At 31.8% G+C, this 72,089-nt stretch overlaps 3 protein-coding genes and 1 pseudogene across 5 annotated transcripts; 2 read left to right on the plus strand and 2 right to left on the minus strand.

Annotated features, from left to right (window-relative positions):
* The first annotated feature begins 8,301 nt into the window (after window positions 1-8,301).
* On the plus strand, window positions 8,302-15,691 carry LOC123220828 (CMP-sialic acid transporter 2-like). Of its 2 annotated transcripts, XR_006503153.1 has the most exons (17): window positions 8,302-8,533; window positions 8,923-9,136; window positions 9,519-9,635; window positions 10,004-10,060; window positions 10,289-10,366; window positions 11,530-11,574; window positions 12,114-12,173; window positions 12,345-12,467; window positions 12,640-12,717; window positions 12,872-12,941; window positions 13,456-13,563; window positions 13,779-13,912; window positions 14,009-14,088; window positions 14,313-14,358; window positions 14,449-14,508; window positions 15,165-15,210; window positions 15,329-15,691. XR_006503153.1 is itself a non-coding variant. In XM_044643413.1 (16 exons), exons 2-15 carry the CDS (start codon window positions 8,969-8,971, stop codon window positions 14,497-14,499), a joined length of 1,215 nt encoding a protein of 404 aa, XP_044499348.1. In that variant the 5' UTR covers window positions 8,302-8,533; window positions 8,923-8,968; the 3' UTR covers window positions 14,500-14,508; window positions 15,165-15,691. The 2 variants fall into 2 exon arrangements, 1 of the variants encoding a protein (XP_044499348.1); XM_044643413.1 differs by having other exon boundaries at window positions 15,165-15,691.
* Window positions 15,692-16,069: 378 nt separating this feature from the next.
* On the plus strand, window positions 16,070-23,277 carry LOC123220827. Of its 2 annotated transcripts, XM_044643412.1 has the most exons (8): window positions 16,070-16,992; window positions 17,298-17,353; window positions 18,096-18,205; window positions 18,285-18,444; window positions 19,035-19,127; window positions 19,574-19,705; window positions 20,667-20,739; window positions 23,099-23,277. In XM_044643412.1, exons 1-7 carry the CDS (start codon window positions 16,263-16,265, stop codon window positions 20,721-20,723), a joined length of 1,338 nt encoding a protein of 445 aa, XP_044499347.1. In that variant the 5' UTR covers window positions 16,070-16,262; the 3' UTR covers window positions 20,724-20,739; window positions 23,099-23,277. The 2 variants fall into 2 exon arrangements, with proteins under 2 accessions (XP_044499347.1, XP_044499346.1); XM_044643411.1 differs by lacking the exon at window positions 23,099-23,277 and having other exon boundaries at window positions 20,667-20,858.
* A 9,924-nt stretch (window positions 23,278-33,201) lies between these two features.
* On the minus strand, window positions 33,202-35,524 carry LOC123221393. The gene is made up of 2 exons (XM_044644248.1): window positions 33,656-35,524; window positions 33,202-33,563 (listed from the first exon to the last, which is right to left on the minus strand). Exons 1-2 carry the CDS (start codon window positions 35,522-35,524, stop codon window positions 33,363-33,365), a joined length of 2,070 nt encoding a protein of 689 aa, XP_044500183.1. The 3' UTR covers window positions 33,202-33,362.
* A 36,242-nt stretch (window positions 35,525-71,766) lies between these two features.
* LOC123221394 overlaps window positions 71,767-72,089 on the minus strand; it is a 3,024-nt pseudogene continuing 2,701 nt past the window's right edge.

Below are 72,089 nucleotides of genomic sequence, written 5' to 3' on the forward strand. Positions count from 1 at the left end.
CTCATAAAAAAACGTGACGATGGAAAGTTAAGAATCTTGAACGAGTCACGATACTTCTAAGCATAGGTTATATGTCGTGTCCAGGGTATCGCCATGTCGAAGATTAGGTCAACATTGACACCAGAGCAATTGCAGTCGTTCAAGAGGATGTGTTTTGAGCATCTCCTTCAATTATCAGATATCAAGTTTTTTAGACTGTTGGTGCACTCATTTCTGGTATGACAATTGTATTGAGGATTAGACAAATATGAGTTTTGGTTTACGGTAAATGGGGTTGATGTGATATTCAGCCTATTCAAGTTTGTATTGATGACGAGGCTACCATTCCACCAGATCATTACATTTTCATCATATATTCCATGTGGATTTAGATGTAGGATTAAGGATACCTACTTTCAAGGATGTTAAAAGGTGTAGTATCATGATATTAAGCATGTTTTCTTAACTAAGCCATAGGGGGATGACGATATCCACACCATCAAAATGACCTTGTTATTTTGTCTACAAATGGTGTTGTTGGGGAATGACTACAAAAGAAAATATCTATGAGTACTTCTAGTTGGGTGATTACTTGGATGGGTTTAATTTCCATCCCTAGGGTGTTCCATTGTGATAGATGACGTTCAAATTAATGTCTCAGGCGAGTGACAAAGTCTACTCCGGCTAAATGCCTGACATGCGTTAAAATGACATCCAGGATTTGCTATTGTATTTCAGGTAAGTGTATATTTGTTGATTATCCATATTGATTGAAGAAAACAAAAATTAATTTAATTTAACTAATAATATTTATATTACAATATCGGATACATGAGACAATGGACACCTTACATAATTGGGTGGATTTGGTTTATGTCCATGCATCTCTATGAATTTTCAGATGGCATACGTGAGATGTACTTGGTTGGAGTTATATAGACACTATTTTCACCAGTGATAAGGTATGTTGAATTGTTAATTCATTAGTTAATTAATACCTTAATTATTGGAAATATGTTGAATTATATATCTAAATGAATAGAATAATGTCATTTTCCTGCTCTTACTGTCATTGATTGAAGAGTTAGACCATGGTATGCAAATATTGTTTTGTACATAGGTATGTCAGATCGACATTCCTCATCATCCTCTTCGATGCCCTCTGAAAAGAGATAAGTATCTCCAACCATGCCACTTGTTGATATACCAATCGGTAGTCCTAAGACACGTGGGGAGCTTATTCAGCTCCTATTACGAAGTATCTTACATGTCCTCATATTGTTGAGACCCCAATGATCGAGACCACACACCTTCCTATGGCTGGAGACTATGCTACCTATCTCACCATACTATAGTGTCTATCGACTACATCACCCATTCTATCCCCAATAGATGTTGCTTTGACCCACTAGGGCACTATGATATTATGCAAGATTTCCTATTTATCGGATAAGGTATCTTGTCAGATGACTCAATTAGAGGATTGTTTGACTCATTTAAAGGAAATCATCATGTGTACATGCCCAACTCTAGTCGATCAAGTTACAAAGCCACATTTTATTTATTCTTTATAAAAATTGTATTTACCTATTTCTCTAACATTTATATTAACTTTATACAGGGTACATACAATAATGTCCGGACGACCTCACTTATTGACCCTTTGATTCCATCACATCACCCACATAAGGTATGTGATTAATTTTTTTACAATATTTAATATAAGATGTTATTATATTTTATATAAAATATCACTGATCAAGTTGTTATTATTACCTGCATAGGGTAGTGGCTATGAAAGGGTTTTAGTTGGCCCTTCAGTTACATCACATTTCCTCTTTAAGGTTTGTCATTTATCATTGTTACTATATTTTTTTGAATTGTCATCAATTAATTTGTTTTATTTATTTGTTTAGGGTCCTAGATATAAGGGTGTTTTAGTTGGCCCTTTGGTTGTTTCACTTCACCCACCCGAGGTTTGAAATTAGTTGTTATTATTATGTTTTATATAAAATGTCATTTATCAATTTATTATTAATATTTATATAGAGAATCAACCATGAGACATTATCGATCGAGAGTTCTCTCCGTATACCTTCCCTGACCATAGAGGTAGCATTTTTTTTTTTATAAAATGTCATTGATCAGTTTGTTATTAATATTATTATGTACATTTAAAATGTTTTTTCTTCTTTTCAGGATGAACGGTTGTAGTTACTTGCTAATATCTCAAACTCTAGTAAAAAATTAATTGAAATTAGTTCACAAGGGGACAAGCTATTGAAGGATGTTTCACATGGAAACCAAGATGAGATATATCTATTATAATTTATATATATTGCTCATTGATAATATAAAATTAATTTTGCAATGCATCGAGGGGGTACAACTAGTTGACTTGACAACAATAGAGGATTCCCCCATCGAACCTCCTCTAGCATACATCAATAAAGTAATATTAATTGATTAAATTGAATTTGTTATTTAAGAATAAATATTGAATTAACAATGATGCGAACCTTGACAATTTGTCGCAAAACCCAACACTCAAGAAGATATTTTCCCAGGATTGAATCGGTTTCGTCACATAATTAAACCTTGACCCGAATCGATATGAAATCGAACAAACCTTGGTATTGAGAATGGTGAACGCCACAAGACAAGCTTGATAAGTTCAAAGATTGTAAACTCAATAGTAAGCAAGCTATTGGTGAAAAATCAGCCAAAAAGTTTTTTTTCATCATGAAATGTTTTGTTTTTATAGCACAATGTCAACTTAACCCTAACTACCCATGACCCAATGGACTTCCAAACTTCCCCAGCCCATTACCTAAGTAACTACCCAAAGCACTAATTAAATTAAAAGAAAAGATGTCACTTGGGCTCAATAAAGTCTAGCCCAATCACAAACAAGATCAAAATCATAAAACTAAAAATCTTAAATACGAACTGAAATGATGTTATTTGGGCCTCCAAATTGAGTTCAACCAGAAAACCTCCAGGTTGTGATTATAGAGCTCGAAACGAGCTTCGCATTGATATATTACAGGCCCCGTAACTCCTCCCGAATCAAAAGTTATGGTCGTTCAAAGTTTGCTCACGCATAAGCTTGGGCCTGAATCAAGTTGATCTCTCTGTTGGCTCCTTCAAGCATCCAGTCATCCTTGAATGAGCTGATCTTAGTCTCCAAGCCCTCCACGAGTCCAACTAAGGCTTGTTGCATCTTCTTAGCTCTGCTCCTCGTAATTGGCCCAATTGGAATATGTAGCGGATCTCTTTGAGGGCTCGATGCCTCTATCAAACAATTTCATGTTATTTTTCAAATGGTGTGTATTGCGCATGGTTAGGTTATCTGGAAGGGTCTGTTCGTTTACATCCCGTATACAAATCCAATCAAACTGAGGACAAAACAACAAATTAAGACCATTCCATCCTCTGTTGCAGAGCGTGAGGAATCTTTTCTCACGTGGTACACTGAAGTTGCAACATTTGATGAGCATGAGGTTTATTTCATTGGAGCTTTGAAAGATTGTTATTAAGTTACACAAGTGGTTTACTGACGATATAAGTTGCTATATCTATTGAATTTGGTTAACTATTTTATATATTTGTCAAAAACTAATGCAATTCAAGTTTTTTTATATTCATTTCAGCATGTAGAATTTTTTTGGTGATATTACATCGACACCAGCACAAGTAGCAAGTCATCATTCCATAGAGTTGGACAATAACCCACACCTTCTTCGTGAGGCATATCGGGATGACATTTGATAGTTGGATTTCCATGTTGCCAGAGGAAACCAGTGGCCCTAACTATTCACGAAAATGGTTGAGGCAGATTATACCTTGAAGTATTGAGACATGTGCCAATAAAACCTTGAAGTATTGAGACATGTCAATAAGACCTTAGACATCTTCATTATTTTGGATCTGTACAAGACAGTCAAGCTCAATTTTTCTTGTTTTCATAGATAATTGAAAGTAGTTTCTGATTAGATCAAGATCACAATGCTCACTCAAAAGTTGGATAAATTCCTCAAATATTGTTTCAGAGAAAATTTTAACCAATTATTTACAATCTCCAACATACTTCATTACGTTGTCATCATGTCGGATTCATTTTTCTTGGAAACGAACAGACGCATAACTAATCATTTTAATTATCAATCCTGCAATGACAAATTTTAGGAAAAAATTAAACATTTATAAAAAAAATCCACAATAACCATTTATTAATATATATGTCACCTCTTATTTCTCAAAATATCTCTACCTATTCCTAATATGTTATTTAAAACCATATTAAAATATTTAATATCAAAATACCTCTCATATTTTTTTAATATTTTATTTAACCCCTTATAATTATTTAATATTTCATTTAACATTCTTATATATTATCTTATCTCAAAATACATCTATTTACTCTTAATGTGCCATTTAAAATAGTCTTAAAATGTTTTATATCAAAATGTCTCTCATATTTGTCTAACATTTCAATTAACCCATTTATAATTATCTAATATTTTATTTAACACTCTCATAAGTTTTCTTATCTCAAAATGCATCCATTTACTCCTAACATGTCATTTAAGACCGTATTAAAATGTTTAATATCAAAATGACTCCCATATTTTTCTATAATTTTATTTAGCACCTATAATTATCTAGCACTTCATTTAACACTCTCATGTGTTACATCTATCTACTCTTAACATGCATTTAAAACCATGTTAAAATATTTAATATCAAAATACCCCTATATTTTTCTAAAATTTTATTTAACCCCTGTAATTATCTAGCATTTCATTTAAAACCCTTATATGTTGCCTTGTATCGAAATGTATTTATCTACTTCTAACATGTCATTTAAAACTGTATTAAAATATTTAATATCAAAATACCCTCGTATTTTTCTAAAATTTTATTTACCCTATAATTATCTAGTATTTCATTTAAAACCCTCATATGTTGTCTTGTATCGAAATGTATTTATCTACTTCTAACATGTCATTTAAAACCGTATTAAAATATTTAATATCAAAATACCCTTCATATTTTTTTAAAATTTTATTTAACCCCCTATAATTATGTAACATTTCTTTAATATCTTTATATGTTGTCTTGTATCGAAATATATCTATTTACTCCTAATATGCTATTTAAAACCATCTTTAAATGTCTAATATCAAAATACCCCTCATATTGTCCTAACATTTCAATTAACCTCTTATAGTTATCTAAGATTTCATATAACACCTTCATATATTGTCTTATATTGAAATACATCCATTTACTCTTAACATATCATTTATAACTATCTTAATGTTTAATATCAAAATACCCCTATATTTTTTTAACACTTGTTTAACCCTCTATAATTATCTAATATTTCATTTAATACCCCTATATTTTGTTTTTAATCAAAATACATCTATCTATTCTTAATATTTCATTTAACATTTTTATATGTTGTCTTGTATTAAAATAAATCCATCTATTCCTAAAATTTTATTTAAATCCTTAATACATTGTGTAATATTAAAATGCCCTTCATTTTTTTTTTGCATTTCATTTAACCCCTAAATTATTATCAAATATCCAAATGCCCCCTTTATATAACATATGAACTAGATTTAAACAAAAAAAATTAAGTTTTGAGTTAAGATTCGTATAAATATTTTTATATCACAAATTATTTTTTTCGATTTAAATTTAAAAATACAAACTTTTTCATTTTGAACGAATTCACAGTAATTAATATTGAGTGAAAATGAGAGTGAAAGTGAGTGTTTGAATGATATGAGAAATGTATGTAATGAAAGTGAAAGTGAGAGGATTTATATAAATGTACTGAAGGGTATGTTTGATATTTTAAAAAATATTTAAGACATTTTTACTTGAAAGTTTGAAAAGTAGGCATTTTTGCTTAGGAATAGGAAAAGTGGGTATTTTTGCTTAACAAAGAGCAAAATGGGCAATTATTTAATTTCCCATAAAATAAAAACTTTTAATATAAAATTACTAAAAGGGTACTACTTAAAATGTGCAAAATTGGAAATTAAAAAAAAAAGAAAATTAGAAAAAAATAAATAAAATTAAGTTGAGGGGCGGCACTTGCATTCCAAGCAGCCAGTCGTTTTCCTGTTGACCAAAATTTTTTAAGTGAAAAGAACTGCTCACCGAAATTATTCACCCAATCGTTTATTTCTGTCACCAAACTTCATAATTTTGAAATGATCGCTAACTTCCCTTTTGACTCCTAATCTTTTTTAATATTACTCTTCATGGTTTACTATTTTAAAAAAATTTCTCGACACCCATTTTCTTTCTTATGGACGCCTGTTATTCTATTCACTAAAAATGTTTTTATGATTCTGATGTAGAATTAATAGACTAATGTTGATATGAATTTGGGACTAAGTTTTAATTTTTTTCTTTTTAGGTAAACGAGTAAATTAGCAAAAATCAACAGGTTCAAAGGAAGATTCGGAAACAGTTTAAACTCATTCTTCACAGGCAAAAGAGAGCAAGGAAACACGAAGGCCTACAAGTCCTGCACACTAAACAACTAAAGCAACAACTCAATTCCTCTTAAAGGTCTATATTGATGATGAAATTAGATATTTGAATTGAGATTTAAATTTGATAGATTTTGAACACTTAAATCAGGGTAATACAAAAGATAAGTTCCTTTTGTACTTTGTAAATAACCCAAAGTTTAGGATTCAATAAACTAGTATTATGAGTTACAAAGCTCGGTTTAAATTGTAAGGTCGGAACAAATTATTAAAAAATTATGATTTTTATTTAATTTAGTTTATAAAATAGTTTGATTTAAATTGATAAATTACAAAAAAATTAATTTTCTGTTTAAGTTATGATTTTAGCAATTTTTGAACTGATCTAAATTATAAATCATATATTTTTAAAATACATATGTGTGTGTATATATATAAAACTATAATTGACAAAATTTTTTAATAAACAATTATATATATAATTTTTTATATTTATTTTGTAATTTTCTTTATATGTATATTATAAATATTTTTTATTTTTATTTTATGTATTTATATTATATCTTAGAAAACTATAATTTAATTAATTTAATTAAATAATATATATTTAAAAGTAAATGATTTTAATATATTCAAACTGTAATTCAAACTTGAGTAAACAATATTTTCTTCAAACTTTTTTTATAAATTTGATTTTAAAAAACTCTCAAATCATATCAAACTAGACTATATACACCCTTTTACATATGGTCAAAGGCTTTTGCTTCAAGCTGATGTCTACTAGGTTGTATGGTTTGTCATAATCTAATTTCTCAGTTTTATTATAAATCTTACATTTACAATTATAAACAATTCATTTCACCCTAAAACCATCACTAGGGTTGAATTCGAATCGAGTTGAGCTTAAACTCGATTCGATTTATATATAATTGAACTCGAACTCGGTTTAAATTCGATTTGACTCGTTTTTTGTTATTAAAACGATATTGTTTTAATATATATTAATTAAAATGATGTCGTCTTATATCAAAATTTTTAATTAAAAATTTGATGAGTAACTCGATCCCAAGCTCGATTGAGCTTGGCTAGGATTGACTTGTTTCAGACTTGTTCGAATCGAGTTTAAACTCAAACTTAAACAGACTCGATTCGAATCTAATCCTAATCACTATTGTGATAAGTGGGTGAGCTCCCGTTAGATTATAGGAATGAATTATCTTTTGAGAGATGATCCACATAAGTAAGGAAGACTTTGTCTAGCTAATTTTAAAACTAATACTTTATTTCATAAAAGGAACACCTATTGTGAACTTCGAATTAAGGTTGTTTCATAATTTTATTGACATTGTTTTATTGCCTGTTAATTGTTCTATTTTGAACTAAAACAATCCAACACTAGCACTTAATAATATAAAATAAATTTTGTGCATACAGATTTAAATATACAATTAGCGTATAGATTATATGTTGTCATATAATTAAATAATTTTATTTTAAAGATAAAATAACACTTATTTATATGATAATATATTATTTATATATCTAATTATATATTTAAAACTATGTATATAGATAGTATTACTGAACGATACACTGAAAAAGAAATGTTGAAACGTAATGGTGCGTATAACAAGGGGGAGATCGTCAATAATTCTAATAGTAGAAACTGGTAGAATTATACTAAAGATTAGGGGTGATTAAGAGTTATACCAAGTTGTTACAAAAAACAACAGTCTCGATCTCAATTCTCAAAATTAAAAAAATAAAATAAAATAAAAAAGAAAAGGAGAACAAGCGACCTTGTTGTGAATTCAAAGCAAAAGACACACGGAAAAGAATAACAACTTATACTTCTTCTTGTTCTCTTTCTGCATATTCTTCGCATCTCTTCTTCTTCTTCTTCTTCTTCTGCCTCCGCCTTTCTCTCGTACTGACCTTTTAAACCACAGCAATTCAAATTCAAAGCAATAAGCTTTCAACATAAGCCGAAGCTGAATCTCAGAAATGCTTCTATTGTCACTGTAACTAACTTGGTGAGATTCGTATCTTTCACGATCTGATTTATGTGAGGTTACGTTTTGCGATTTTACTTCCAGCTTAGATCTGATCTCTTTGTTTGGATCGATGTTGTGGATTTTTGAGATCGTCGTTTTGGCTCTTGGTTTTTCAGTTTGAGAGTTTTGGTTGCGACGTGGCGAGATCTGTTTGGTTCGTTAAGTTTTTGATCTGTTTGGTGGTTCATACAATTGGGAAAAGTGTTTTTCTTTGGTCTTGATTCAAGTTGAGATTTTTTGGTTTTTTTTTCTTGGGAACTGATAATATTGTGGGAATTGATGTCGTTGCTGTGTGTTAGAAAATTTGATTTTGTGATGGTGGATTTGATGACTTTATTGGATTTATTTGTTTTTGGTTGTTTGGGCAGATTCAATTTTTTTACAGAGTATAACAAATTCTTTGGGGGTGAATCGATGAAAAACGGGATGATCGAATGCAGCGTCTGCCATTCCAAATTGGTTCCCCCCACCACCAAATCCGTGTCGAGGGCTTACGATCGCCACAAGAACAGGGCTTCATCAAAGCAACGCGTTCTCAACGTCTTCCTTGTCGTGGGTGATTGTATGCTAGTTGGTCTACAGGTAGTTTTATTCTCCTTTAAATAGTTTATAAATTGTTTCATCAGGTCTAATTATTTGGTTGTTTTGTTGTAACCTTACAATTGTATGCGTTACTTTTGTGCAACATGGTTCCGTATGTTTGTTGCTTTGAACTCTGTAAGGGCTCTTCTTACTTGGAAATCAAGTTCATATACGTAATTGCCTACATGTTTATTTTTGTAACTAACTTTTTCTCTTTCAATTAATATCCTTCTCCTGTGTTTTGCTATGTTTGGGGCAATTGCTACCTTTTGTCTATATTTATTTAATGAGGGTCTCTAGCCATGCTATGATCTCAACTAATAAGTTCTTTTTTTTTTTTTTAATTGACTGACAAATTAAATTTCGAAATGTTATTTGGCAGCCGATTTTGGTGTATATGTCCAAGGTTGATGGCCGTTTCAAGTTTAGCCCTATTAGTGTGAACTTTTTGACCGAGCTTGCGAAAGTTCTATTCGCAATTGTTATGCTTTTGCTCCAGGTATACTTCTTTTTAATTACTCTTCAACGTGGTAAATAACTTGTTTCCTGCATTTTGTCCTCAATTTTCTTTGAATACTTATGAACCCTGCATAAGGAATAAAGGTGCTTTTAAGAGGATGATTTGAAATTGTTGGTTAATTATTTCATACTATTTGTTTCTGCACATTGTAGTGATTGTGTGTCCTTTTAATTATTATTAAAGCTGGATTTAAGTTAGGCAGAAATCAGGGGGTTGCCTTTGGTAGCTGATTCTACTCTGAAGTGAATTGAGATTCATGCTGGAAGTTTCTGAGTGATGTATGCTATGTTTTTATACTGTATATGAGTGTTTAATTGATCCCATTAAGATTTTTGTTAAATCTGCAGGCCAGGCATCAAAAGGTTGGAGAAAAGCCCCTTCTCTCAATGTCCACATTTTTGCAGGTACCAATTTCTTTTTGATGTTGAAATATTTGCATTCAACATATGGATTACGAGGATAAGATTCTCAGATCTAGATATAGCTTTGTAGAGTTCATTGTAAAATTTTTAAGATTGATATAATTTTGTTTATGTATTGTTCTTTTATTTCTATTGTAAGAATGCTGACAGTAAATATCTCCCATTTGATGGCCCGTAATCATAGCAATTTCCTATGACTTTATATTGCAGGCAGCTCGCAGCAATGTTCTTCTTGCTGTTCCAGCCTTTTTATATGCAATCAATAACTATCTAAAATTCATTATGCAGGTATAATTCTTTTTGTTGCTTATCATAGCCAATGTGATACTCTCTATGTTTATAAGCCTTTATGCAAGTTGACTTCATTTTTTGCAAGATTTTGTCTCAAATTGTAGCACCACTTAGTGCATAGGTGCTTATAGGTAGGGCTGGGTTTGAGTTGAGTTGAGCTAAGCTTGAGCTTGGGTAAGCTCAAGTTTGGCTCAGCCAAAAAAAAATCAAAGTCGAGCCTTGGCTTGAGCTTGATGGGCTCCCCCCAATCTGGTTTGAGTTTGGCTCAATTTAAGGGGAGTCGAGTTTGCGTTTGACTACCGTATTGAGCTAAACTCAATTTTGTACTATAGCTGAGCCAAAATCAATCAAAATGACATCGTTTTGATTCATATTTGTAAAAACTTATGTTGTTTTAACTGATTTGAATCGAATTTTTCCATGCTTGCAAACTTTGCTAACCGAATACCCCCAAACTTGAGCTCAACAATATAAAACCCTTAAGCTTAAGTTCGAGCTTGTTTAAACTAATTTAGCTAACCAGCTTGAGTCAACTTGGTTCAAATCCAACCCAACTTATAGGTTTCTTGAAATCTTGCTAAGAGTTGGGATACTACCTACAAAATTTAGAACCTTAAATTTAGTCAAATGAACTGAATTTATCAAATGAGAACAAAAGATTGATGACTTGCCCTCAGTGATAATTGAAAACTGGTTTAATTATTATATTATTGGATATTTGTAAAAATATCTAGTTTCAGCCTAGAAGTCAGTGGTTTAAACAACCTTTGGATTGCATAAATTTCTTGACTAGCAAGGTTAGAGCTCACTAACAGTAGTCTGTTTAGAATTGGATGAACTTGTTAAACTTTCAGGGATTCATAGAAAATAACAGGCATTTTGCAAAAGAACACAATTGACAGACCAAATTTGAACTGAGAGGATGTGTTATAAAAGAACACAAATTGACTAACCTGGCTAACATCTGAGCTAGTAGGTATAGTTGCTGGGGATTTTAAGGCATTTCAGAATCTATGGTTGGTGATTAGCCAGAGTGAATTTAATGGGATTCTTTCTTGTTGGAAATTGATTGTTATAGTATTATAGAGCATATATGTTTTTTATGTTTAATTTCTTAAATTCAAAATCATGATTGTTTGATGCTTTTGTTTATGTTGCAGCTATATTTCAATCCTGCAACTGTAAAAATGCTGAGCAATCTGAAGGTATTTTCATATTTGCAGTGCTATTATTATTGGCTTCTTGGTTATATTACACCCTGCTCAGCTCCTGAGTGTTATTCTTTGCCTAATAGGGACTGGCTTGACTTCATTTTGTTATTCTTTATTACGATTTATGATGTATTTTAAAATTTTCAGTGTGAAGTGGTAGGAAATGAAAACTTATTGAACTTCCTGTCTTTTCATTTAAAGAAAGTTCTTTGTAGCTGTGCGTTAATGTTTTTTAATCACTTTTGTTACTCTTCGAATGGCTAAGGCATTCTTGTTTATTGAATGTAAAATTTCTCTCTCGACTCTCTAGTTTTGGGAATTGCAAAGTCTTAGAAGGGTTTCATCCTGATGCAAGGTCTGACTTGGCAGTTTTTGTTGAATATGAATTTCATACTTGGGGTGTTTGTGCCTTTGGGTTTGCATGAATTTATTTTTTGGGACTTGAAATGGTAGTTATTTTCTCCTATTTAAACAGAGTTTATTTTACGTTGGCTTATAGGCTTCACTTGTTTGGCTTGACCATGAATGTGCAGGTGTTGGTAATTGCAGTTTTATTGAAGATTATAATGAGACGCCGATTTTCCATAATTCAGGTTAGTTCCATATTTTAGATGGATTTATTTCCATATTTAGCTTTTTTGAACATTAGTTGGAAAAATTTTAGTTATAACTCTTTTGCTTTCATTTTTGTCCATGCACATTTCAATTTCATTTTATCTTTTATTATGGTATTTTCTGAAAATTGATTTTTGCCTTTGCTACAGTGGGAAGCACTTGCCCTGTTGCTCATTGGAATTAGTGTAAACCAGTTGCGTTCGTTGCCTGAAGGGACAAGTGCTTTGGGCCTTCCAGTTGCAACTGGTGCATACATCTACACATTGATCTTTGTAAGTGATATGTGTTAATTATTGTTTATGGCAGCACTTGCCCACTTATTTGTCCTGCTTAGTGAAGAGCTGGTATAGCATTCGGTTAGGTTATGCAGTTTTCAAATACACAATGTATTATATTCTTTAAGACATGTTCTGCAAATTGGAGGCTTAGGAGTTCATTTTACAGGTAACAGTTCCATCTTTGGCCTCTGTTTACAATGAATATGCTCTTAAGAGCCAATATGACACAAGCATCTATCTACAGGTGAGATACTGTGATTTATTGAAATTTCTGTGTAGGTTGAGGAAATTATCTGAGAATTTTGGTCTGATTATTATTATTATTTTTTTAATATTTGGATATTAAAGAAGGTATAGTTTCAGCTAGTTATTCTCTAAAATCTTCCTTTGGGTTGCAGAACTTATTTTTATATGGGTATGGTGCGATATTCAACTTTCTAGGTATATTGGTAACTGCCATTATCAAAGGTATGGACCGCATTCTTTCTCTTTTCTGAGTATAAGCAAGTTGAGGTTATATCGTGGAAGGCCTTGAGTTTTTTTTCAACCTTAATATTAAGTTTATTTTATTTTTTTAAATGAAACTCTGATTGAGAATGCAGCTAATATATTCAAATCACGTATGATTGGAGGGAGAAGTGTTGAGCCTGAAATTTGAGAGAAATAGAACTTGAGAGAAGTTTACATTTTTATAAAGCTATTTCAATTGCTTGCAGAGTAGGGTTTGCAATTATAAAAAATAATGAAACTTTGTCTTTCTATTTACATACTTTATGTAAATATATACGTTTTAAAAAAACTCATTTAGTCTTGATATCATGCTGATATTATATTTCGATTTACTTGCCATTATAGTCAGTCTGCATATATATTTTAAGCCTGAATGGGGCCTTTGCCTAAAGATACCTGATGCACACTTTGCTTACATTTTTGTTGAAATTTGAGCTGTTTTCCTTATGCATTTGGAATTTAAATGTTTCAGGTCCTGATAGCTTTGATATCCTACAAGGACATTCAAAAGCTACTATGCTTCTAATTTTTAACAATGCAGCACAAGGAATTTTGTCCTCTTTCTTCTTCAAATATGCAGGTTGCTTTTATTTATCAATTAATGTTTTTTTAGATTGTCATCGCATGTTTCTGTTCAAATTGAATTTAAGGCTATTTTGTACTAAGTTTAGAATAGACATAGGATTTCCTAGAAGCATCTTATAAAAATGTTTCTAATTATATTTTTGCTCTGACAGACCATGTAAGAATATAGTCATTCACAAACTAATTTGTGTTATCATTTATTTTGTTCAGATACAATCTTGAAGAAGTACTCTTCAACAGTTGCCACAATCTTTACAGGCATAGCATCTGCAGCTTTGTTTGGTCATAAATTAACTATGAACTTTATGTTAGGAATTTCTATTGTGTTCATCTCGATGCATCAGGTAACCATGTGTAATAGATTTCTTGAAAAGATGATTTAGTATTAAAATTTGCTATTAATTTTTAGTTGATATTATTGTGCCTTATTTTCTCTGTAGTTCTTTTCACCCCTTTCAAAAGTTAAAGATGAACCTCAGAATGGGATTATGGAATTAAGAGAGGTTGAGGAGAACCACAGGTATTTAGATCCTTTGTTCTGATCTTAATGCATCTCTTGTAAAAATTAGTTGCGTTCTGATGAAAATATGCCAAAAAGCTCCCTACCTCTATTAATTTAGCATCAGATTTGTATTGATTTCTCTCTCTCTTTTCTTTTTTTTTTGGGTGAAAAAATCGCTTGAATATTGGAAATGTAACAGGATATTTTCTCTTTATTTTTAAAATTTATTACTTCCTGTTCAGGTCCAAAGATTCATTTATAAATATGACTGCTGGAGCTAATGAAGAGGTGAATTTTTAGTTGCTTATTTATCCTTTTCTGGTAGAAAGGTTTCCATTGTCGTATGGACTTACATGCTTTCTGTTTCACCATCTTCAGGCTAGTCACCGTGTAGTATCTGATGAGAGACAGCCACTTCTTCCGACTTAGTGTTTTTGGGTATGTATACTAAGTTAACTCCAATGATTATGTTGTATGTTGCAATGCATGCCTAATCACACCTATAAAAGAGATATGGGCTATTTTCTTTCTTCCTGTGACAACAATATTAGTGTCAGAGGCTTTCTTTTCATAGATTATTCTTGGTTTTTTTACTGAATTTTCTCATTGAAACTCATGATTCATCAACAGGTAAATTCATAGTTGAATTATTTGTTGATGGCAACTTTGGATCTATAGCTTAGGGTTGTTAAACTTAACATCTGCTAAAATGCTAACTGGAATTATACTACTGAAATGCATTCTCATTGAAACTTTGGATCTATTGCTGAGGGTTCTTAAAACATAACTTTTGTGAATGCGGTTTCGTTTTTTTACAATGACCTGTTTTTTTATTCACACAAGGTCTTGAGGGTATAATAAAAATTTTAGTGGCACATAAAATTAGAATGTGGAATATGTCTCAAAATCATTCTGTACTTTAAACACTATTACTTGTTCATATTTTACCTTTTTCGAGCAATATGTCTGCATCTTTGAATCTCAAATGGTGACAGGAAGATGTTCTGTTTCTTTATACAGTTTTCACCAATGCACAATATTCATTTCTTTTAATCGGATCAAATATTCATTGGCATATCAAAATTTCATTGCAGGAGTTTTCTTTGAAGACATTCTTTTGGCAGGACACATTGGATTATGGTACAGGAGATAAAATCAGTTCTGAGAATCATCACTCAGTGGAATAATCATTAGAAATATATAAAATTCTTTATGCTTTTTTGAGATCTCTTTTTTACTTCTTGGGACTGGATGACAGAGAGCAATGAGGGTCGTGGCCATGGTGGCAGAGGTTTCAAAAGAGAATACTGAAGAACTTGGTTCCAAGCTCTCCCAAATTCCTCCTGCCCTGACATATATGGTGCTGCCTGCTCTTATTTGTATTCTTTACCTTAGACCAGGAATAGAATTTTTGTCCTCAATATATAATTTTTTAACCTTATATTATTGTTTCTTATAGAAAAAAAAAATATAATTTTGGTTGTGTCCGAGACTATAGTCTAAAATATGGAAAATATCTTTGTTTTCCTACCAATTTTATTGTGCTATTTAAGTGTACCCTGTGAACACTTTTACAACATTCCTTTGGTAGTAATAAATCTTACTTATTCTATTAAATAAACACAATTTTGGGAGTTTTGAGGTATGCCCAAATCTACCTCAAAATGATTTCGTAGGATAGGATGAGTGCTTTTTTTGTTTCAAACACTTTTAAGATTGTTCAGCGGGAAGGGCTGTAAATTCTTGCCCAATTTACTGTTAGATTTGGCTGAATTGAGATCAAATTTGACACTATTCAAGTTTAGTTTGATTTGGGTTAGCTGAGTTTTTGTTATATTAATTTGAGTTTGATCCGATTGAGAAAAAGATACGATTGAGTTTTGGCAATAACACTGAATTATGTCAAAACTTGATTAAATATTGTAATATTTTAATTAATTTATATTGAATTTTTTGAAGTTATGAGTTTAATTAGCAAAGGCCCTTGTACCTGAATTATCAAGGCAAAATCCTGCCTGATATGATGGGTCGTTACTCGAGCAACACAAAACAGTGCGAGTACGAGAGCAGTCCCCACAAGTAACGAACAACGACCCTTTGCTTCCTCCGTCCTCTTTCTCTCTTATTGTCCTTTCCGTTTTCCTTCTTCTTTTCTTCTTCGTTTCCACTTGATGCATGTAACTTTCAACTAAATGACCTCTCTCAGCTCCCCTTCTTTCTCACCCTTTAAATGCCTTCCTAAATTCATCTCCCCCCGCCTCTCCTTCCCCAACCGACGCCGTTCTCGCCGCGCCAAAAGAACCCTCCGCAACCCCCTCCCCAACCACGAACATAACAACAATCCTTTCATTAAGCCTCCAGCAGACTTCGAAAACATTAATTTAGTCCTCGACTTTCACCAGATTTCAGTCCTTTCATCCTCCTCCAAATCCCGCCTCCACCGCTTCCTCTCCTCTGCCGAAGAGGCTTACCACGATCTCAAAACTATTGTAACCCTAGATGATAATGGCAGGATCGTCGTCTCCTGCCGCATGTCTTCGCTTCAGCTCGTGGGCGGGTTCTTGCTCTCTGGGTTTGTCTTGGTGGCCTTTTTTAGGGTTTTGATTAAGCTTGGGTTAGGGTTTAGGGATAGGCTTTGGGTTGGTCAGCCACGTGTTGTGGTTAGAAGAGATAGGAGTCTTGGAGGGAGAGAAGTGGTGGTTGGGACTGAAAAAAATGTGAGGAGTTATAGTAAGCCTCTGGAGAACCCGTTGTCACCGGGTCGAGTGGAAGAATATGGAGTTCCGGGTCGGGTAAGGAAAGGTTTCCGGGTTCGAAAGGAGGAGAGGTTACCCAATTGGTGGCCAGCAATTGTGGCGGCGGAACAGACATTGGTTGTGGACAAAGAGGAGTATCAGAGAGAGGCGAACAGATTGATTCGAGGTTAGTGTTTTTTCATTTGTTTGTTTAATTTAATTGACATTTAGTTCATTTATTTATCTGGTATTTTTCTCTTTTATTCTGAATTTTAAATATAGTTAAAGCTGGCTGTTGACTGGATTCATTGTTGTTTCTTGTTCCAATTGCATTCACAATAAGTATAATTCCTACTTCTTCTGGCAATGTTGGGCCAGTTGTAATAATATTTTCTATTTTTCTTGCAGGTAAGATTAGCCCCTTTTGTTTCATATTTCCATTTCTTTACTTATGATTCTACTTCAAATTCAACTCATGAAGTTGATTTCCAGCTATCATCGACCATAGAACGCATGGACAGGACATTATGGAGGATGATATAATTCAAGTCAGTGCTTTTGTGATCTTTCTGGTGTTATATCATTCGGTTTTTTAATAATGAGTTCTTAGAGTTATCCACTCTTTGCTTATGCTTGCTTAGAATCCAGTTCGAGTTAAAAATTATATTATTTGGGAAGTTGGGCTAGTTTCTCTGAAGGCAAATTGTCAGAGATAATCTGTTTGGACTGCTATATATATAGTCTTCAAGTATGTGTAACTAATTTATGTCATTATTTGTGTGTTTAAGACAAAACGAGGGAGATGAGAAGGGTTGTGCATTTTGTTTTTGTGATTAATTTACAATGGGCATAAACCAAAGTGACATTTTCATTCATGCATGGAAAACATGATTGGTGTAGTCATATTTTCTTATATGTGTGAGTGGTCTCTGTTTCATTCTATACATATGAAGCCATTTATAATCTTATTTCTTCCTTCTCTTCCCTTCCTGTTTTTGTTAAGCTTTTTCATCTTATTAATGTTTATATTTATTTTAAGCTATGCTATAGTATTTTTAAAAAGGTTCCATACTTAACCTTAAAGTAACAATTTTTACTTTATTTGCTTATTTTTTCTCGAATTATCTTACAAACTAGCAATATGCCATTTTGATTAGATGATAGAATTTGAACTAATTTTATAGTTTCATTCTTTAATTTAATAATTGTAATATGTGGTAAAAAAATTTCAATTGCGTCAGCTGATCCTTCGATGTGCACTGGACTTCTTTTGCCTGTATGGATGAGCAGTTACGTCGACTATGCAGGGCATCTGGAGTACGGGTCTCCATTGACACAATAAATACACGAGATTCCTTATACCGCACTTCTATTGATTTCGTTCTAAACGTGTGTAGCCGGTAAGTGAATTTAATTCACTTAATCATTATTCAGTTGTACTGGTTTTCTCTTGGTTTAACTTGTTTGAGAACTTTGCAGGGAGGTTGGTGAACCTACCTCTGTTTATGTAGATGGTGAAGATGCCCGACAATTCGTCGCTGGTCTTGCTGATAACATTGGGCTTGAAAACTCTCGTGCGGCAAGGATGGTGTCTGCGGCTGTTGCTGCACGCACACGTTCATGTTTGTTGCAGGCATGGGTAAGGTCCCCAACTCTCTTTCTTAGATGTCCTAGCTTTTTGAACCGAAACAATTTTGCTTTTTGTTTTTCTACCACTTGCAAACAGAAAGTATAGGCTTATCTGGAGTCAGGGTTAAATTCTGTTTATGTTTATGTTTAGAATACAGATCTGAAATTCTGTTCTTTAGGGAGGTCTTTAATATTTAACGCTTTTGGATGATATTTATGGTATAATTTATTCTGTCAGGATAACAAAAAAAGGGTGATCTATTATGAGATTACCCAATCTTGCTGATTCATTGATGGGATATTGGGGATTGATGTTTCTTTGTTGCAATGGTCATGAAACAACAGTAGCTTTCTTTCTTTTAAAAATAAATGTAAGGAATGCTATGTATAAGACCTGTCTTTAAATCATTGTTTCCTTTTATCTGTAACAGATCTTTGAATTGAGGTTGCTAATTGGCACATTTTTTCCCTCTGAAAGACACTTAAGTGATAGTTGTTACAGCTCGCTAAACTTTCTATTTGTTGATTGTATTTCTTCTTTGCAGGAACTAGTTGTAATTGTTTTAAATGCTAATGTTTTAACTGGTATACATTTTGCAGGCTTTGGAAATGCAGGGAAACCATTTTGAAGCAGTGTCGGAGCTGTCAAAGATATGTCATATTCTTCGTATTTTTCCTCCTAAAGAGTCCTCTGTATGTTCTTGTTTTTCTTAGTCACAAATTTAAAGGTTATTTGATAATATATCCTTTTATATTTATAATACATTTGATATCAAAAGCAAGATTTTTTTTAAAAAGAGGAATTTAAAGATGCAGAAAGATTTGAAGTAGCCTTCCACAGGGAAATAAGAAGGAAAAACCTGAAACAGACCTTAGTATCTACTAGAAACTAAAACGACCTATCATCATGCTTGTTATCTAATTAAAAGAGATGAAGGGGGATGGGGCCATTTATACTATGAGCTGCATAGCCTGTACTTGGGTATAAGCCTGTTCAAAATATTGTTATAGCTACTCTAGATGAATGTCTACCGACCAATCTTCTGGTGGATGGTTTTGTTCATTTTTTCTGTTCTGTATATAACAAAATTTTTCTTTTATATGACCTTCTCTGATTAATGATGGATGTGCTTCTGCAGCCTGAGATGGAGATGGTGGCACGAGGCCTGGAGAAACTCTTGAAAGTGGAGCAGAGGGAATATTTAATGAATATGCTTGTTGGAATTTGCAGTGAAGAGAGTCATAGAACAGCGGCAGAAGCTTTGGGCTTGGTATGTCTACATTTTGTTTCTCTTAATTTGGTTTCCAGAAAATGCTCAATGAACAGAAAGTTTTACCTTTCAGCATATTTATGAAAATTTAGCCAAAGTTCTCTCCATAGAAAACCATTCAGCTTTACTGTCGTAGGATATGTATGTTTGATTGACTTATGTTTAGCCACATATCTAGGGTGCTTTTTGTGCTGATAATGAGGAGGAATATGTGTTTTCTTCTCTGGTATGAAACTTTATAAAAATAATGTTGAGTGAAAAGAATTTAAAAGAATTGAATAAGCTAGATTTTACAAAGAGTTGGATAAGCTATCTATAGAATGTTATTCTCTGAGCACTTGATATATTTAGGTACTAAAGACTCTAATCTAATCTCACTTGAGCACAGATAACTAATTAGAAGACTTGGTGTCCCTGAAACCAAACTGATATAATAGAAAGATTGTGATGCTGTCTTTTCTGGTGAATGAAAAAGGAAAGCATTTATTTGAACTCTGAAGACACCATGTTAGGAAAGCCTCTTCAGCGTAAAATTGACTTAATCAAGTTCTGTGAAGGATCATCTCCTTCGTAATAGTAAAAAAAATTCTGTTTCTCCTAATTCAAATAACCTTAATATAGCCATCACCATACAACTATGTAACATCCTAGGTCTCTTTCATTTGAAGGCCCCCTTGCTACATAAAGTGTTTTGTTGCAGTAAAATTCCATGCTACTGTCACAAAGCACTATCAACCAGTCGATCTGTTTTCTTTACTTAATCACTTCACCTTGTATACCCGTTAGCATGGCTTGATTCAGCAGGCAATGTTGCAAGCTGTTTTTGCAGCATCTTATCTCCCTTTTGTGTGTTGACCTTAAGAGTAAAACTACTAGGTGGAATGGGATTTCTAGTTGTGTCTTTTTTATCTCAGTTACAGTTTAGTTGTGACATAAATCCTGTATATTCTGTTGTTTGTAGGTACTCTCTCCTGAAGGGCATGGTGATCAGCATGAAAAAAACATACATGAAAATTAAATTCTTATGGATACAGTTTATTTTTGTATATTGCTGCTTTTTCTTTGCAGTTAATTGTGTACCTTAGACAGTTTAATAATCTCATAAATTATTCCAAATACTAAATGCAATAATAAAATCTTATAATTTCAATTATGTGTGGGTTCATTTTTTCTGGTTTGATCTTTATTGGATCTTATAATTCTTTAAGAATCAACCTTAAATAGATGATCCATCAGTTTGTATTTATCTCTCCTATCCAAAGTCCATTAATTTTGATTTGAGTAGTGATATTTAGGGTAATTAATTAAAATAACCTTTTTTAAAGGGTTATACAAAAATAATCTTCATTGTTTATACTTTTATAGCCAACATATTAGGGAGGAAATTACTCTCTTACATAAAATTGTCTTTGAATTAGTTTGATCTATTTTAAAACCTGCATAAACTCTACATAAAGAATAATCATCGCATTTATACAACTCTCACCAATCTCAAGCATTATGTTGGATTTTCATTTTTGATTGTTTAGGGTGTAGAGATTTACTTGTGTTTGTATTGAAAATAGAGATGTTATAGATATGTAATTGTAAGTTTTTTCTATACTAGGTTTTATTTGTGAAATAAATTAAATTGATCATGTTATTGATAAGTTGTATGAATGTTACTGTGATTGAAGAGGATTCGAATTGAATATTTAATTCACTATTTTTTTACAAAATTTTCATCGTGCATGATTTGTTTCTAAGAAGTCTACATAGTGGAAGCCAATGAAGGTGGAGGGTTAAATGACATTTGCCATTCCTATGGCGCATGGTGGGTACCTATGGAATTTTATATTTTGATAATTAAGTTATTATGTGAGGTACGCATGGTGATGGTAATTAAAATTTTGTTACGTGTAAATTATGCAAATTATAGATTTTGGTGTGATGTACATGGTGGGGGTAATTAAAAATTTTCGGAAGTAGGGCTGATTGAAATTTTATATTAGACATGAGTGATCCACAAGTCGAGCTCATTAAAATTTGCCATGCATGACGCGTAGCTGGGTATGCATTTTTTATGTAGATATCTATATGTATGGAATTTCGTGTGGATTACAATTTTTCTATCTAAATATGTGTGGTGTATGTGAGACGTGTGAAATTTCGAGCCTAATTAATAAATTCACGTTGTAATTAGCGAATTATCTATGTTTGTCATACACATACACACACACACACACACATATATATATATATATATATATATATATATGATTCTCTTATCAAACTCCAATTAACCATCCATATTATATAATGCTATATTTTTTAATTTTTTCCTTTAATAAAGCCAAGTTGTGTTATAAAAGATACCAAATAATATCGTGTTCAATAAATTATATAAAACTCAACCCAAATTGTATCAAGTTACATTTTTTTACTTTTAAAATAAAAAATTCCTTACAATCTCATTTTTTCTCTCTTTTATATTTTTATTGCTCACTATCAAATCATTATTTTATCCTTCAATGCACATTGGTGGCCTAATCAAGATAAGAAATTCATTATTTTGTCACATTTATATAAAAAAGTCCTCTAATGATAGCTTTTTGTCTTTGTTATTTTAATTGTAAGGAAAACATGAATTTGATTGGTAGTGGTATGATACATATATATATATATATATATATATTCTCTATCATTCGACATTAGATTCTTATCTTGTGGAGAAATACAAATTTGATTATCTTATTTCGTAACACAAACATTACGGCTTAAAGTTTTTTTCAATTAGGGCAAATGATCTAGGATAAAATATAACTTTTAGAGATATTGTATGATTTCTATAATTTTTTTTTTAATTTAGGATTCAGGATTCTTTTTATTAATATTTGTTTTAAAAGTTGTGACTTATTAATTAGCTATGTTATGTATTTGTGAGATTATAACTGAATATTCTGACTATGTATTTTGTTTGAAAGTAGACTATAATTTGAAAATTGATTATATATCATGTTATTTTAAGTCTAATAGCCACGTAAATACTTTGATTCGAAATATTATATTAATTTTAGTGATGTGTTCCGAGAAAAGTACTAAAATTAAGATTGACAATGACACATTTTTTAAAATGTAATATTGATGATACGTCGTATTAAGCCTATATATATATTCCATATTTTTTTCGTATCTAAATTGTATGACTGTACTTTATAAACATGTTTTTCATCATTTATTGTATCATATCTATATAATTTTGTATCATTGTTTTTCGTTCTTGCATTTACTAAGTAGGATTTCGAGCAAAAAGAATTTAATAATTTTTTTTCAAATTTTTATTTTGTTTATTTGGATGTTTGATTATGACAAATATTATAAGAATTAATTGAATTGTTAAATTTTTTATTGCAGAATATTGCTTCTAGCTATAAAAAGGCATCAAAGTTTGGTTAGGCAAGTTTGAGAGCGATTGAGAAATATACAACTTCTCACCACTACTAAGCACAAATGGCCACGTAGGGCTACTGTGATAACATTTATAATATGTAACACAAGAATGCATTATTACTATGATTAGGATCATTTTATCATCCTGGACACTTCTTCAAGTAATTTTTTCTATAATAAAGTTCATATATTGTTTGTGTTGGATCCTTAGGTATTTTGATGGTTATAAAAATATAAGTTAAAATTGCTAACAAGTTTAAAGAATGTGTTAAAGTATTACAAATTGGACAAAATGTGAAAAATATAGGAATTAACATTGAAACGATCAGTAGTTAAAGATGAATGCTCAGTACTAGGCAAAAAATTGACTTGATAATCAGTTTGTTCATCACTTATTCCTTTACACATTGATGTCTCTAGAATTATGAAATAATTCCATTTGAGCAAGAACGATCACTAAAAATAATATACCACTTGTTTTGTACCGTTTTCAAGTTGAGAACAAAGAAGGTGCTTGGTAATGTGCTCGCTCCTATGGAGTCAACACAATCAAAGTCAAGGCTAAGGAAATAAAGATCAAAGCCTTTTTATCAACTGCTCAAAGATGCATACCGACCATTCATAGTGCAAAATAAAGTTGATATGAAAGTCACTACCCCTCTCGTTCATGCCTTTGTGATTTTGAAGAATTAAAATTCGAAGAGAGGAATGACCGGTGGTTCAAAGCATATTGAATGTTACTTTGTGACACGAGCATTTAAAGCCGATCGTTGTGAACTTTGACCAAGGTTGACCATTGGCTGAAATTGGTGATACCGACTGTTCCAACAAATGGTTCTTAAGAGCAAATTATCTCTTTCTGAAGTCAACGACTAGTTTTTCAAGTTCAACGATATTATTATGATTTCAACCACACAAAACCTACAAACTGAGCTCATTTGAAGTGAAGAAGGGTTAGACATTACATTGCAACTCTCTTAAACTAATTTATTCTAAGCTCAGTCCAATCTTTTTCTCTCACAAAGCAAAACTCATACACTTGAGAACCATTGTGTTTATATTGTATATTAAAAAATACTCAAAAATTTTATTCGGGGTGAAATCTCATATCGTCTATTGTATTGGGTGCAATCATAGACAAACTAAGTGTAAAAAAGTCTTTCAATTGATAGTGGAATCCCAAGACAGTTTGCTTAGAGAAGTAGACGTAGGAGACTTACAAAAGAAGCTTTGAACCACTCTAAACTACGCTCTTCTAATCTCTACCCTATATATTTGTGTCCTTATTCTTTGTTAGTAGATTAATTGATAACTTGTGCATTAAATTTTTTAAAGAACCTATTCACCCCCCTTCTAATAGAAGATGCATTAATTAATAATTTTTTTCTTTTCTATCCAAAGGAAAAAGTCACTTGTCTTCCAAACTAATATATTTGAGAAGACTATTAACTTTCAATTTTATAGCCCTTCTAAACTGCTTAACCTCGTTAATCATGACTGCCTATCATCTCCAACAATACAAGCAATTTGACATTTCACACTACTAGAGAAGGAAAGGTGAAATTCTAGTTATTTATCCAATGATTTTCTTAAAATCTAACATTTAATTAAATACAAGATAATAACTTTTAATAGAAACCTAGTTGGTAAATATGAGAATGAAGGGGAAAAAGAAAATAGTTTGAGAATTATAATGGTATGAAACAAAAAAATGGAGTGCAACAAGTCATCACTTCGATTGATTTTTATATATATTATGTAAAACGACACCATTTTGTGCTTTATAAAATGATGTTGTTTTGTGTTTTGTCAAAGAACAAAAATTCAAAAATACGACAACGACTTATATGATTGTTTCTTATGACAAACACATAAACTAAGTGTTTTATACGTTTTCGGTCCAAAGTTACAATAAAATGTGTTTAAAATGATAAAATATGACAAACATATATAATACACATAAATCATGTATTAACCCATACTATCCAACTACCTAACTAATTGATCTCAGAAAACAAACCCATACTATCATTCTTATTTATAGATGGATAGTATCAAACAAGGAGACAACTGGACTTACATTTTGAACTTGAAAAAATGATTAAAGAGTTAGGACTCATCGACAATTGCTAGTAAGGAAAGTTTTGCCACTAGTTGAATTTGATTAACTTATTTTTATGTTGCATCTTTTGGGGCTACAAACCTTATATCTAATTGTGTAAATTAATTAAGTCAATCAATCATAGGATATATTAATTGTGTGTAGGAAATAAAGGAAATCAACCATTGATAACCTCATATCAATATGCTTGGTGCAACAATGGTATGTAACATTCTTGCTCAAATCCAAAGTACTCTTGCTATCATAGTTAACCACATACTCACCTTGTTTTAAACCCAATTCTTAGGGAAATCTTTTCAACCAAAGCATCTATGTACCTCCTTCAGTTGTAGTAATATACTCAGCTTTGGTTGTAGTTAAGACAATACACTTTTGCAGTTTAGACTATAATGACATAACTCCCCTTACAAAAGTAAACACATATCCTAAAGTTAACATTCTACTATCAAGGTGAGCTGCCATATTTGTATTAGTATACCGTTCCAAAATTGGTTTTGAGCCACAAAACATAAGCACATCTTAGAGTTACCTCTCAAGTATCTAAAGATTCACTTCACAACTTCCTAATGGTCTTTCCTTGGGTTAGAAAGATACTTGCTAATTACACCAACTGTATAAGCTATATCTAGTCAGGTGTAAACCATAACATACATCAAACTCTCAAATGTAAAGGAGTAAGAAATAGTTGCCATTTGTTCCCCCTATTCCTTGATAAAAGGACACGACTTCTTGCTAAGCTTAAAGTGATTAGCTAAAGGTGTGCTAATTGGTTTAACAATCTTCATATTAAATCTATCTAGAACCTGCTCAACATACTTATCCTGTGACAACCATAACTTCTTGAATTTCTTGTCATGAGTAATTTGCATGCCTAAAACCTGTTATGTTTGGTCTAAATCCTTCCTGTTAAAGGAATTGAACAACTTTTTTTTCAAACCACTAATCTATTAGGTTTTCAGGGAACCAATAACCAATAGTATAGTAGAATTTAAAATTTTAAAAACAAACAATCTTGAAAACCTTGCCAAGATACTTGTTTTGCATATATTATTCATGAACATGATATTAACATTTATAGGGTGGTAATAGATTATATATGCGTTAGATGACTCCTTTGTTATTAATGTGACTAAAGAAAAATGTTATCCAACCTTTAAGAGGTAGTGCCTTGGTATCCACATGAAACATAAACTTTGGAGGCTTGGTCAATTATAGGAGGCTACTATGGCTCTATGATTGAATGTGTGCATTTAGAGTGAGAAAGCAATTAGGGTTTTATGAAATAAAACCAATGTATTATTTTTCCACAGAATTCATCTTTTATAATGACTAGATAGTTGGAATGATCGTCTCCTTAATAAGGAATGACTGCTCCACTCCTCATGGAGACGCACGACTGACAATGACCATGCACAATTGATCATAGTCAAGGAAAAGTCAAACTGGGCTTTTTTATCCTTTTGGTAAAACCCAATTTATTTGCGGTCTCACTCTACTAAGATTATCACCTAATAATCCATGCCTTTGAGTTTGAATTAGCTCTCATGTGTATGTGACCTATTAGCTCTCTGTTAAGTCGATAGTACCTAGATTTGGATCGAATCTAGACATACACTAGGATTGGTTTCTAGTAAGGCATCATGACCACCCAATTAATAGAGTATTAACAAACATCTTTTAAGTCTTTACAATATCACATTTATGTGCAATTCAATTATTTTGTCAACCAATGTCTTTTGAGGTTGAGACATTTAAGTGTGTCTATCTCAGTAGCTCCTTGGTATGAATTGATATACATTAATGAATAACATAGACTGAGCTATGACCTAATCCCAATGTAGCCACATATTCAAACGATCATTAATGTCTTTTGGTATTCGCATATAAGATATCTTCTCCTATATTCAGGAGTGACGAATCTTGTATTGATTAACCATCACCTTTATGTATCTCACCATATGACCAATCACTATTTTTATGGTTACCCTAGTTATGATGACACTTTGGATAGTGTCAAGCCATACCGATCCTTATAGAAATAGTCTAACAACCTCAAGTCAAAGGATCACATACATTTATGGTATTCAAATGATTTATTCCATAGACATTAGAGTAAACATCCATATGGATATTCTTTGATCCGGTTAGTCTGGTGAACACATCTATAATGTGTACCCATGTATTGCACAAAGTTGTCTAAAAATGACTTTGACACTTGAGAACTTTTACCACTTTTTTGTGGAGTTACTCAACACTATAATAATCCCATCATCATTACTGGTGTCCTTGTTATAGTAATATCAAAATTACATATATTCCTAGAAACTTAATGTGTGCATAAGGTTTCCACGAGTCATCTGATCCCCTCATCACAATTGTATCATTCTAAGAATATATTATTCATAAAATTATATTATTGACATATATATGAATTGAATAATAATAAATCTTTTATTTCTAATGCTATTAGCTTTAGGGTACTTACCATAACAATCTTTCATATGCATTATAGCTAATTAGTTGTATATCTAATGTAGTATTTGATTACATGCCCATCATGCTTTTTTTGGATAGAGGCTTTGTCAATATATCAACCAAATTGTTATCTACGTTGATCATTGCTATCTGTATATCATCACACTGAATAATTTCTCTTATCACGTGGTATAATCTAAATATGTACTTGGACTTATGATAAGACCGCGGTTCTTTTACTTGGGTGATAGCTCCATTATTGTCGTAATAGAGCTCAATGGGTTTGACACTCCAATTTCAGTCACAAACTTCATAATCCATAATGTAAATGATATATATATGATTGCTATGGATAAAAATAATATGAATTGCATTATCATTTATATGGACTTGATATTTGATGTAGGAATGATATGCAAATTGTGATATTTAATGATTGAATATTTGATATAAATATTAAAAATATGAAATTTAGATAAATTGCCTTATGATTGAATATTTGATAAAAATATTGAATATAAACATTGAGATAAATTACATTAACAATTGTTTATGGTGCATATATTCAGGGGGAGGAAATTTTATTTTTTAGAGTGAACTCTTACAATTTTTTTTTAAAATCAAGTGCTTTTTAATTTTAAGGAAATATATTCATTGTCATATTTTCAAAAATTTCTTAAAGTGCATATGTGTTTGTCATCATCAAAAAGAGAGAGATTGTTGATTCAAGGAGTCATTATGCTTTTATTTTGATAATAACAAACTAATATATCCCCAATCATATTGACTGAGGACTTTACTTGATTGTGAGTTTAGATTACAAAAAATTACTTAATGCACTTGAAGAAGTATTAAGATGAAAATAAAAAATAAGATTCAAGTGAAAAATTCTTGAAGATTTGAAGAAAAGTTCAAGTTTAGGTAGATGTTTTTATAATCTTGAAGCATTAGTTTTTTATTAGAATATTCATTTGCATGTGAAAACTCTCATGAAAATTTGTTTTCATATCTTTCACACTTTAGGGTTAAAGTGTCGTTTTCATACCTAATGAGTTAAATTGATTTCTATTAAATTCCAATGACCTATTTGAAACTATGAAGTTTTGTGAACTAAAATATTATGTCCCAATTTTGGGTTTGAATAAGTTTTCTAAAAATCGGTTAAATTGTCATTTTTCATACTTTTCAAATTTTGGGTTAAAATGTCTTTTTCTAAACTTAGTGAGTTAGGCCAATTTTTATCAAATTTCAATAACTCATTTGAAATTATAAAATTTTATGGACTAAAATTTAATATTTCAAAGTTGGTTTTGAAACAGTTTTTTTAAATAGGTTAAATTGTCATTTTTCAAAGTCTTAAGGGAAAATTATATTTTTCAAAACTTTAGGGAGTAAAATGTAATAAACTTTAGTTGACTGAATTTAACCAATCTAAGTTTTTGATTGTGACTATTGAATTATTTAGAAGCCATATATTTTGGTGTTCATTTACTCGACCGATTCAAATAATAAATTTCTAACGGCTAGTGCCACATGGGTGCCACAGAAGTGTTATGCCACATTTGGTAGACCAAATTACATCAAACTAATTGAATTTTATGTTTTATGAGAAATTATAACCACTAGATTTGTCTATAACAGTTAATTAAATCCACTTGAAAACGACTTTTGGAACTAAGTGGAACTTTTATATACTTGGGAACAAAACATTTTTAAGCTATTCACTTGCAAATCCTTCTCTCTAATCAAACTCTTGCTTATGCACTTTCTTGATTTTATTTGTATTTTATTGTACTATAAGCTAAAACTTATATATACTATTTGAGAGAGTTTTTAAACTTTATCTTTTTATAAATTCTAGTGTAAGAGAGTAAGGTTCACTCTTGATGATACTAGAGTTTTATAGTGAGAGAAAGTGGGCTTTTGCACTTGTAAAGGTTAATAGTACCTTGAAAGCTATTTGTATTGTGAAGAAAATCTTGGTTAAGGTTTTGTTAACTAAAGATTAGTGGAATGTTATAAGAAAGATAACTTAGAGGAGTGGACATAGGCCAACTTGCGTCGAACCACTATACATCGTTTGTTTAATTTTCTCATCCCTTAAACTCACATTTTGTATTTTATGTTATTTTGATTGTGTTGATTATAAGGAAAATTTCTTAACACTCTCATAAATTGTATTAAAAATAGTCAACATTCATTAAGTTAAATAAATTGGTTTAATCTTTTAATTTGGAAATTATTAGTTTAGAAAGCCTAATTCACCTCTCTTTTTAGGTCATTCGATCTTTCACCGCTGTCTCAGTTCATATTAGTAGATTGTTGATAGTGATGAAACTTTAATGAGTATAGAGGTTGTTTTAATCCTCAACCGACAAAGTGGAGCTCCTATTATAAGTCCTAATGAGTGGAGAGTTGTATTATTTGCAGTCCTTTTGTAGTGTGTTATTTGTATACAATGTGTTGAAAAAGGGAAACTAAAAAAGGGAGAAAAGAAAAAATAGAGAGAAAAAAGGGGAGAAAAGATAAAGAGAAAAAAAAAAAGGGGACTTCAAAAAATAGAGAGAAAAATGTTGGAACATATAGAGCAGAATCAATTTTGATTATTTTTCAATTTGATAATGATTTCAATGCATGCATTATTCTTGTCAAATCATATAATGACATATCATCATAATTGATGGAAATACATATTTCAAAGTGAGAAAAGGGCACAGGACTATTTTCCACCCAAGTTTTAGCTTAAAAATATAATCATGACAGATAGAAAACCTAAACACTCATCCAATCTTAAACTGTCATTAAATTTTTTGTTAAAACAACAGTAAAACCATTATTTAACAATTATATTAAAAAATATATAATTTTATCTTATTTTCTCTCTTAGATTTTAAAAATTAACATTTAACCCCCAAATTTGAACTTTCAAAAGTGACTTTCCCCCCAATCCTTAATTTTTTCTTCACTTCTCTCTCTAGCCATCGACGATCGACGTGGCTGGAGGTTAAACGACGAGTGCCGTCTAGATTTGGACGATGCTCTTTGTCTTTCACTGGACGACAAAAATCGTCCAAATTTGGCCGATAGAGAGTTGTTCAGTGAGGATGACACTTGCAGTCTAGTTTAGACGACTCTCCATTGTCTAGAATGGACGATGTTCGGTCGTCTAGAGATCTAGATGACAGTCGTCATACTTGGATGATGTCGTTGTCCAGAGGATGATCTCTAGACGAAGATTCCTCAACCATTGGTCGATCGTTGTCAGAGAGAGTGGCAGGATTTTGGGGGGGGGGGGAAGCAAATTTTTTAAAACTTAATTCAGAGGGGAAAATGTTAGTTTTGCAAATTAAAAGGGGAAAATGAGATAAAATTTTAATTATTTTAATATATTGATAAAATGATAAATTTTCCCCTTAACCCTAATAGAAAATATGCGGGTGTGTTCTAACAAAGTAAACTTTAGATGGGTATTTGGGTTTTTTATCTGCTATGGGTATATATTTGTCCTTTCAACAAAACTTGGGTGGGACATTGTCCTTATTCCGTGAGAAAAACTTTCCTATACTTGTGAGAAAGTACAACCACCTGCTGAGGATGAAGACGCCTGAGAAATGGAATGCAGAAAATCATAAGGTTAAGAGATGGCTATTGATGTCAATGAGTTTAGAAATCATGAATTGTTACCTACGATTCCTCACTAGTACCCGAGCGACATCTGCCTGAGCCAGTAAAGTTAGACTTTCAAATTGTTTTTCAACCAAGCTTTTGAATTGTTTATAGGTTTCTAATATTTGCAAATTAAGAGTAACAGGGTAGATCCAAGTATAGCTAGAATAATCATCTATAAGACTTAAGTAATATCTTGCTCCATTTGAATTTGGAATGTGTGTTGGTCCCTAAAGGTTTGCATGAATTAATTGTAATAGTTGTTTGGTTTTGCTTTGTGTGCTAGGACGATCATATTTATTTATGGTTTCATTTTCCAACTTACAATGTGTAGAAGAACAAAGACTTTGTTCCATCATTTTCAATAGGAAAAGAAACATGTTCATATACTACTTCTTGTAAAGCTAAAAGAGTTGGCAATTCTTGCTTTTTCTAGTGTGGTGATTCAATTTGTATAATCCATCTTCCACCACTCATTCAAGTCGAGTTTATCCTCTTTTTGTCCTTGATGTAACAACTTACATGAAACAAAACATATAAATTATTGCCAGATGTAAGTTCTAATACACTCAAGAATTTTAGTAATTCAAAGAGCTACCAATATATTGATCAACTTCACAGGTATATGTTGAGCTGAGCTTAGAAATCCTTCACCATAATGAGTTATGTTCAAGGTCTGGACAATCCAAACTGTTACTCAATCTACCACTTTTTAGAGTCAGATTGGTTAGGTCATTTGTTAACTGAGTTGAAGCTCCACTATCTACATGTACCATCCAACTTTAGTGGGGCACTTTGAGGATTGATAGGATTGGTTTGAAGTGGCTGCGTAGACTTTGTTTGAGCTCCCTTGACCTTGGTTGTTGAGGGTTAGTGGGAAAATGTTTCTACCATATTTGTGAATAGTATTCTTCAACTGATTGCCTAAATTTCAAGCATAGTTGGCAGGTTGGTTTATTCCCAAAGCAATTCCTATTTCCACTATTTTTATGCTTGCCTATACCTCTCCCTCTATTGATCTGGTGTTTGTTGAAGTAATTTGTGTTTTGTTGTGGAGCAAACTACTTTATGAGAGAATTTTTAGTGAAGTGAGTTGAAGGATTGTGTTGTATCTCCAATGTTGTGTTAGAGTGCATCCTTTCCAATCTGGATTCATGGCTGAGCAGTACTGTACAAGTCTCTTGGAGAAAAGGCAATGTCATGAGTGTGATGGACATTTACTCAATTTCTAGGCCTCCCATAATATGTAATATCAGTTCATCTTTAGGGACAAAGTGTCTAGCAAGGTTCAACTCATCTCCCATGTCTTTCACTTTATTGAAATACTCAAAGACATTTATCTGCCCTTTCCGTTTGTTCTAGAGTTGCATTTTCAACTATAGAATTTTGGACTGAGATTGTGACACTTTCAATAAATCATCAAAAAAGAGATTGATCTTACCTTTTCTAGTGTAATTGGTGGGATATTTTTTCATATACCTTAGTAGTGATTCAAATATTTGTCCATTGATAGGGATTCTCTTTTCTTTTGTAATTTAAAGGAAAAATTAATTATTTTTTAATGCTCTGTAATTTGTTTTCACATTAAACCAAAAATTAAAAAAAAGAAATAATATCAATACATTCTAAATTAGTTGGAGATCTGCTTACATATTATCTTTTGCCTTATATTTTTTCATGAAAACTCCTTTTATGTAAAGGCCCACATCAAAATTTGTTCTTAGATGAGTAATAAAATAGAGATTACTGAGAATTGATAAAAAGAAAAAAAAGGCCTGCACCTATATCTAATGCAGCAACACACTTGGGAATCAAACATGATTACTTTAATGACTAAACAACCGATAAGCAGAATAAACAATATTTCCCATTAATATGGCCATTATTCCCCTTAATTTAGCTAGAAATAAAGAAAACGTTCACACAGACAAGCAAGAGCCTGTTGAAATCCTTTTACGTATCCCCCTATTGTGAGATCACCCTTGCTATAAGAGGTTTCTCTGAAGTCCGAAAATGCTCCGTTAAGCCAAAATGTGCCATGAGAAGCCATACATGAGTAAGTAACTCTCCACCAAATCTCAGATTTTGAGCATGAAGGCTTCCTTTGCACTTGGATGCTGCATACGCCAGCAATTCCAGCCAATTGCGACCGATTTCCTCCCATTTCTTGATTAATTAGATCGTGTGACACATAACAATATTTTATAATTAGTTGCTAATGACTTCCAAAATAAATTAAAATAAATAAGAAATATTACCTTATCTGCTTCGGTCATTTTCTTCATAAAGGAATGTGCATCCACTAAAACTCCCGTCTTATTGTCGTCAAATCCATGATCAGCCAAATGTTTGCAGGTCGCGGGAATCCCTTGGGATCGAAACTTTTGGAAAGTATCCGCCAATGTATTAGCCTCATCTTCAAAGCTAACTGTTGTAATTCCGACCGATAACAGAGAAGGATGACTGACTAAGAGATACATCATATATCTAGAAATTTTATTCATTCTATCACACTCTTGGGGGTCTTTAATATGGTCACTATCAACAACATCGTATGAAAGTTCTGTAATAAAATGCCAAAATAGAATGCGCTTGGAAAGATCTTCTCCAAAATCCGGAATTCCTTCAGAATATCTACTGCTTGTAGGTTCTTCAACTTGGGTAGTGCCGGTTGGTGCAGCTTCTTTAATTGCTGCAGGGTCATCGGATATTGGATTTTTGGTGCCACGTGTCCGTTTTGCAGCTTTGTCCTTTATACTCTCAAAGATCGACTTCTTAGACTCTTTTGGAACTTCCTCATAAGTTACATGCAAATTTTCTTCTAGCCATTTATCCTTGTTGAGGTACTTTAAGATACCGAGGCAGTGCAGTCTCTTTAAGAAGTTGAGAAACCAATGGGTTTTTTCTTTCAAGAAGAAGTTAAGCAGACTGTACTGAGCCATTTTGTTAGACCATCTGGGACCCTTAGAAGGAAGAAAGAAAGAAGGAATATGCCAGGTGGAAACTTTGTTGTGCTTCCAAGACCAAACAATGGCACGGTCTGATGAGAGAAGTACTATTGCTGCATATATCTCTATAACAAGAGCTCCAATTAACAAACCAAATGTTACGAAAAGATCAACTTTTGAATATTCATGTTTTTGACCAAGAAAAGTGAAGAGCAACAGCACAAGAAGGGTAAGAAAGAAAGTGACAAAGTGAAGGAACAATCCCCGAGGAGAATAAAGTAGAGGTGCCTTGGTGTAAAGCAAGTCAAACGTAAATGCAGTTTCCATTTCAATGATTTTGAAAGCATTTTCAAAAGACATGTTATTGAAAAGATACTGAGTGGTCTGTTTGATTGTGGAGGTAAGAATTGTATCTAAGAAAAGACTCATAGTTACTTTCCCCAGTGAGTCTGCGATAACTAATCGATCTTCATCAGAAACAGAATTATTGTTAATGTTGCTGCCACAAAGCCGAGAGAGATCCACTGGAAAATCGAATGCTGTAATCATGTCTGTTCCCACAAAGTACCCTTCTTCATTCTTACTTCCATGCTGCTTAAGAAATCGTCGAGCCACCTGATCTTCATTATTTTTGTGTTTAAATTTCTTTCTAAGATTCTCACTGCTAGCTTTCCAAAGTGACGAAGTGCGTTCTCCATACTTAATTAGCCCTGCAATCAACATTAGGATGTAGAGAAATGTAAGATAAGAGCCTGTCCAAGCCATGGAGAGCACATAAATAGCGACTCCTGTTTGGACAATTAGTCCAAGGAAGTGCCTGAGCCAAAGCTCATTGTCTTCAAGAGCATAAGAAGTGATGGTGTCAGGGCCACCCAAATGGAGGAGAAGAAATGGTGCCCAAAATGCACTTAACTCAACGTTGGCATCGATGACGTATCCAGCATTATCTTCAAATAAATCCGAAAGGTTATTTGAGATGACACCAAGGGAAGCAGTTGCTATGGAGTCTGCAGACAAGTAGACACACCATAATACAAATTTCAGCCAGCCCTTGTGATTATACTTTCTGCGATTACCCAGAATGATGAGTACAATTTGAAGGATGAGGCTAAGCATAACAGAAACTCGTATATCCCATTTTTTCCAAATTCTCTTCAAAGCTGGAGAAAGTATCTTCATTTATGTGTTCCAACAATACAACAAACTGCTAACAGCCATATAATTTAAACAGTCACAGTTAGAAATAGTTGGAATTATGAAGATTTACGCAACCGAATTAAAAATAAAAAATTCAAAGTCAAGTGAGTGTTAGCTTTTGATTAATTTAAATGCCATTTACATAAAGAATTAAGAGAGCTGGAAACAGTAATTAGAAGTCTAAATTTTCCATTAAACTAGAGCGCAATACATTAAATTAAGAATAAAAAATCCAACAGCAATAACATTGCCTGTTGAATTTAATGATATACAAATCTTCATATAAAAATTTTGCAGAGGAGTTTCCAGTTACTGAAGTTCATTTCTTTCCTTTTAAAAATAAATTAAATCAAGAAGTCTAATGGGTAAGTCTACTAAACAGAAAAAATCCGCCTAAGCTTCTCGTACTAGAAGAATGCCATATTAAAACAAAATCAGCTAGTAAGAAAAAGAGTGTAACTTAATAAGTATAAATTATTTACAAATAACTAATATTCATTCTATTCATAAGAAATGCCATCATCAGCAGTTATTCATATTAAGAAAATTTGGAAAATATTGGTACAATATCCAACCTGCTGCTTTGATTTGATTCCACAAACTGCAATAAGAAATTAGCTCTAAACCAAGAACAAATTATACAAGTTTTAGTGAAAAAAACAAACGAATTCATTATCATGAAAACAAAGAATTAAGTAAGTACATACTTGGTGCTAGTATGCTGATATTGCTTCTGAACTACAGCTATTTGTGCCTCTTGTTATTACACAATTTAGTAGTTATATATCTATGAAAAACAGCCAAAGCTATGAATGATTATATAACTTTATGTGTCCATCCTATTTCACGATGGAGTGATTTATAATTTTACACCAAAGGTTTAGCCTTAAAACAATTTTCCACCATTGAATGTATAAATCATACTTTTTAGCCCAATACCTAAGTCAATTAATTGAAAAGAATCCCTATAATTGCTTATTATATTTATGAAGCTTGAGATCTTTGCTGGTTGTAGTGTTAATGTAAGCAATTGTACCCCTATAATTGCTTTATTGCTTATGTTATGAACATCCCGACTGACTAGTCGTTTGTATTTGTAGTTTTTCAATATGCCTTATCTACCTCTCGAGGAGTTTTCTTAACTATCTAAGAGGAGAGAATATGAGTATCGAGCTAATCGAAGAGCGGAGTTGGTTGGCATAGGTTTAACCACAAGGCTAGGGGTGATCATAGTTGAGGCAGTAAGTGAGATTGAGAAGAAAAATTAAAGTTAGGATGATTAATCTACCCCTTACAACTTTGCTTTGGTTCCCTAACCAAGATATTGCTTGTGTGGGATAGATTTATGCCAAAAAAGCTCTAACAGAAAGCCATTTCCATATATCAATAGACGTTGAGGTGGTCTTTCTGGAAGAAACAAGATGAAAGACTAAAAAGATACATGTTGTGTTGTGTTTTCTTAATAGTTTTCCTAATATGGATGCAATGAGTAGCCTGATTCGAGTTTATATTTTTATAGGGAGGTCATGTTTTTTCTAAGTTTTCCTTTCTCCTTTAGAGCTCAAAAGGTTGAATTAGGGGTTAGAGTTGGTCATGACCTTGTTTCAAGGGCCAAATGGACGAGATGCAATCACTCAGAGAAGACTCTGAACAAATCTATAAAGGCTTATTGTATTTTTGAAGGTTGAGATCTTTGCTGGTTGTAGTGTTAATGTAAGTGACTGAAACCCAAAAATTGCTTTATTGCTTATTTTTTGAATGTCCTGATGAACTAGTCATTTGTAGTTTTAGTTTTTTAATATGCTTTTTCTATCTCTCAGGGAGGTGTCTTACCTTTCTAAGAGGAGAGAAAAAGAGCATTGAGTCAACCAAAGAACAGTGTTGGTTGCTATGGAGTAGAACCATAAGGCTAGGGTGATTATAGTTGAGGTAATAGGTGAGATTGGGCAGAAAAATCAAAGCTAAGAAACTTGATCTATCCCTTACAACTTTGCTATGATTTCGTAAACAAGATATTACTTTCATGGGAGAGAGTTATGTGAAGAAGATTGTGACAAAAGCCATTTCTATATGTTAGTTGACGTCGAAGACATCGAGTTGGTCTTTTCAAAAGAAGAAAGCCTAAAGACTAAACAAATCCATGTTGTATTGACTTTTAGGCTAAGATTTGTTAGGGTTGAAACTATTAATTATGATATAGAAAATTTCCTTTATCACTTCAATTATAATGCTTGAAGCCTCTTTCTGTTACTTGTATATATGTTTAATACATGTAATTGTAATGTGCCACAATTAATAAACTTATGATTCTATGTACTTTTATTGGACTCCATTTATTATTGCCATGCATACTAAATAATCATGGTGTGAATCTTTTAACATTTAAAGGGGCGTGAATATGACACCCTTAGATAAATCCTATATTGATAAAACACGAGAGATACTAGGTCTGTTTGTACATCCGACATCGTTTGGGGATGAGAAGATTTGATTAGTTAAATAGTTTGTGAGTCCTTTAAATTGTCAAAATGCTTTTAGGTTGTAAAGCCCAAAAACAAAACCATGATGAACTATGTATCCAAAATGGATAATATCTTAACAGTGGACTAGGTTATTGGATTAGAGATATTGCAAATGTACCAAAGTCACTTTGTGTATCTTTTTGAGTGATGTTGGGATAAACTTCAGCAAGGATGTTAAGTCCTACAAGAGGGGATAATTATAACACCTTTAGGCAAATTCCACATTAAAAAAGCACATATTAGATATTGGGTTTATATGTACATTTCACATCACTTGAGAATGAGAATATTGAACTAGTTAAATAGCCTATGAGCTCCTTATGCCATCAAAACACATTTTAGATTGTAAAGCCTATAAGCAAAACCAAGCTTAACTGTGTGTCCAAAGTGGGTAATATCTTGATAGTGGGTCAGACTATTGGACTAAAAATATTAGAATATTATGACACCCTTCGACAAATCCCATATCAATAAAGCATGAGAAAGACATTAGGTTTGTTTATACATCCCATATCAGTTGGGGATGAGAAAATTGAACTAATTAAATAGCCTATAAGCTCCTTAAAGTGTTAATATATGTTTTGAGTTATAAAACTCAGAAGCAAAACCGTGATAAACTGTGTGTCTAAAGTGGATAATATCTTGATAATGGATTGAACTATTAGACTAGAGATGTTAAAATGGTATTAGAGTCATTCTGTGTGTCCTTTTGATTGACGGTGAGACAAACCTTAGTAAGGATGCTATGTCTTGTAGGGGGGATGTATATGGCACTCTTAGGTAAATCCCACATTGACAAAATATGAGAGAGATGCTAGGTCTATTTATACATCCCACATCACTTGGGGATGAAAAAATTAAACTGGCTAAATAACTTGTGAGCTCCTTAAGCTGTCAAAATGTAATTTTGGGTTGTAAAGCCTAAAAGCAAAACCATGTTGGATTGTGTGTCTAAATTGGATAATATTTTAACAGTAAGTGGGGTTATTAAACTAGAGATGTTACAAAATCTTTTAGCAGTCAACAGACAAGAACAAGAAAGAATAGACACTTTAAAGATAAATAATAGAATTCTAGTGTTTGGGAAAACTTTAGCCCACACAATGTGCTTGGGTAGGTTATAATGACCTTTAGTCATAATTAGGCATGTTGTTGCAATGCATTACATATAGAATCAACAATTTTTGGAATAAAAATCTTCTTGATGTGTGATGTTGTGCATATGGCCATAAGATTTGTGACATCATTTAATAGGAGTTTGTGGTCACTAAGGTAATGATAAGGCTTATAATGATCTTGCTTTTATAGGTAGTATGCTTGTAAAGCTATATGCCTTAGGCTTGTGGGAGTCACTATTGGAAGTTAATCACTATTATAGGTCTCAAAACAAATTTTAAGCTTCTACTCACTTGTTTTTATTATTCATCCTTTTAACATGAGTTTCTAATCTGTATGATGGTTAGGGCTGAAACACTAGATTGATTATGTAAATTAATACTCCCTTTGTTAACATGTGTTTCATCTATTAGCATGTTTTACACATGATAGATGGAATTTTGTTGGGATGAGTTATCTTTAGACATCGTAAGTTTACGCCATCCTTACTTTATGTGATTATTGCTCAATACATGTAGGTTGGATTGTCCTTAGAGCCAATTATACTTTGTACAATGTATATTGATGTAACTCACTAGATGTGAAATATATTTTGAATGTCAAAGGTTGGTAGCTCTAAAGTTATTAGTTTTTGTTATACTGAATATCAATCTTTGACATCTATACATAGTTATACCAATAACATGCCAAAAGATGACATTAAAAAAATGTTGTGTATCTCTTGACCATCAAATATTGGTGCCTTGTTCATCTAGTCATAGAGTGCACCTTGTTTAGTTGATACTACATATATGTGAGATATGCATTACACATTAAAGGATAGAACTTGTATTGATGCAAGCTATAATCTAAAGTGATAAAATTGATTCTTAAGGATACATTTGGCCACCTTCTTTAGAGAGGCTTGATAGACATTAAAGTGGTCATGTAGGTCTAATTTACAAGTTTGATAACTGATTTCATCTCACTTGTTGAAGCTAGTTATACTACTAACATGCAATACATGAAACAGATGTTATTTTATAACTAGAGAGTTGCTCTCTATGTTGAGAAGTCCTATCCAACTATTGCCATTTTGTACTTTGACTTTGACAACACAAATCACCTAGATTATTGTAGTTGAACATTGATTCATTCTAGTTTGACAAGAGTTTGGTCTTTGGGATCATAAAGTTGAGGCTGTTTCACATGTTAAAGGCAATTATGTATTTTGGGTAAAGGTTTAAACAAGGTAATCTAAAAAAAGAGATGACGTTTTTATGTCAAAAATGGTATTTATAAGTTACTACTATAATCATAAGTTTGGTAAGCTTGGTTGCCTAGTTAGTTTATTAAGGTATCAATAGAGGTATTGAGTAGATAGTGTCTCTCAACAAAAAGAGAGATATCATTGCCACTCTAACCATGAGTTTGGTAAGCTTAGGAGCCCACTCAATTGATTAGGGTATCAATGCATATGATATTGAGTAGATAGTATTTCTTAACAAAGAGAAAGATATCATTCCTGTTACCCAATATTTTCCTTGATGAATAATTATATGTCTATGCATGTCACATACTAGATAAGACTATAAGACTTGTTGCTTGAAGGTACCTTGTTATCTCTATTGGGAAAGCTTTTAACAAGAGGTGACAAGATTAGAATGTGTTTGACCCATAGGTGTTTTGATGATAAGAAAAACATAAGAACATTACAAGTTGAACAAAGTATGAAAAATATAGGAATAGACATAGGAACGATTGGTAGTTAAGAACACATGATCAATACAAGTAAAAATTGACTCATTCATCAATCGTTCGTTTGCACATTCACACTTCTAGAATTTTTGAGAAATTTCAATTCTTTAAAAACAATCATTCCAATTGGAGTATCGCTTATTTGATACCATTTCCAAGCCAAGAATGAAGAAATATATTCAGTACCATGCTTGCTCATATGAAGTTAACATGGTCAAAGTCAAAAGTTAAGAAAATTAAAGTCAAACATTTAACTGATCATTCACAGGAGCATACCACCCATTCCTAATGTAAAATTCAACTAGTATGAAGCTTGCTCCTCTTCTAGTCACTTTTCTCGTTCATGCTTATGTGATTTTGAAAATTTAAAGTTTAAAGAAATGAAGACCTATTAATTAAAAGCATACAAACCTTCTTTAGTGACACAAACATTTAAACGTTGACTATTGGGAGTTCTAACCCAGGTTGACCTTTAATAAAAAATGGTGATATTGATCATTCCAACAAATGGTACTGTCAATTCCTTTGTAGTTTCAAGAGTAAAAGGTCATTTTCGAAAGTCAATGACTAGTTTTTCAAACCTAACAGAACTATTGCATTTTCCAACCATTCATGCTTATAAATTAAGGTCATTTGAAGTGAAGAATGGTTATATAACATGTTGCTATATTCTCAAGCTAATTTCTTCAAAGCTCTAGGTTATTTTCTTTCACTCACTAAGCCTTACCCAAATCATTAAGAGAACTCCTTGCACTTATATTGTATAATCAACCTTTAAGAGACATTCAAACACAAAACTCTTGTATTTGAATATTTGTAGGCGAAATCCCATATCAACTAATGTATTGGTCACAATCCCGAACAAACTAAGTGTAAAAAATTTGTTTAAATGATAGTGGAACTCTAAAATAGTTTGCCTAGAGAAGTGGACATAAGAGACTTTCAAGAGAAAGCTCTTAACCATTCTAAATACTAAGCTTTTCTTATCTCTAATATTTTAATTTGTGTTTGCATTTATTATTGGTTGTTTGAGTTATAATTTGTGGATTAAATTTTCAAAGAACCTATTCACTCCCTTTTAGGTTCCTTTAACCAATTTATTGATTTTTTAGAACGTTATATGCCCTAGATAGGATTCGAGATCCCTTACTTGAGGGAGCCTTTCTTGTATTGGTAAAATGATTTATATAACTTAAGAAGTTGGGGTTCTTTAATACGACTTACCATTTAAAGAGTTTAGTCCCTTAATCTTGCCATGAGGGTGTTGTATTTGATTTTATATAGTTTTTTTAGGACTACACATCATAATTATCATTGTGAGTTGTGAGCTTGTGGTGTGAGTTGTACATTTTGAATTAACATCATGATGTGAGTAGGCTCATGTTGGGAAATGGCGTGTGAAGAAAGAAAACATACTACTCTAGATTGAAAGACCTCTTCACTCTAAAAAATTAGAAGCATGTTGCAACTAAACATTTCTATAGCGTATGTTTCCTGTTTTTGGCATGTTAAACTCCAAACCTCAAGAGATATCTATAGGTTAAGTTTTGACCTTTTTATAGGATGAATCGTTTGGAGGCTATATTAGTATATGTATGAGGTTATGATTGTTTAAGGCCTTCCTTAGTATATGTCCAAGAATAGTTCTAGAAAGGATATTATGCCTAAGATTAGCACATCAAGGAATTTGTTCACCTTTTAGAGGACTTTAAGGGAGCAATTTGTCATTGATTGACGATCTAGTAGCATGTTTGGTAGTAGCCCTCTTCATGCTAGATTATTGATTAAATTTCTTTTCACCAACTAATATATGATATTTAGAGCCTTGGACAAGATAAACTATGGTCGTGGCAGCGAATTTTGATTAATAAAGACCAAAAGACTTATTCCCACCCAAGGTATAGTGAAAACTTAAAGTGACTCTCACTAACTTTTGAAAACCCAAATATCTATCCATCCATTAGTTTTGATAGAGACTGTTAGGGTAAACTCATCATATAGAGATTTTTATTTAAACAAAGAAAAAAATGATTTCTTTTTAACTCCTTAATTTTAAAAACTAATCATTTTTCTTATAGTTTATTTAAACAAATAAAAATTAATTTCTTTTTTCCCCCTTAGTTTTAAAACCTAATTATTTTTCTTCTAACTTAATTTTAAAAAATTAATGTTTCAACCCCACTACATATATTTTTAGGGTTTTATATTTAGAATGACCAACTGCCCCTCAAACTTTGAAACATTACATTTACACCCCAAAAACTCTATTCCATTTTTTTGGTGATTGTTCTTTCAAGTGTTCCTTTTCGACAACATCTCTCCTCCCTCTGTAGTGGTTTTTGAATATGAAAACCAACAAAAATCTAATCAAAATGACCACGTTTTTGAGCATGGATCTGTGTGCATCAGCGACACACAAATTTGTCAGATGGTGTTGCATAGACATGGGTGTTGTCCAATTGATATATGCATTGCTGACACATATATCATCACATGGATTTGTATGATTTTTGCATAGATGTATCCAAGAAAATTCAATCATTTCGATTAGATTTTTGATGATTTTCGTGACCAAAAACCATCATGGAGGGAGGGGAGATGCGATTGGATATAAACGCTAAGAAGAAAGGTTGTTGGAAAGATGGAATAAAGTTTTTGGTGGTGTAAATGTAATGTTTTAAAGTTTGACTTAGGGGAAATGGTTAGTTTTTAAAACTAAGGGGGAAAAAGAAATAACTTTTTTTTTTGTTTAAATAAAAATTTTTAAATGATGATTTTACCCTTGATTGTAATAGCGAAAACTAACAGATGAGTGGGTATTTGGGTTTTCAAAAGTTAGTAGGAGTCTCTTGGCGATTTCACTATAGCTTAGGTAGGAATAAGTCATTTGAACATTAATAAGTCCTAATATCCACATAGTGATAGATAAATGAAATGCACAGAAAATAGAACACAAAATTTTTAACGTGGTTTAACCTATTGTTAGGAGACTACATCAATGGTTATGTCACTAATAACTCTAAGAAAGTGTTCAACAAAGTATCAAGAAAAGATGTAACATCCTTAGAGAAATCTCACATCAACAAAAAACAGTAGAGATATTGGTATGTATAGCTATCCCAAGACCGATTAAATATAATATGAACTCCTAAACTATCAAGATGTTGTTTAGGTTGCTAAGCCTAAAAGGAAAATTGTGATAGATTATGTGTCTAAAGTAGACAATATTTTCATAGTATGTCGGACTATTGGACTAGGATATTAGAAATAATATCAAAGGTACTTTGTGTATCCTTTTGAATGATGGTGAAAAATATCTCAATGAGGACGTTGAGTCCTATAAGGGAGGTGAATGTAACATTTTGAGAAAAAATCTTATATCATAAAACCATGGAAAAATTAATGTTGGGTATGTTTCGACATCTTAAGAGTGGTTAAATAGTCAATGAACTTTTAAATTGTCAAAAATGTCTAGGGTTGTAAAGCTCAGAAAAAAAACTACGCGGAATTTTGTGTCAAACTCAGACAATATTTTGATAATAGGTCAAATTATTGAACTGGGATGTAACACCTAAGGGGGATAGATTGATTTCTATGAAAGACTCCTCGTTTGTCTTAGTATGATGGTGATCTAATTCTACATGTTGGATGTTAGCTATGGAAAGTTGTATATTTGATTTGCTATTTATCTTTCTCCTTTCCCCCATTTTTTCCTCCTCTCCTTTTATCCGCTTTCATCAACTACATTTCAAATTCAAATTAAAAAATCAACTTACTAATTCATTGTGTATTGAGATAAGATAATGGTCCAATCTTGATAAGGTAGGAATTTATTGTCTTCCATTGTGTAAGAGTGACAGGGAAAGAAATGCAAACTGATAGATTACTTTCCTAGATGAGGGATGCTTATCTATAGGTCAAAGTGGGGGTAGTTGTTTCTGTAACTAGTCATTCTTTTTAAAGTTACTTCAAAGGGTTGAAGTTAACCATACAACATTATAGTCTAATTCATTTTATGAAGAGTATATAGTAAGATATTTTATGTGATATAAGCAGCATCATTAGAGCTTTTATTGGACAAAAGCGATTGGTATCCCTAACATTTGTGACTTCTACAAGATGCTCCAAAGATTTGGGACATTACAAAACAAGAATACTTGCTGGCAGCTTTTGCTTTTAAAGTAAGATGCTTACTTGATTTGAATGAAAAGAAAAGATGATAGGTAGTTTATTTCCAAGCAAGAATATACATATATATATATATATATAGAGAGAGAGAGAGAGAGAGTCCAACCGATTTATGTCTTGACGAGATCTTCATGTGTTCAAGGACTAACTTCATTGTGTCATTTATTTTTGGATTATGATGCTTTGTATTAGTGTTACAGTAAAAAAAAAAAAAAAGGAAAAATCTCAATTCACAGTTGATAAAATATTCTAATAATCATTGTACGGTGAAATTCGATGCTTAGTTTATTTGAGACAAAAGCAGGTACAGTGGTTGCTTTGAAACAAATCAAGTAAAGAGATATATGCTTTGATTGATTTTGAGTAAGATTCGAAGCTTTAAATGATTTTGACTAAGATTTGATGCTTAAATCAATTAGAAGGAAAAGAAATAGATGATGCCTCGTGTCTGTTGATTTTCAGCGAGGAAAATAAGCATGGAAGGAGACCTCGTGTTACACAGCAAACAACTTTAATGTAAGAATTTTGATACAGTTGCAGAAACAAGTAGAAAGAATGGCCTTTGCAATGAACACCATCGTTTGAATTATAAAACTATGTACTATTATTGTGTGAATTATTGTGATTATTTGATCCTTTTCTTCTTTATATTCTTAAAAAATTATAATTTAATTATAATGTTGATAGAAGATTTTGTTCTAGGCTAGAGATATATACGTTTTTTAGTATCTTTTGAACTCGATTTACTAATTCATAACATTTGCTATTGTTGATGTGGATTTTCGTATATCAACCAAATATACCGGAGGCTGAGCCAAGTGCAAAGATAAGATATGGTTGAATGGGTATAGAAGGAAAATTTGGTGTGATAAGTAGATAATTATGAGTACATCATACAATAAAATAATTAGATACACAAATATATGACATTATGTGATTAGATGTTATTTTATCCTTAAACATTATAATATCGGTTAATTTTAAATTAACAATAAAGTAATATTCAATCACATAATAACACATCCTATATATACTCAAAAGTGTATACAAATAATATTGTTTGACCTAAAATTATGTAAGTGAAAAATAAAGACAAATAAGTTTTTAACATAGTTGGACTCACTACTTGAAAGCCTATGTCAATGATTATTTCTTATAGAGTATGTCAATTATATAATATAGGAATAATTGTTCTCCTTCTAGTGGTGTGCAAAAAATTGTTTCAAATGTAAAACCAGATCAAACTATTCAAAATTTGTAGTTTAATTTATGATATGGGTTGTTTGAATGGTTTTTAAATCGAACCACATCCTAAAACCACTTTTTTATAGTTATAAACAACATTTTTAATATGCGAAAAATATAAAGTTTCCTATCTCATTGTCTTATTTTATATTTTAAATATAATAATGTTATCTTGGTATCGTGGTTTTGTTTGTATTATCATATGATCTTTCTTGTTATGAACTCCAAAACTTCATAGTTGATATTTGTGTATGTTATCCACTTAGTTGACATAGTATCAGATGAATGGGTGTATACTCTTTATGCATAATTGTTTATCAACTTAAATTTTCATCTTAAACACTTAAATTTATTCCTTATTTATGCCACACACATATATTTTCATGAATGCATATGAAAAAACTAATTAGCCCTGAGACATATATATGGATATTATATATTGGATAAAGGCAACCCAAAATAACAAACTCCTATTCATGCACCATACATGACCATTCATATAATGTGACACTTATCCAATTTCAACCCATCTTTATACATTTTGGATAAATTTAACTTCTCATAATTCTATTATAGCCTGTTCATTTTCTAGGGTATTTCCTTTTGGTCCTTTAAGCATAAATAATTGTACTTTGAATGTAATAATTTTATGAGACTCCAAATTTATAATATGGATACTTGGCCCAATTTATACCAAACAAACCTCTCTAAAAGTTTGATGTACCCCTATTATGTATGACCCATAGATTCTTTGCTATATTGGTAGTCAATGGATTTGTGTCAAATTTACAATTTGATAGCCATTTGTATAAAAATTAAAATTGACCTCTAGTAAAACATCATGACCTACTCAATCGATGACGTATTACCAATTGGCTTTTACCTATTAGTCATACAATTATAATATAATTCAATCATTTTATCATACAATATCTTTTTCCACCTTATGGAATCCTTGATATAAATTGACTAATGTGTGTATCAATAACAAGAAATTAGGGGTGAGTGGATCCAAGTATCTTGTAAAAATTGGAGGAACCAGAACTAGAACTAGGACTCGAATTGGCTGGTTCCTAAAAATAAGAACCAGAACCTGGAACCTAGAAGGTCAGCTCCGGATAGGAATCAACCTTGCAAGATCAGGGTAGGTTTCAGTTCCTACCCAGAACCTCTTTTTTTAAAATTAAAAGCAACAAATTGCACAGATGTGGAAGGATGTCTAAGTGTTGCTTTTCTGTATGATATTGCAATATTAGATGCTTTAACTCTCCTGGCATCACAATTAAAAAGAGTTAAACAACTCAAATCTTTGTTTGGTTAAGAAAATAGTTAATATAATGAGCCATCAAGCATGAATAAAGATAAACTTACAACAATATTTGAACTTATTTTCCCTTAAACAAACCATTTTACAGGTTTCTCACTACAAGATCATCATGTCTGAAGCAATTTAAAACTGATTCAACAAATAATATAATATGTAGAGGTACAGAGGGTTTGAACCTTATAAAACAAGAAAATAAAATTGTAACATGTCATCTTATATTGGACACCTCACTTATATTTCTTTCTTATCAATTGCTACTAATATTAAGTTTATGTTTTTTTTTTTCTCTTTTGTAATGTCTCTTTCCTTCCTTGGCTATTACTCTAAATCATTTATGCTTTCTTGTTCTTGGAGATCCATTACACAATGATTGAGAGCACTACGACAACCGAGGAAAGAAGGAAACTTAACTGCATGTCAAAATGATCAGACCATCTAAGCAGTCTTCAATGTGTTTTTAAAAAGTCCTAAAAAAGTATATAAAGAATCAAAATGGTGGACTCAAGCAAATGAAAAATTCAAATTGTAATCTTTTATTTATAATAGAATGAAAAGTATTCTTTCATTTTTCATTTTACTTTTTTAACAAAAAATAGAATCAAAGTAAAAAAGTTTACACATGGACACTTTCCCTCATTTTCCCCCTCGCATGCCGAGAAAAACAGAAGAAAAAGAACATACATCAAGTGGGAAAATCTTGAAAATTTTCATTCTGAAATTCTTTTTCTAGGGAAATTCAATTTTAAAAAATAGAATAATCCAAAAAATCAACTATTTTCGAAGATCCCTAATATGACAAAAAAAAAAAAAAAGAATCGATGAAGAAGAATCAAACAAACTCCTAATATATAACATACTACCTTTGAGATTTGAAGAAGAATCAATGAACTCAGTAGGCTAATTATAATTTGGGCAAAAGGAAAATCAATGTGTTGAGTAATGCAGGAGAATGAAGATTGACTTATATGGGAAAGGTGAGGCAGAAAATAAAGAAGAAAAAAACCCCTTGCATTTATATATGTTGGGTGGAGCACCCAACCCAACACTATTTTTATCTATGTTGGGTCACTTCCAATTTTCGATTTGTAGGAACTTTTCTTGGACTCGAAACTTGGCAGTTCCACCATATTACTACCTAGAACCTACCTTATTTTTTGGTTTCAAATAGGAACTAGAATTGAAACCTAGGTACTTGTGGTTTCAATTCCAGTTCGATTATTTTACTCACCCTTAAAGACAATATTAGATTGATTTATGACTCATTTCTACTATAGCCACATTTCAATGGTTGTTGATATTCGTTAATAGGCCTATCAAAGATATTTGTTCTTGTAGCAGAGATTGATGAATTCTCTATTGACCCATCATAACCTTCGTACATTTCTCAATATAACCAATCATTGTGATTCTAACAACCTTTTCTTTAGGATTATGTTAGGCTACTATCAAACCATAACTATCATTTGACAAGATTATTCGATAATCTTAAATCGAAGGATGACATTAACCACCTTTTATTAGAGGATATATTCCATAACACTAGGGTAACCATCCATATGGAATCTGTTTAGTGGTCATTTTAGTGGACACATCTACACAAGGTGTACCCATGTGTTGCATCAAGCCATTGACAAACAACTTTGATATGTGAGGTTTGTTGCCACCTTTTGATAGAGTTATTCAACACTATGATAATCTTAACTCTATTACCTGTGCCTTAGTTAGGATAATATTAGGACTATTTCTGAAATGACTATCGATCATAGGATTCTCATGAATAGTTTATATGCACTAATAAAAAAACTTGATTACATTATGAATACATAAAATGAAGGCTGACTCTAACATGGCTCAAATCTAGAATAGTAAGCTCAAGATTAAGCTCATGACTTGATTGGCAGTAATTTCATCAAAGAAGTAGTTGAAATTTTATTAGAGAAGAAGAAGGGTCATCATAGAGGGAAAAGAAGAAGAATTGTTAGAAAAGAGCCAAAGAGGAAGAAAAATCATTGAAAAAAGAGTAAGTGATTTAGAGCCACTCATTATATTTGTATGTTTTATGGTGTATTGTATTTATATTAATAGAGTGGGATTTTTTTAAATATATTTATGCATATCTTTATTATATATGTTAAGATAAATATGTGTATAATGATAGAACTATGACAAAATCATCAAAAATGTCTTGATCATGAGGACCCCATAGCATATCAGGTGATCTAACTAGAAATGTTTGTATCCTCATTATTATTATGATCAAGGGCATACATATTATAGTAAAACAATCATTACATTGCATGACTCTACCATGAGGTATGACAAATTTCACATGTCAAGATTGTTTGTTGATAGTGTAATCTAATACATGGGTGTTTATCATCATTAGACTAGCTCATTAAAGTATTTTATATAGATGATAACCAAAGTGTTTTTAGAACAAATCCTGTAATGAATAGTAGTGCATGGAGCCTTAGAATTGATATCACCAACATGCCTTGTGCATTAGTTGGTGTAGTATGATTTAATATAGTCCTTACGTTAGGACTATTTGAATGGTACTTATTAGCTATTTTAAATAACATTGGTGACCGGTCTCAGGTTGTTATGGCTGATTGATAAGGAACAATTGTGTATAGGATTTTACTTAGGGTTAGTAATGATAACTAGTTGTTGGGTTGTCTTGTTATGCTGTTATATGTACCGTGAGTTTTTTTTTTTTGGATAAGGTTGACTAGTATTGGTTTAGATGGCTATGTATTGTTGTGGTGTTGTTAGTTTAGTTGGTTGCATACTGTTGTGTTGTTGTTATAGTTATTGTGAAAATTTTGTTACTATTTGTTTTCTTTATGTTGTAGTTACTTTAATTCATTGGACTATACATTTACCCAAGTTTTATTAAATTAAAAAAAATATCAAAGTTTGTCGATAACACTTTGTCCAACAATTAGGTCAATATAACTACCAATGACAAACCAAAGCAACCATATATCTATAATCTACATAAGAAGTCCACGATCATAATCACCAACAACCATATCATATAAATCTCTAATCTAAGAGTGTGATAGGTTTAGCATCCAAAAGTAATTTAAAAAATACTATTACCTTTTAGTCTCTTTTATGATTTTTCTTTAACCTTTATGTTTCAAAAAAAAAAAACAGGTGAAATCATACAATTTTGAATAAAGCTATAATGACTTCTAATAAAGTTTGTATGTTTCAACCTTATTTGAGATATAAAAAAATATGCATTTACAATTGTCATACTTAAGAAGAATTGTAATATTGAGACATATGTTACACTATGACCACAAACACACACACACACACACACACACACACATATATAATATTTATTTATATTCATATAATAATGATTATGATCAAAATAAAATTGTCAACTTAATAATAAAAGAACTGTCATTGAGTCAACAAATTACAGTACTCCCACTAACTTTTAATATAGAAAGACCTTAAACATCCTCATTTTTTGAACATAACTTTATGGACTCGGGTGGCTTGAGCTTGCTTTGAGAGGAATAAACTTGTCATAGCCAAGCTGATACAAATGTACCGAAACTTCAAATTGTTGGTTTTCCTTACACTTTACTTGAATTCCATAGAGGTTGAATGGACTTAATGGAGCAGCATTCACATAAAAAATGATAGGTGTCAAAGTCTAAGATCCAAGGTCTCGGTCACATGGATAAGAAGGTTTAAGACTAGGCTTATAAACTAATGGTATAAGGCTCGATCCCAAGACTCGAGCTAAATGATAAAAAACAATAAAAATAAGAATAATTATGAAGTTGCACCTTACAGTCAAATGTTTTAAATAATTTTAATTTATATTCTTTTTAAAAATAATATTAAAATAATAAACATGCCTAGGGAGTCCCGACCCTTATAGATGTGTGAGACCCCTAAGCAAATCACATATCGACAAAGCATAAGAGAAATGTTGGGTTTGTCTATACATCCCAAATCACTTGGGATTATGAAGATTAAATTAGTTAAATAGCTTAAAAACTCCTTAAATTATCAAGATGCGTTTTGGGTTGCAAAGCCCATAAGCAAAACTATGATAGACTTGTGTCCAAAATAAACAATATCTTGATGTAGGTTAGGTTATTTGATATGACTTGAACTTGTAGAGATTTATGGGCTTCGACAACAAAATCAACTACAAAAAGAAATTCATACAACACCACAAATCCTTCCCAAATCATTTTCGTAGGATGATTAATTTACAACATACAAATTACACATAAAGTTTTTATTTGTTTATACTTGTATAAGAGACTCATTTGTCTTTTGTTGATGGTAAGAGATTGCAAAATTACACTCCCAAAAGTATCAACATGAAGCAACAACTTGAATGGCAGTCAAAACTGTGCTCATAACTTGTTAGAATGTAAAGACGATTTGTAGTTTGTGATAGAAGGGTGAAAGTCTCTTTGAGCAACTAGTTTGTGTATATTGTGCAAATGCATGATAAAGGCGAGATAAAAGAGTGTATTTATAATATACACATACACACATTCGGTCTAAGTGCAAGGCTCAAGCGTTCATTACATTGTACACCTAGTTTTAGTGTAAAGGACTGGGTGTACTTTACCATGTACACCTAGTCCATGCACCAAGCTTAGGTGTACATATCTCATGTACAACTAGTCCATGTACCAAACCCGAGTGTACCTCTTTCTTTTATGCTCCCACTTACGCCTAGGCATGATATTAGTCATGTTAAGGCGTGTTTTCTGTGCTTGGTCCATGGTACATTGACTAGGTGTACACAAATCAATTCTTTCCCTTAATTTTAAGCAATCAATCTAAACATGGGCATGGATAGAAATAGGATAAAGTCCTATTGTACAAATTTTAAAATTTAAATTAATTGCATTAGGCTTGGATTTATCCAGATGGATAAAGCCAATCTTATCTATTCTTGAGATACCAACTTTTAGTGTATATCATGATACTTATGATCATTTTAATATTGGTGCTAATAAAAGTCTAATCATCTTTGCCTATCAATTGATGTGTTTGGTGACACATTATCCAAGAGAGATATGTATTATCATAACAAAAGAGAATGCATTTAGATTCTTATTTGCTAAATCCTCTCAACCTTTGTATATTGTAAACATTATAACTTAAATTCACTAATTTATATATTCTATAACAATAAATTGAATAAGGATATGAAAAACTTAGTATAAGTCCTTGAAGGATTACTTGGTTACCTAAGTTTTATGCCAACTGCAAATATGACATATAGTTCTAAGATGTTTATTGTCATATAGACATACAATGTTAGAATTATCATCATACTTCTATTCACTTACGTATACAAATTTCATATCTATCTTAGGAAAACTAAAATATTTTTTGGTTTCATGAATATTTCTAGAATCCAATGTTCATATGAGTTCTTAAATAGAACTCATCAACTTGCATAGTTGACCAACTCCTTTTAAAGGTTTATACCTTTGTTTGTGATATGCTCATTACTATTCTAGATTTTATCTAATGAAACTGCTTTTGGCAATCAACTATCAAAATTTTAATGGTATGTAACAACTATGAATGCATCTGGATTTTAGCATCACTTGTAGATTACAAATTTTAACATCATATATGACCAATGTGTTTATTAAGGATTATGAGAATTTTAATTCTTATAAACTCAAAAAACACCTTATCATTGCTACACAATTTTGTATACATAAGCTGATTAGCCATTTCGTTTTAAAGGGTGAGTAATCCTATTGTGATGTTCAATCATCTTTTGATGGTACATTATTTGCTTTATGTCTATCTTTCTTGTAAATTAGAACTCAATTGACCTCTATCATCCTCCCATTTGTTCTTTTAAAGAATGATATCCAAAAGAATCTTCGAAAATAGATTTTAAAACCTATTCAGTATAAAAAAGACAATATTCTTAAGTTTCCTTTAGAATATCACATAAGATAATATGTTTAACATATGATTTAACTAACTCAAATTAATTACTTAACATTAATGTCACTACCATTTTAAAATAATTCATTGGACTACAATCTAATGCTTACAACACATATAAAATATGTGCTACAGATAGACATAAACATGGTTTACAATCATGAAAGTATTACTTTAGAATTTTTAGTACGTGTCAAAACTCCCACTATAGCTTATATATTACTTTAGAATTTGTGTCCCCTAAGACTAGAGTTTGAAGGATAAGATCCTCATAGAGGTGTACAATTTCCTTTACACTACCCACTTTAGGAGTGTAAAGATGTATTAAGATTTGAAGAGATTTTTCTGGTGGTTAGGTATGAAGAAAGAGGTAACAGAGTTTGTGGCTAATTGCTTAGTTTGCCAATAAATTAAGGTAGAACATCAAAGACTATTAGGACTTTTATAACCTCTACTATTCTAAAGTAAAAGTGGGAACACATCTCAATGAATTTCATGGTTGAGTTGTTGAAGGTTAAAGGAGACTATAATGTGTTGTAAGTTATAACTAACCGTTTAACCAACTGAATAGACTTCATTGTAGTAAAAGATACCATGAGTATAGATCAATTAGGTGATCAGTTGTATATTAAAGAGATAGTTAGACTTTATGGAGTATCTAAGATAATATTATCAGATTAAGACATAAGGTTCTTTTCAATGTTTTGGTAGAGTCTACATAAGTTCTTGAGTACCAACTTAGTATTCAATGCAACTTACCATCCCCAGACAGATAAATAGACTAAGAATGTCAATCAAGTGATTGAAGACATATTGCTTAGATATGGGAGTAAATTGGATGAAGGTGCTACCACTGATGAATTTTGCATGCAGTAACAACTATCAGATAACCATGAAGATGACTTTGCATGAGACACTATATGGTAGAACATGCAATAAAAACTATTAGAGAGATGCCTTGACTAAAGCATTAGGGCCAAAATTGATCTAGAGAATGATAAAAGTTGTTAAATAGATGAAATAGAGGATGATATAAGCTAAAAACTATTAAAAGAGTTATGCTAACAAAAGGAAGAAAGATCTTGAGTTTGCAGTGGGTGATAAGGTCTTTATGAGAATAGCCCTCTATAAGCATGTTATGAGATTTGACAAAAAAGACAAGCTAGCATCGAGATTTGTTAAATCTTTTGAGATATTAGATTATATAGGTAAGGTAGTCTACTGGTTTGTATTACTAATGAGAATATACTGTACTAACAATGTGTTCCATGTGTTATTATTGCATAAGTATATTATTGACTTGACCCATGTGCTAAGTGTTGAAGATATTGAGGCTGAGAAATAATTGGTTTACGAGGAGTGTTTGGTGTAGATTCTAGATAGATAAGTTAAGAAGCTTAGGAACAATCATATTCCCCTAGTCAGGGTTTTCTAAAGGAATCATCGAATTGATAAAGCCATATAGGAGGTCGAGGAAGACATGAAAAAGAGGTTCTTATAACTCGTTGATTGTATTTCAAAAGCAAAATTCATATAAGAGAGAGATGAGACAATTGTAACACCTATAGGTAAGCCTAATGAAATTTAAGTTTTTTGATTTTTGAATTTCAATAACATGGAGTATTAATGGGACTAGTTGTGTACAACAGGAGTGACATCCATTCATGCCTTGGAAAGGCAAGGTAGTCATTCCACATAGGTGCATGAAAATTTGTTAAATAAAAGGGGCATACACTTATGTACCTTAGGACGCATAACCGTGTGTCAAGTTTAGGCAAGTTAGTATTTAAACGCAAGGTTTGATTGTTTTGCATTATTTTTACCTTAGTAGTCACCTAACCTAGAAAGAAAAGAAAGGAAAGAGAAAGAAGAGAGTTCAACCATCAAAGAGGAGCCTAAGGTCACTAGAATTCACTGTAGCATTGCCAAAAATTTACAAATTTTAAAGGAAAAGTAAATGGTGATCTTTCTATTAGGGTAAGTTCCCTAAAGCCAATAAGATTTGAAATTTGTAGTTGTAATTTTATATTAATAATTAATAAAAGATTTATTGTTATTCAATTTATATGTCATTTATTTATATAATGTGTGAATAATATACCTTTGGAAGGGTAGAACTGTAATGAAAGAATTAGACGATTGATTTTGGGAACCTTATTAACACACTAAGTGACCATTATAAAAATGTCTGTGATCTCAACATTATAATTATCAATGGTACATGTAATGATGATGAGATTATTATAGTGTTGAATAACCCCATGAAAAGGTAACAATAATTCTCTTGTGTCAAAACTATCTATAGACAGCTTGATGTAGCGTATTGGTCATCCAAATCCCTAACCTCTCTTGATAATTTTTTCTGACGATGAATCTTAATTATATATTATATTATATTAGGTTTAATAGTCAATTGGATACTTTACATTTAAATTGTTCACCCAAAAATCTATGAAAAGCCTTAAAATTATGATTGATATTGTCATATTTTTAGAAACTTATTTTTGACAATGTATCATATTAAACTTGTATATACACATTTTGTATCTTTTCTGTATTCAAATTTTATTACCTCTTTTTATAAACATATTTTCACAATTTATTGTATTATACTTGTATAATTCCCATTCCATTTTTTTCTCATTCTCGTATTTACTAACTAGGGTTAAAAATGCCCGGTTTGACAATTCCTTGACCAAGTGCACAAGCATGCATAATGCAAGCTGGTCATGCATCTTGGTGTAGCATATGTTGACTGTTCCATATGCATGGAGTTTGTTAGCACCATGCAAAAAGAGTGATGCTGACTAACATCACCTCTATGTGCTAGACGTGCATATGTCTTAAGGAAGAGTCGTGCACATGTTGTCTTCTAGTTGTGCTTGGACTATTATATATATATATATATATATATATATATATGTAGGGTTATTTTCGTGTAAAATTGACATACAATACACAAAACATAGAAATCCTTACCACCACAAGCTTTTTGCTTTCTCTTATTCCCATGAACACAAAGTTTTTAGCTAAAAACCCTAACAACCTCTTCTCTTGGATTTGTTTCCTTCATGTTCGTGTTGCATGGATACCAAGACGACGTTGCCTCTTGAAGGTTAGATAGTATATTATCTTAAGCCACTTAAAGTTTTAAAGAAGCCATCAACATAGGTATAACTGTAAAACACTTTATGTGTGTTTTGAATATTCATGAATTTTATGCATAAAATGGGTATCCTGGTTGGGGTCTTCAAGACTTTTTCATTTTTAAATTTTAAATTTCACTTTGCTACTGGTTATCATCACCTTGAAATCCCAACAATGGTATCAAAGTCACCATTTAACATATCTTTTATGAAATTATATACCTGTAGTTAGTTTTGATTGATTTTAAATGTTGTTATCTATAATTGGTATTAATCATAACTAGAATAAAATTAGTAAAGATGATTTGTAAATCATGTTATTGCATGACTTATTAAGTTTCACGGATAACATAAACTGTGATTATTGAGTGATGTTTTTTGAATTTTGTTGATATTATAGGTTCATATTGGTTGAATACCATAGATTTCATGTTGTTGCATGAACTAACTTTTGAGCCATGTTGTTACATGATTCAAGGGTTGTTAATAGTATGAGTATGGTTTATGTGTCATATTCCCTTACCTCGATAATATGATTTTGTTGAAAATTAGAAAATTTATGGGTTCTCTTTCACAAAAAGAACTTTGGAAATTTCTACTTCTGTAAATTACCATGCATGGTTTACACTAAGCTATGCATGATAAATGGCCGACGTGGTGCCTTTTGGTACCTCACCTTGGCATAATGGAAATTTCATTGATCTGCACAATTAGACAACTCTTGTCCCAACCATGCATTTTGGTTCTTTTAGTCATGCCCTATGTATATTCTTCTAGTCAAACTTCTTGTTATGCATGCTTCTTTGGCTGATGACACTTGTAGTAAACTGTTTGCCCTGTCAAACACTGTCTTCTGTGATGTTTGCCATATCTTTAACATGTTGGAATCTTTGACCCTCTATGTTTCTTATTACTCTTTTTCTCCATCTTATTATTTCTGGGATAGAAAGGTTTTTTCTTTTCCTTTCAAAGAGTCCTATCTAGACTAAGGCATTATTACTAGATTGTCACATTGGGGTTATACTAGAACTAGTTCTAATGAAGAGGTAGTTTGGGCCAAAGTTTGACCATGTATCCTTCTAACAAATATCTCAATTCTCAAGGCCCAACTCAAAGCCTTATTGTACATTTAAGATGGCAGTGTACCTATCATGACATCTTGGGTTATAACTGGATCTCACTCTTACACAAATTTCTTCATCTTCCCTATCTTCATGTTAGCTATCTCAAGGGTATACCTCACCAGATGATTAAACTTGGTATAATATTCCTTCATTATATTTGTACCCTATGTTAAGGTGAAGAACTCCTGAGCTCTAATGCATGTCACAATTGCCCTTTTATACTTGGCCTTAAATCTCCTCTTGAACTATGTCTAGGACATCTCAGAAGTCTTAGTCATCTTCTTGACCAGGTTCCACCATCTTCTCACACTTGATTTGAAGAAATAGGTAGCATATCTAATTCTCTCTTAGTTTATCATGTTAAATAAGGCCATAACACTCTTCACTAACTCCAACCACTTCTCAGTTGCAATTGAATCCTTTACATAATCAAATTTTTTAGGTTAATGCATACTAGGTAGGTTGAAGATGGTATGTAACTAAGTATTGGTTTATGTTACTGTTAGTGCTTATATTGGTGTTAAAGTCACCTCTACTAAGCCTTATACCTCTACCGATGGTAATTGTACCAACTCACTAGCCTACATTGGAGTACCTTTCTACTCCCTAAACATCTCTTTGAAAATGTCTTTGACATCTTGAGTACTTATACCTACTAGGGTACTTGGGTTGTTACCCTCCTCACTCTAGCTCCTTTATGGCTTATTTAGTTAAGTATTCTTGGTGTTAGCTCTTATTCTTCTTATTTCCTAAAAAACCTTATAGCTATGAGTATTCATAAAACTTAGTATGTATAAATGAGTAGGCTTATGTAGATTATCAAAAGATAGGTACAAGATCAATGCATACATTTATTGAACCTGGAAAGCTGATGCTAGAGATAGGTCAATTCCTCATGGAGTATTTGGAGTCACATAACGTAATGGGTAGTTATTATTCAAATAGCTACGAAAGTAGGGGCTTGTTTAATACTTACACTTTTAGTCAATCTCACAAAGGGAATTAGGTTAATATAAGATATCCAACCAACATTACATCATGGCTATTTTAATAGTTTTATTCGATCTATAAATTTGTGCAGGATTATTGATGAAACCTAAAGTCATAGAAATCCTTGATTATATAAAACTCAATAGGTACGGTAACTCAGTAGTTTTAATAGTATTAGTAATAGTAGTTGTGTTCCTGCATTGTGATCTCTTTATTGAATGGTCTTCTTAGCTAATACAATCTTCGAAACAAATTAGTAGTTAGTTTTCCAATCCCTGTGGGATCACTATTTATTATACTACTTATTGACTTATACACTTGTGAGCAAGACACAACAATATCCAAAGCACCAAAGATAACTCTAATCTGGTTTAGAATGAGTGTTTCCAATGATGAAAGATTTTCATTTACTAGTAAGGGCATCTTATTTATAAGGCATACTAATGTGTGAAAAACTTCCTACCAATACCTAATAGGCATATCTACCTGATCTAGTAAAGTTAAGACCAGTCTCAACAAGGTGCCTAAGATTTCTCTTAACTTTGCCAATTTTGGTAGTGTTTGTGGGCATGAAAATCTATGTGCAACTCTATTTTAATTGAGGTAATTAGAGAAAGCAACAAATTCTCCCTTCATATTAGTTTCTCAAGTACTGATAGGTCTTTCAAATTGTTTTTCAATAAAACATCTAAAACCATTTGAGGTTTCTAATGTTTATGACTTTAGAGTAAAAAGGTGATCCAAGTATACATAGAATAATAATCTAGGGGACTTAAGTAGTATCTAACTCCTTTTTAAGCTAGAATGGGTGTTGGTCCCCAAAGGTCTACATAAATTAATTCCCATTGTTGTTTGATTTTTCTTTGTGCTGGGATAATATATCTCATACTTTTTTCCTAGCTAATAGGATTTACAAAAACTTATTCTAGTAATTGTTTTAGATATTAGCATTTTCTAAGAGCATGACTTTAGGATGAGGTTGAAAACGTCATGGTGAAGGTGTCCAAATCTTTTGTGTAATAAGCCAATTGAGGTTGTATCATGCACATTGAAGCACTACTTTTTATGGTTTCATTTTCTAACTTACAATATGTAGGAGAACAAAGATTTTTGTTTACATCATTTGGTTTTAAATTTCTTAGAAAGCAAAAGAGTAGTGACACTAGACTTTTCTTTATTTATAGTTCTTATTGCTTTTCCAACATGGTGATTCAATTTGGTGAGGTGAGATGAAGGCTTATGTTGCATCTCTAGTGTTGTGTTGGTGTGCATTATTTTCTAGTCTGAATTCATGCTTGAGCAGTAATGTATAGGTCTCTTATGTTGGTTTAATGGGCTTGAAGGTTCAACCCACATTATTAAATAATAATAATAATAATAATAATAAAATGGGATGATTTTACATTGATGCCCTTGTTAAAAGGAGATATAAATTTGTGTCTTTTAGGTTTTTGGTGGTGACACAGTATGAAACAGAAATGAAGCAAGAATAACATATCAAAGAGTTTGCTTTTCTTACATAACCTTCAAGGAAATCTAATTTGCTTAATTTAATACATTCAAATTTGATTTTATCATATTGTTGTTATATGTTGATGACATGTTAATTATTGGCTATAATGCTTTTCATATTGATAAGTTGAAGCTTGAGTTGAGTAAGTTCTTTGCCATGAAGGACATAGGGTCAACAAAGCAAATTCTTGGCATATAGATAATTTGTGATAAGAAAAACAAAAAGTTATAAAAGAGAAGTATGTTGATAAAATATGTTAGATATTTAACATGGACAGGTCGAAGCCTATAAGCACTACTTTTGCTACTCATTTCAAATTAAGTACTGTGAAATCAAAGAGAAAGAATTCAAAATATTTTTTTTCTTTTTTTTAATTGATAGAGAACAAAGCATTACAATATATACTGTTACAATGAAGTTTATAAAAGGAAACAAATTAAATCAAATCCCTAAAATATAGATTATATCCTAATATGGTTTGATAGTCTTCTTAATATAACAAAATACAACTCAACACTCCCTCACAAGTTAGAGCATATAAATCATATGCACCTGATTCATCACTAGGTATTATCAAGATCATCAATATTTATTTCAAAAATTATTGGAAGGGTTATTTATCTTATATTGATCCATAATCACAAAGTTTTGTGAGGTTTTGGCTAAGAAAATAATTTGGGTATTTCTTGATGGTTGATTTCAAGTTCATAAATAACTTGAGAGTGAGTGTACCTGATTTTTCTTAATAGTAAAATTTATCCAAATTTTGGCTCGTAGTTTTTTCCCTTTACATTAAAGGGTTTTCCATATTGTTCATATGTTTTTATTTGTGGTTGATTTATTTTATTTCCTACATGCATTTGATATTTCTTATGGTTGATTGAGTTAATTAATTTGCACAATTAGATTTGGGGTATTTGGCCCCAACATCTTGGGGAGATGTAATTTCTTGAGTAAGGTGGCTATGGAGACCGTAGTTTTGTACTTAATTCATAGGCCTCATAAAATCCATAATATTAGTTCATCTTTACGAAAAAATTATCCATCAAGGTTCAACTCATCTCTCAAATATTTCATCTTGTTAAATTACTCAATAACATTCATCTATTCCTTATGTTCTAGAGTTACATTTTCAAATGTAGGATTCTAGATTGAGATTATGACTCATAAATGTGTTAAGGAATATTCAAGACCTCATAAGAGGTGTTGCAATTTGAGACCTTTAATATACCATATGAAATAGTGGATAACAACCAACCAAGTAGAGTTTGATCTTATCTTTTCTAAATTAGGTTATCTAAAATTAATCTATATTTGGAATATTGATGGCTTCTTCTGCTTTTGGAATTGGTGTGAGGAAAGTGTTGGGCTTTGATCTTGTCCCATCAGTCAAGCCCTCCAAGTCATTAATATTGATGGGAGGAATAACATGAGTCTTCCAAGTTTTGTAGTTGTTGAGCTTCAACTTTGTAGAAGCAATGAATTTGAAGGTGTAGGGAAGAAATGTGCTCTGTGTATTCAAGCTAATGTTGTTTGTCATCATTCCGAGAACTACTCGGATACCAAGTCATAAAATGATAAATTTCACAGTTGTTATGATTATTAAGGAAGAGAGTATGAACAAGGATGCATTGATGAATGGGGTTAAATATTTATGGCTTTGTAAACCAATTTATAAACATAAATGTATTGATTACATTTTCATCTTCTAGCAAGTTCCCTACATAATTTACAAATTTGATGGGCGAACAACTTTAACCAAAAATGTTTTGATAGACCATCTATAGTTTTAAGAACGTTATTTTTATAGTGCCATGCTATCAGAGTTGTTTCTCCCCTACAATGCAACTTGGCTACTTATTGCTTTTTCATAGTGTGCTCCCAATTTCGTAGGAAGATAAGTACATTCTAATTGTAACTATTAGTATTATGGAAAGTCATTTCATGATAATAGGAATAGATTATTGTATCTCAAGGAGATTGTGTGAATGATCATATCTTCCAAGTCTCACCCTTCCAATTATTTCTGTATGGGAAAATCTTAAACCTACACTTCGGATTGACTCACATATAGGCAACACTTTTTAACCATTGATCTTATATCTTGTCACTATTTGATTGCTAATCGTCTCTTCAATGTCAAATCCATGAGTTTTACTGAAGAGTTTCAATCTCATAGTACTATTGAATTAGAACTTTTATTCACACATAATTTAACCATATGTTTGAGGGTTTTATTGGATTCCCTAATATTCTTTTCATTATGTCAAATATATGTAATTGTTGTAAGGGCATAATTTCATGTTACTACCTATACTAATTTCAATATTTGATCCATTGATAAAGATTCTTTTTTATTATGCAAAGAAAAAAATTAATTATTTTTTAACTCCCTTTCACTTGTTTTAGCATTAAAGCAAAAATAAAAAAATAATATCAATACATTTTTAATTAGTTAGAGATAATACATACTAGCTTTTACCTTAAATTTTTTCATGAAAACTCCTTTTATGTAAGGACCCACGTCAAAATTTATTTTCAGATGAGTAAATTATAGATTTATGAGAATTGATTAAAAAAAAAGGAAAAAATGGCCTGACGCAAGGGAATGAAACATGACTCCTTTTTGTTATATTAATAACTAAACGACAGATTAGCAGAATAGACAATTAACATTACCATTATTCCCCTTAATTTATCCAGAAATAGACCCTTTTACTTTCCCCCCTATTCTGAGACCAACCCTACTTAAGTAATTCTCCACCAAATCTCAGATTTTGAGCATGAAGGCTTCCTTTACACTTGGATGCTACATTTGCTAGCAATTCCAGCCAATTGTGACCAATTTCCTCCTATTTCTTGATTAATTAGATCATGTGACACATAACAAAATCTGATAATTAGTTGCTAATGACTTCCAAAATTAATTAAAATAAATAAGAAATATTACCTTATTTCGTTCGCTCATTTTCTTCATAAAGGAGTATGCATCCACTAAAACTCCCTTCTAATTATCGCCAAATCCATGCTCATTCAAATGTTCGCAGATCACGGTTTTTCCTTTAATCCCTTGGGATTGAAACTTTAGGAAAGTATCCGCCAATGTATCAGCCTCTGCTTCAAAGCTAATTGTTGTAATTCCCACTAATAACAGAGGAGGATGATTGACCAAGAGATGCATCATATATCTAGAAATTTTCTTCATTAATTTACCACTACACTGTGGGTGGTCTTTAATATAACTATAATCAACATGAGATCAAAGTTCAGTTAAAAAATGCCAAAATAGAATGTGCTTGGAAAGATCATCTCCAAAATCTAGAAATCCTTCAGAATATCTACTACTTGTAGGTTCTTCAACTTAGGCATTGCTAGTTGGCGTAGCTTTTTCAATTGCTGTAGTGAAATACCCAAATATTAGTTATGGGAAACTTTAGGGGGGCTATGTGAAATTTTGTGTAAGTATGGGTTTAAATAAAAGTTTTCAATAAATATTAATGAAGCCATTAGGTTTTGTTTTCTTTTCATGCTTTAACAAAAAGAAGCAGAGACGCAGACGAGGGAAAAGAGAGAAAGAAAGGGAGAGAAGTTAAGAAAGAAAAGGGAAGAAGAAAGAAGAAAGGAAAGAAAGAGGGAGAAAGAAGAAGAAAGAGAAAGGAAAAATGGATAGGGTATTTAATTTTTGTTCAAATAATTTTAGGGTTTGATTTTTTTTCACTGTTTAATTTAGGGATTTCCAAAATTCTAACTGTATTGTTTCAAATTGGGTTGAATAGGTGAAGAAGAAGGAAGAATAGCAAGAGATTTCAACACCGACTTAAAGACAATCCAAATTAGTGAATGGGAATAAACTTTTATCTATAATCTTTATGAAATTAATATTTATTAGTCTTGTAAAATTTTATAGTTTTTAATTTACTGTGAATCCTTGAAAATGGTAGTATAGATTTTGGTGGAAATCTCTTATAAAATCAAGGGAAATAATAGTTTTCTTTATGTATGTTATAGATTTAGGTTATGGGTGGCTATAGAGTAAAAGTTATATTATTATGTGGATTTAGAATGCTCAGTTAAGTTATGTTGTGTGTTTAACTGATGACTATTGTGACTTTAAATTTAGTTGGTGACCAAGTGAAATTTTGGAAATTTATTAAATTAATGTTTTATGTTGTGGTTGAGTTGGAAGTGTTTAGTTGAGCCTTATGTATGATTAACATTTGCTTATGGTAGTTGCGGCGCTTGCCAATGATTATTGTTCTAAAAGTTCATAATGTAAAGTCATTTTATCATATATATATAGTGATAAGATTGGTTATTACCTATTATGCAATAAGTGCTCTGCTTATGCAATATTTATGTCAGGTACGACAGATTTAGGTGCTCTGCCTGTGCCATATTCATGTAGGTACAATAGAATTTAGTGTTCTGCTTGTGCTTTATTTCATGCCAAGTATGACAGATTTGAGTGCTCTGCCTATGAGAGATTATACCGGGTATGACAGTTGTTTTCCTCTTGCTCTGCCTATATGGGGACACCTCTTGGGTATGACAGATTTCCTTTTATATGATATTTTTGATGTATATATTTATATTGTGACTGTGTGATATCTATGGGTAATTATTTTAGAGTCTTGATATGTAAGAAAACCTATAAATTGATTGATATAATACAATGGTTAGAGTTGGAAGTGGAAATTTGTGAATGATCGATATGTTCTTATTAGATAAAGGTAGCATTGTTAAATTTCATTCTTGTGATAATCAACTTGTGTGACGCTATTGTGTGATGAACATTTCAAGTTAATGTATATGAGAAGCATGTGGTCTTAAGCATAATTAGCATGGTGTTGGATTAAGGTATAGTATGTCATAGTTGGATTGTTAATCTCCTCTTAAAAACTTAAAAATTGTGTGTGTGGTTGATATTATGGCATAGTATTATTTGTTTTACATGCATTTAATATTCTCAAGGATTTAAATTTCTTACTCACTGAGCCTTCAGCTTACATTTATAATTATTTCCCTCTAAGACATCCTTCAGATCGTATTGAATAGTGTTTCGTTGGATTGTGCCACGGTGTAACATCCTTGGTAGGTGTCCTCATTACACATATCCATATAGACTTTTTTTTTGTTATTTTTTTTTTGAGAAACTTATGAAATATTGAAGGGTTAGAGGCCTAATTAAACTATTCTTTTGATTTTTTTTTTAAACAAGTGATGATATAAATTGTTGTTATGTATATGGTAAGGCCGGAGGCTTGATTATAGGTTTATTTTATGATTTTTGGATTTAATCAAGATGTATTTTGACATGTACTCATGTAAAGGCCGGAAGCCTATAGATGATATATTACATGCTAGGTTATGGTGTAGAAAATTTTTCAGCCAGAAATATAAGATACATTTTGCCATTCTAAGCATATAACGGTCTGTTAAGAGGTTTTGGGATTAGTGGGTCAAGATAGGTCCTGTCAACTTGGTATCAGAGCAAAGGTTTTAGATTCCAATGACATTTCAATAAGCATACATATAAGTTTTCTAAATCACTTTAAATTGTATTTGTAGACACCAATATGAGGTGACGTGGCCAACCTCGTATGAGACATATTGGATATTTATTAACTCCTCAAGTTGTAAGAAGGGAAAATGAACCAATTGAGGACGGGGTAAGAGAGTCAGTTACCTATGGACAAGATTCGCAAGTACCACTTGTAGACTCTATTGTACATAGTCCCGATGTAACAGCTGAAGCCAAATGTGGAGCCTCAAACTAATGGGATTAATGTGGAGCAAGCTATTGGCAGATTGGCTCAGTTAGTTGCTAGAGTGGCTCAAAATCAAATTCTAGTGCATCAAGAAAGTGTTAACACCATTGAAAGAGCAAGAAAATTAGATGCCAAAACCTTTGATGGTATTTGAGATCCTATAGTTGTAGAGTTCTGGATGATTAGAACCAAACATATATTTGAGGTGATAGAGTGCTTAGACTCTCAGAAACTATGGTTTAGAGTATATCATTGGTGGAAAATGGTACAACAAAAATATAGGGATTCGACAACAATAACTTGGGAAAACTTTTGTCAAGAGTTTTCAGATCATTACTATTTAAGGGTGTACCAAGATGCAAAAAAAAGTGAATTTCTTAAACTGACCTAAGGAAAGATGTCAGTAAAGGAATATATGAATAAATTCATTAAGCTCTCTTGGTTTGCCCCATTGATTACAGGAGATGAGAGAGAGAAGTACAAAAAATTTGAAGAAGGTCTTTGAGGACAAATTAGAATAGTAGTGACTGCAAGCTCTTACTTAAAGTTTAGGAAATTGGTAGAAGCAGCCATGAGAGTTGAAGGAAGCCTCACAAAGATAGAGAAAAGAGAGTTCCAAAGACAAAAACGGAGGGTTAGTGGTTGGGTTTCAGGTAGGCATAAAGATAGAATGAAAAAAAAAAGGCAAATTTTCTAGACAGTCAAGTGAATCTTTCCAGAGTGTGACATCCAAATCTCAAGGAGGTCAAAGACAGTTTCAAGGGAAATAGTCAATGGGGAGTTACACTTGGAATCAATGGTCTCTAGGAGGCACATCTCAAGGTAGTAAAGGTCAACACTCTCAATGCATTAGGTGGTAGATTTCATTCGGGACAATGTCAGAGAAGGGGTTTAAACTGTTATTGTTATGGATAGTTTGGTCATTTTAAAAGAGATTGCCTTTTGTCATCTCAAGTTGGGAGTGTCACTTAAGGATTAGTCAAACATAATTTCTAGGGAAGTAATGTTCAGTATCAAAGACACCAAAGGCCTTAGATTAGAGAGAGGTCTAGTATGGGTACTCAAAGGCAGGTTAGTGGTACTCATAGTGGTAATGGTCAGTATAAGGGCTTAAGATGACCTCGAGCTCAAACACGTGTTTTTGCTCTGACTCAATAAGAAGCCTATACCTCTCCAGATATGAAAGCTCAAACCGAGAGGCTTTCATTTTAATTGATCCTGGTTCTACTCATTCTTTTATTTCTTATGCATTTGCTAAGCATGCCAATCAAGAGTTAGAATCCTTGGAATGTAAATTAGAGGTAACTACTTATGTAGGAGAGTTAATTTTAGTAAAGAATGTCTACAAGGGTAGCAAGGTAAATGTGTGTATCTATGAGTTAGAGACAGATTTGATTCATTTGGACATTCAAGATTTTGATGTGATTCTAGGGATGGACGAGTTAACTTGTCACCATGCTAGCATTGATTGTTTTTGCAAGGAAGTAAGCTTTAGAAAGCCAGGTAAACTAAAGTTTATTTTCTAGAAGGAACGTCGTATTATTCTTTCTTGTGTCATCTCTACTGCTGTTGCTAGACGATTCCTTCAAAAGGGATATCAAGCTTATATAACACATGTTGTAGACACTAAAGTTGGTGAATCAAAGATAAAAGATATTCCAATGGTTAGAGATTTTCTAGATGTATTTCCTGATGATCTACTTAGACTGCCACCAGACAGAGAGGTTGAGTTTTCAATAGATTTGATTCTAGGTACAGCTCCCATATCATTGACCCCTTATAGAATGGTTTCACTTGAGTTAAAGGAATTAAAGGTGCAATTGCAAGAACTAGTGGAGAAGGGATTCATTGGCCTAATATATCTCCATAGGGAGTACCAGTGTTATTTGTTAAGAAGAAGGATGAAACTTTCAGATTATGAATTGATTATAGATAATTGAACAAAGTGATAGTACATAATAAGTATCCACTACCTCAGATTGCTGATTTGTTTGATCAATTACAAGGTGCTAAGGTTTTCTCTAAGATAGACTTGCGCTCAAGATACCATCAACTAAAGATTAAGGAGTCAGATGTTCCAAAGACTGCTTTTAGAACTTGTTATGAACATTATGAGTTTTTGGTGATGCCTTTTGGATTAACTAATACACCGGTAACATTCATGGATTTGATGAACAAAGTGTTTTGCTCTTTCTTGGACCGTTTTGTAGTGGTATTTATTGATGATATTTTCGTTTATTCCCGAAGTAAGACAGAACACGAGGAACACCTTGGAATGGTCTTATAAATTTTACGAGACAAACAACTCTATCCTAAATTCAGTAAGTGTCAATTTTAGCTAGATAAAGTTACATTTTTGGGGCATGCCATTTCAGTAGACGGTGTTTGTGTTGACCCATAAAAAGTGGAAGTAGTTTTGAAATGGGAAATACCTACCAACATTACTGAAATTAGAAGTTTTCTTGGTCTTGTTGGGCATTATCGAAGATTTGTTGAAGGATTCTCTAAAATAGCAGTACCATAAACTAGACTAACTAGGAAAGAGGTAAAGTTTGACTGGGATGTCGAATGTGAGTGATGGGTGTCGAATCCACCAAAAATAAAATTTTCTACTCTCTCAATGAAAACTTGTAGATAGGGCAAGTAGAGTCGTATCCACAGAGATTAGGTTATTTATCTGGAATCTAACAAAATAAAGCAATAGGGATTTTGTTGTTTCGAATCTTAGCAATAAACAAAAATAAATTAATTTAGAATTAAATAATCAAAGTAATCAGAAAACTAGATTGAAACAATAATAAGACGAGTTCTAGCCAAGTAATTCAGGTATGGTTCAATTCAATTGATCATCGATAAAAAGATTAATTTTTCCTTTTAAATAAACCAGTTATAAAACATCGAGACGCTCGTTGTTTTGCTTTTCCTTAGGTGTTGGTAATTAAGAAACGTTCTTTAATTACTTCTCTTGTTTTTCAATCAGTTCTAGATACGATCTTAAAATTTAAATTGAAAACAGGATTAAGAATTAGAAAAGCCACCGATTCTAATCAACAAAACACAGACGCTGTTTTTGTTTAAATTAGATTAACCTATTCCACTAACATACAATAATTATTCTACTTCACCAAGCATGCTAGTCAGCCACTTATGATTAAACCATCAAACAAATACGGATTCAATAATTTAATCTAGCAAAGTTGTTTTAATCCAAAATAAAGAAGACGTCTCCTATTTAATTGAACAAGACAACAATAAATAAAATCAGGAATAAATTAAATATTTAAAAGAAAAGAACGGGTAAAGAAGATCTCACAATAGTCGTAGAACCATGATCCTGATTACTCGACTAAAGAAAAAAGTTAGCCACTCATATTTATGTTCATGGCTTCATAGAAAATTAAAATAAAAATCTTATTCTAATTGAAGAAGAACCAACGAAGGGTTACAACTATATTTCTTTCTGAAAGAAAAGGATGCTCAAAAAGTAAAAAACCCTAAAACAGAGAACAATTGTCCTTTTTATTGTGTCAGGTCTGCTTCAGTCATTGAGAAATATTTTTGTGCCAAATATCATCCAAAGGACCTGAACTTCCTCCAATTGTTAATTAAGTCTTCAACTGTGAATTTCTCAATAAATAGCGCGATTTTCTCCTTTCCACAATCAGCTATCTCCTATGTATTTTGTCGTCATTCTGTCTTGATACGTGATAACTCTAAATTCCTTTTATTTTGCATATTTTCTCAGAATAATTCAATTAATGCCCAATTTCCTAAAACAAGCAATTAATCAAATAATTAACAAATTAAATATCACAAATCAAGGAAATTAAATGCTTAAAAATATGGAATTTCACACACTAACAAATTCCCCCACACCATTCCTTTGCTTGCCCTTAAGCAAACATCAATCAGTCTCTTTTTTACCCTTTTCCTTCCTTTCAGTACATCCCCAAATAACTCAAAGTTAAGATGCATTAGAAACCCAAGTCCAAAACAACAATCAAGAGCACAAGTCTTTATAGCATGAATTTTTGGAAAAACATAAGCATCTCATCAATCTCAACAATGTCATCAAAATCAAATGAAACAAGATTCTGCATCCTCACATTGGTTTCACTCTATACTCTCAAAGTGTTTAGGGTTTCATTTAGCTCTCAAATCAAAACATAGCAAGTCATTACCATAAGTTTGCTCATATATCATAACTCCACCACTAATAAATATGAATACGATGTAAAAATCAAAGGGTCTTAAGTAAGGTTGTAATGGGGCTTAGGTGAAGGTAGGAAAAAGAATGGAAATGTAGGTGTAAAGATCAAGGTATGAGTGAGTTCTTTTGCATGATATTTAAAGAATAATGAAAATAACTCCTTCAACCAGACTTTTCTCTCTTTTTTTTTTTTCAGTGAAACTCATCCCTTCTTCAAAAAAATTTTTTTTTTTTAAATTTAATTTGCAACATGTAGGAATAATTGAATTTCTTTTTTCTATACAATTATGGATACTTCACTTGTCCAAACTTCCTATTCAATACATAGGGATGAATATCTTCTCTTTTTTTTTTTTCATCTCTTCTTTTTTTTTTTTCACTCCTTATATCTACCCATCTACTCATTTGGTTTTTTTTTAATCATGCAATTCATTCTCACAATATCTTGATACAAGGGTTAACAAGATAAAACAAAAGGCTTAAGGGTAAATATTTATGGGTAAAAACAAAGAAAAGGGATTCGGCTCAAAATTGGCTATCTACTAGAAAATATAGCTATAGATGGCTTTTTAAGAGTTTCGAAGTGGTTAATCCTAAATTCCCTTTTCATCTTAATGCATGAATTCAAAAGAAATGTGGTCTCGAAATGCATAACAGAGCAAATTCTAGAATAACAAGCCATGTTTGATAAACACTCAACAAAGAAAATAATTAGAGCAAAGTGTAATGAAATGCTCATGGGCTCAAAAGCTCACATTAGTGTTCAACTTGTAGCAAACCTTGCACATTTTCATTCAACTCAATCATTAAAATCAATGAGATACTCGAAACATTTGAAGCAAAATCACTAATCATACTTGCCTCTTTCATGCATTCAAACTCGAACCAATAATGCATACTAACTTAAAGCAAATTCTAAGACAGCTTTCAAGAGAGTCAAGGGTTCCAAAGAGATTGAAAAATTATGCATTCCTTCCCCCACACCTGATCTTTACATTGTCCTCAATGTAGAAAAATTGAAGCTCAGATTTAAAAGAAAGAATGAAATGAAAGTTAAAAGGACTTCCCTGAATAGGAGTGTTAGTGTAGTGGAGGAGTGATTGAAGCTGTCGACATTTGATTTGGGCCTGTAGAGATGAAAAGAAATTGAACAGGGAGGAAAAGAGATTAGAAAAATAAAAGAGAAGACACAAAAATGAAATTTGCTCTTTTTTTTTTTTTTAATTTTTTAATTTTTCTTTTGGTTTTTTTTATTATTTAAACCTTAATTAAAGACACAAAATGATTAAAAATAATGAAAAATAAGATCAATTGGGTTGCCTCCCAATAAGCGCCTTTCTTTAATGTCTTTGGCTAGACGCAACCAATTCATCAATTCAGGGGAGCCAAAGATATTTCCTCTATATTGTAGGCCTGAAATCCTTCACAATAAGGTTTTAGACGATGTCCATTAACCTTAAAATTTTTATTGGCAAAGGTACTTTGAATTTCAACTGCACCATGAGAAAATACATTAGTGACAACAAAAGGACCAATCTAATGAGATCGTAACTTTCCTGGAAACAATTTAAGTTTAGAATGATATAGGAGTACTTTTTGTCCAACATGAAAGGTTTTCCTAGAAATCATTTTATCATGGAAAAGCTTAGTCTTTTCTTTATAAATTCGAGAATTTTCATAGGAATCATTTCTGA

Source organism: Mangifera indica, chromosome 7 (assembly GCF_011075055.1).
Source record: "Mangifera indica cultivar Alphonso chromosome 7, CATAS_Mindica_2.1, whole genome shotgun sequence".
Classification (NCBI taxonomy): domain Eukaryota; kingdom Viridiplantae; phylum Streptophyta; class Magnoliopsida; order Sapindales; family Anacardiaceae; genus Mangifera; species Mangifera indica.

What these genes read in the sequence shown, in the direction of transcription:
- LOC123220827 (XM_044643412.1), top strand. Translation starts at nt 16,263, where the DNA reads ATGACCTCTCTCAGCTCCCCTTCTTTCTCACCCTTTAAATGCCTTCCT. An exon ending in GGCGAACAGATTGATTCGAG is followed by an intron (nt 16,993 to 17,297) that starts GTTAGTGTTTTT and finishes GTTGATTTCCAG; the next exon opens with CTATCATCGACCATAGAACG. An exon ending in CATGTTTGTTGCAGGCATGG is followed by an intron (nt 18,445 to 19,034) that starts GTAAGGTCCCCA and finishes TACATTTTGCAG; the next exon opens with GCTTTGGAAATGCAGGGAAA.
- LOC123221393 (XM_044644248.1), bottom strand. Translation starts at nt 35,524, where the DNA reads ATGAAGATACTTTCTCCAGCTTTGAAGAGAATTTGGAAAAAATGGGAT. An exon ending in AAATGACCGAAGCAGATAAG is followed by an intron (nt 33,564 to 33,655) that starts GTAATATTTCTT and finishes TAATTAATCAAG; the next exon opens with AAATGGGAGGAAATCGGTCG.
- LOC123220828 (XM_044643413.1), top strand. Translation starts at nt 8,969, where the DNA reads ATGAAAAACGGGATGATCGAATGCAGCGTCTGCCATTCCAAATTGGTT. An exon ending in TGTTCATCTCGATGCATCAG is followed by an intron (nt 13,913 to 14,008) that starts GTAACCATGTGT and finishes TTTTCTCTGTAG; the next exon opens with TTCTTTTCACCCCTTTCAAA. An exon ending in CTGCTGGAGCTAATGAAGAG is followed by an intron (nt 14,359 to 14,448) that starts GTGAATTTTTAG and finishes CACCATCTTCAG; the next exon opens with GCTAGTCACCGTGTAGTATC.